At 51.1% G+C, this 68,632-nt stretch overlaps 4 protein-coding genes across 26 annotated transcripts in view; 1 reads left to right on the top strand and 3 right to left on the bottom strand.

Moving 5' to 3' along the window:
* The window catches only part of EBP (EBP cholestenol delta-isomerase), a 7,801-nt gene extending 4,045 nt beyond the window's left edge, over window positions 1-3,756 (bottom strand). Inside the window, 3 exon segments of one of the 2 annotated variants that reach the window (NM_001132168.2) lie at window positions 590-964; window positions 2,414-2,473; window positions 2,758-2,841. In NM_001132168.2, coding sequence (NP_001125640.1) covers window positions 590-890 — 301 coding nt within the window. In that variant the 5' untranslated portion in view covers window positions 891-964; window positions 2,414-2,473; window positions 2,758-2,841. 2 annotated transcript variants of the gene reach the window in all.
* Window positions 3,757-3,860: 104 nt separating this feature from the next.
* PORCN (porcupine O-acyltransferase) lies at window positions 3,861-15,731 on the bottom strand. Of its 14 annotated transcripts, none has more exons than XM_054544510.2 (16): window positions 15,592-15,721; window positions 15,147-15,272; window positions 14,740-14,912; window positions 13,218-13,410; window positions 12,770-12,813; window positions 12,198-12,379; window positions 11,986-12,116; window positions 11,853-11,870; window positions 10,551-10,565; window positions 10,327-10,452; window positions 10,067-10,167; window positions 8,891-8,967; window positions 8,731-8,794; window positions 8,539-8,624; window positions 7,394-7,504; window positions 3,861-4,298 (listed from the first exon to the last, which is right to left on the bottom strand). In XM_054544510.2, exons 2-16 carry the CDS (start codon window positions 15,212-15,214, stop codon window positions 4,197-4,199), a joined length of 1,491 nt encoding a protein of 496 aa, XP_054400485.1. In that variant the 5' UTR covers window positions 15,215-15,272; window positions 15,592-15,721; the 3' UTR covers window positions 3,861-4,196. The 14 variants fall into 14 exon arrangements, with proteins under 14 accessions (XP_054400485.1, XP_063577230.1, XP_054400487.1 ...); XM_063721160.1 differs by having other exon boundaries at window positions 13,218-13,339; window positions 15,119-15,272; window positions 15,592-15,720; XM_054544512.2 differs by lacking the exon at window positions 15,147-15,272 and having other exon boundaries at window positions 15,592-15,726.
* Window positions 15,732-38,671: 22,940 nt separating this feature from the next.
* Window positions 38,672-48,874, bottom strand: FTSJ1 (FtsJ RNA 2'-O-methyltransferase 1). Of its 4 annotated transcripts, none has more exons than XM_024240744.3 (13): window positions 48,579-48,874; window positions 46,803-47,010; window positions 46,457-46,526; window positions 46,268-46,358; window positions 45,859-45,937; window positions 43,769-43,821; window positions 43,630-43,683; window positions 43,444-43,546; window positions 43,257-43,340; window positions 42,496-42,593; window positions 42,208-42,405; window positions 41,975-42,016; window positions 38,672-39,240 (listed from the first exon to the last, which is right to left on the bottom strand). In XM_024240744.3, the coding sequence occupies exons 2-12, from the start codon at window positions 46,921-46,923 to the stop codon at window positions 41,984-41,986; spliced, it is 984 nt and encodes a 327-aa protein (XP_024096512.2). In that variant the 5' UTR covers window positions 46,924-47,010; window positions 48,579-48,874; the 3' UTR covers window positions 38,672-39,240; window positions 41,975-41,983. The 4 variants fall into 4 exon arrangements, with proteins under 4 accessions (XP_024096512.2, XP_024096511.2, XP_054400481.1 ...); XM_024240743.3 differs by having other exon boundaries at window positions 42,496-42,599; window positions 48,579-48,815; XM_054544506.2 differs by lacking the exons at window positions 38,672-39,240; window positions 41,975-42,016 and having other exon boundaries at window positions 42,048-42,405; window positions 42,496-42,599.
* An 83-nt stretch (window positions 48,875-48,957) lies between these two features.
* SLC38A5 (solute carrier family 38 member 5) lies at window positions 48,958-66,324 on the top strand. Of its 6 annotated transcripts, none has more exons than XM_054544502.2 (18): window positions 48,958-49,095; window positions 49,786-49,844; window positions 55,548-55,654; window positions 57,063-57,116; window positions 57,203-57,278; window positions 57,929-58,044; window positions 58,134-58,207; window positions 58,685-58,777; window positions 58,914-58,992; window positions 61,912-61,994; window positions 62,601-62,659; window positions 62,748-62,885; window positions 63,095-63,174; window positions 63,800-63,900; window positions 64,122-64,237; window positions 65,006-65,150; window positions 65,243-65,346; window positions 65,849-66,324. In XM_054544502.2, exons 4-18 carry the CDS (start codon window positions 57,064-57,066, stop codon window positions 65,948-65,950), a joined length of 1,419 nt encoding a protein of 472 aa, XP_054400477.1. In that variant the 5' UTR covers window positions 48,958-49,095; window positions 49,786-49,844; window positions 55,548-55,654; window position 57,063; the 3' UTR covers window positions 65,951-66,324. The 6 variants fall into 6 exon arrangements, with proteins under 6 accessions (XP_054400477.1, XP_024096871.1, XP_024096870.1 ...); XM_024241103.3 differs by having other exon boundaries at window positions 48,962-49,228; XM_024241102.3 differs by lacking the exons at window positions 48,958-49,095; window positions 49,786-49,844; window positions 55,548-55,654 and adding an exon at window positions 56,617-56,683.
* Window positions 66,325-68,632: the final 2,308 nt, after the last annotated feature.

Raw genomic sequence — 68,632 nt, 5'->3', positions numbered from 1 at the left:
AAAAAAAAAAAAAAAATAATACATAATAATTTTTTTTTTGAGACGAAGTCTCACTCTGTTGCCCAGGCTGGAGTGCAATGGCATGGTCTTGGCTCACTGCAACCTCTGCCTCCCAGGTTCAAGCAATTCTCCTGCTTCAGCCTCCCGAGTAGCTGGGATTACAGGCGTGTGCCACCACACCCGGCTAATTTTTGTATTTTTAGTAGAGATGGGGTTTCACCATCTTGGCCTGGCTGGTCTTGAACTCCCGACCTCATGATCTGCCTGCCTCGGCCTCCCAAAGTGCTGGGATTACAGGCGTGAGCCACCGAGCCTGGCTAATTTTTGTACTTTTAGTAGAGATGGGGTTTCGCCATGTTGACCAGGCTGGTCTCAAATTCCTGACCTCAAGTGATCCACCCGCCTGGGCCTCCCAAAGTGCTGGGATTACAAGCGTGAGCCACTGCACCCGGCCTATAATAAATTTTTTAAAAGATTACATAAAAATTTAAAATAAATCAATGGAAGAATAGGTGGATATGTAAACATGCAAGCCAATCCCTGCCCAGCAAATCCCATCCCACAGCATATGAAAGAAATCAGGACTCACAGAGTTGAGATAAGAAGGCTTGGTCTCCAAGCAGGTCTTCGTAGTAGAGAATGAACCAGCCCTCGATCACCAGGTGAATGAACCCACACACTGCAAACCAGCACAGGGACAGTCGCCGCCAAGTCCCCAATGGGACAACCGCAGCACGACCTGACAACAGCCATGTGGTCACGACTAAGACCCCTGTGACAGAGAAGAGGCCAGCCAGTATATGCCAGGTGGGGCGGTCATTAGGTACAAAGTTGTCCAGTCTTAGGTGCTGAGGCCAGTATGGGTGCAAGGGGCCCGCGTTGGTAGTCATGTCTTTGTGGGCTGATGGTTGCGTGTGGATAGGCAGGAAGTTAAAAAAAAAAAAAAAAAAAGGAACAGAAAAACCTGGACAAATAGAAAGCACAGAATGAGATAATAAAATCAAATTCAAATAGTTTATTATTATAAGAAATGTAAATGGACCGAATTTACCAGTTAACACACAGGACTGTAACACTTCTAATTACATTCTGTTTTTTTTTTTTTTTTTTCAGACGGAGTCTTGCTCTGTCGCCCAGGCTGGAGTGGAGTGGTGCGACCTCGGCTCACTGCAACCTCTGCCTCCCGGGTTCAAACAATTCTCCTGCCTCAGCCTCCCGAGTAGCTGGGACTACAGGTGCCTGCCACCATGCCCGGCTAATTTTTTGTATTTTTAATAGAGATGGGGTTTCACCGTGTTAGCCAGGATGGTCGTGATCTCCTGACCTCACGATCCGCCCGCCTCAGCCTCCCAAAGTGCTGGGATTACAGGCGTGAGCCATTGCGCCCGGCCTACATTCTGTTTTAAGACCATGACTAAAGGCCAGGCACCGTGGCTGGTAATTCCAGTGCTTTGGAAGGCTGATACAGGAGCAGCACCTGAGGCCAGGAATTCAAGTCCAGCCTGGGCAACACAGAGAAACTCTGTCTCTAAAAAAATAAGAAAATCAGTCGGGTGTGGTGACAAACGCCTGTAGTCCCAGCTAGTAGGTAGGCTGAGGCAGGAGGATCGCTTTGAGCCCAGGACTTAAAGGCTGAAGTGAGCAGTGGCCACATCACTGCCCTCCAGCCTGAGACTCTGCCTCTAAAAAAGAAGGCCGGGCGCGGTGGCTCACGCCTGTAATCCCAGCACTTTGGGAGGCGAAGACGAGTGGACCACTTGAGCTCAGGAGTTCAAGACCAGCCTGGCCAACATGGCAAAACCCCGTCTCTACTAAAAATACAAAAATTAGCCAGGTGTGGTGGCGTGCGCCTGTATTTACAGCTACTCAGGAGGCTGAGGCAGGAGAATCGCTTGAACCTGGGAGGCAGAGGCTGCAGTGAGCCGGGGTCATGCTGCTGTACTCCAGCCTGGGCAACAGAGCGAGACTCTGTCTCAAAATAAAATAAAAAAGAAAAGAAAAAGAACATGACTGAAACACAAGGCCACAGAAAGACTGAAAGCTTGTCCCAGCCCTTTAGAAGCCATATTATGATGTGGTAGAAATAGTCCCGGTCTCAGCCCTCGGGGGTCAAAGTCTGGTGGGAGGCACATGGGAACAACACCTGATCCCAGCCCTCCCTGGTCACAGTCTGGCGAGGGAGATACAGGACCAGGCCTGGTGTCTTCCTTCAAGAGTCACAAACTGCTCACGACCACCAAACCCAGTCCTGTGCTCCGGGGTCACGGTTTGGTAAGAGACACAGGAACCAGGCGTGGTCCGGTTGCACAGGTCAGCGTCTTGAACCGTTCAACAAAAAGCTATTCCCTCCCCCACGTAGTCCTGAAAACTGCAACTGGGGGACAGAGGAAAGAAAACGAATCAGAACTACAACCCTCGGTGCCAGCGTCTGGAAAGCCAGAGCCTCCCCGCGAGAGCGTGCAACGCCGTCAACCTGCAGGGAAGAGACGGATATTGAAAGGCCGGTGTCTGGCGTGCAGCGCTAGAACGGAACACAAATCCCATCAATCCGAACCAGAACCCTCCAGTCCCGCTGCCCAATGAGAAGGCGGATCTTCTGTCCTCTGGACAACCGTGCGGTAGCTGGGGGTCTCGCGCAGGCGTAAGAGGGCGGTGGGGGGTAGGTGGCAAAGGGTCTCGCGCTGGCACGCCGAGGGCTGGCTGCGTAGCCGGGGAGAGCTGGGGAAGGGAGCAGGGGGCCGGGTGGAGGGTACTCACCAAGCCGCGCGACGGCAGCCGCCTCCCACACTGGCTCCGGGCTCTCTCTAGGCTGGGTCTCGCGCTGTGTCACATCCCTAGTTCGGGCTCATCCCCTAGTGGGTTCTCTTGCCTTACGGAGCGAGCCAATGGTGAAGCGAAGAAGGCGGCCCGTGCCGCTCCCAACCAATAGGCACTCTCTTTGTACCTCTGGCCCCGCCCCCGCGCGTGGCGCCATTTTCACCTGAGTCAGGTTTGGGGTGGAGACTGGGGCGGGCCAAGGTTAGTGGGCGTTTTGGGTCCGTAGCCAATCTGCATCGAGTCTTGGCTTCAATTTCCCCATTCCCTTATCAGTCGATCAAAACGGGGACTCATTAAGGTCTGTACCCTCTTCTTCCGCTGGTGAAATTAGCGTTGCGTTGCATCCTTTCACCTCCGCCCTTTTCTAGGTAGAGTAACCCTTAGCATAATGCAACGAAACTGTTACAAGCAGATCACATGCTATACACTGCAACCACCCCCTCCCCAGCTCTTCAGTGCTCAGAACTCCTCAGTCCTAATAGCAGCGGTCATTCTCTCTTCTCCCTACCTCAAGTCAGAAGAACTAGTTAGAACCCAGGCCTCTCAGTCCTACTGACCAATTGGCATGAAGACCCTCAATCTCCATGTGCCAGTTCTAAAAAGCCAATCAAACGCCTAACCACCAGTGAGCCCCCAGATGGAGCAATCAGTCAGAATCCAGACCCATCCCAGACCTCCCATCCAATTAGAACTCACAACCCTCAGTCCTAAGGACAAATAGGCACCAACCCTTCATCTCTCTTGCTTTCTCTTCTCTGTGTCCCACTCAGAGCAACCAATCAGAATGGGGATCCTTCAGTTTTCCAGCCAATCAGGCCTCCCCCACATCCAACTATGCAATCTGTCCCTGCCCTGATCAAACCAAGCAGGACCAGGCTCCTGCCATCTTCAGGCTCATCATCTAATCAAACAATCATAAACTAACCATGAACCAATCACAGTCTGCTCTCTCTTCATGGTTTCCAGCTTCCAAACCTTTATCCATGCTGTGCCCCCTTCCTCACTCATTCCTATTCCCCTCTGAGCAGTGAAGAAGAAGCCTATTGAATATTTCCTACTTTTATTTGACAATAACAAATTGTATATAAAAAGGAAGAAGGAAGGCGGGGAGGCCCTGGATCTCCCCCTCTCTGTTTCCCCAAGCATCCCCCCCTAGGCCCCAGCAGGGACCACCCCCTTCCTGCCTTGTGGTGGGGTGGGGATTGACAGGCATGGAAATGGTGTGATTGTGTGTGTGTGTGTGTGTGTGTGTGTGTGTTGAGGTGTTGGGGATCAAGGATGGAGGGGGTCAAGGAGTAGAGAGAGGGCCTTCCCTCATCCCCCATCAGTGGCACCCTGAGAGGGGTCTTAAGAGGGTTATGAGGGTCCACAGATGTGCCTTAGCCTATGAGACGGTAGAAGATCCAGCATCCAAAAGTGACCCAGTGACTGGCCCAGCTGAGCTCTGACCACTTGTGGACAGTGTATGCCATGCCGTAGCCCTGTGGGAGAGAAAGAGGTGATGGTCCCACTTAGCAAGGACAAAGAAGTTCTTAGGAAAACCCATCCTTTGCCCAAGGATATTTCTGTGACTGCTCTAGGTGAGGCCCCGCAGAAGGGCCTAGGTACATATGAAAGGTGACCAGATATAGTTTTTGTCTTCTTCTTTAAAAATCATTTTAAAAACAAAGTGATCCCATTCTCTGACCTGTTATCTCCCTAATATATAAAGAGCTGCTAAAAATCAATTTTTTGGAAAGAAAAATTGCCAGAGAAGGTGAATAGGTCATTCCAGTAAAGGAAAAACAAATGGCTCTTAAACATATGAAAAGATGCTCAGCCTCATTAATAATCTTCCTCATTTTATTTATTTTCTTTTTGAGACAGGGTCTCATTCTGTCACCTAGGCTCGAGTGCAATGGCACGATCTTGGCTCACTGCCACCTCTACCTCCCGTGTTCAAGAGATTCTCCTGCCTCAGCCTCCTGAGTAGCTGGGATTACAGATGCTGCACCACCATGCCCAGCTAATTTTTGTACTTTTAGTAGAGATGGGGTTTCACCATGTTGGTCAGGCTGGTCTCGAACTCCTGACCTCAAGTGATCTGCCTGCCTGGGCGTCCCAAAGTGCTGGGATTACAGGCATGAGCCACCCCGCCTGGCCATCTTCCTCTTTATTGAAGTGGCAAACATATCCAGGAAGTCTGAGAGGCACTCTGTACTGGTGGGGCAGCAGGCACGTTCAGGCATTGCTGGTGGGAGAGCACAAAAGTACTACTCCATTGAGACCATCAACAGATCCTACAGATCTGTCCACACCTGTGTGGATCCACTTGGGTACAGAGTTCCTGCTGCAGCATCACTTGCAATAGGAAAGGACTAGAAATTACCTGATGTCCACCAATAAGAGAAAAAATAAACTGTGTCACTTCCTCATAGTGGAAAAAATGAATGAGGACAGTATATCCTGATGTGGAAGATTTTCAAAAATTGCAGAACAGTATCATTCATGTGTTATCTTTAGGGTAAAAACTGGCAAGGGGGTAGAATTAAAATATATTTTTATATTTGTTTGATATGCTTACATTTTGGAAAGATATTTTAATAAAAAGATAAAAGTGGGCTCGGTGCGGTGGCTCACGCCTGCAATCCCAGCACTTTGGGAGGCTGAGGTGAGTGGATTACCTGAGGTCAGGAGTTTGAGACCAGCCTGGCTAACATGGTGAAACCCCGTCTCACCATGTAACCTGTAAGTAAGAGGGTAGGGGGCAGAGGGTGGGAGCAAATCTTTTCTCTGAACATCTTGAATACTGTTTGGTTTTTGAACCACGTGGTAGGCATTCACTATTTTAAAATATTTTAATGAAAACAAAACAAAAACTTTATTTAAAAAGAAGCAAAAAGCCAGGTGTGGTGGCATGCATCTCTAGTCCCAGCTACTTGGGAGGCTGAGGTGGGTGGACTGCTCGAGCCTGGGAGTTTGAGGCTGCAGTGAGCTATGATTGTGCCACTGCACTTCAGCCTGGGTAACAGAGTGAGACCATGTCTCAAAAAAAAAAAAAAAAAAAAAAAGCAAATCCCAGATTTTGCACACTTAACCTGAATTAAAAACTTTTTAATATCAAAAAACATAAAGTTTTGTTTTTGACTGAAACCTAACTAAAAGAGAAGCAAAAACCTGGATTTTGCAAGAGCCATATGAATAAATGTTATTTTTAAATTGTTCTTAATTTAAAAAGGAGTAAAATCTGGAATTTGCATACTCAACATGAACAAAAATAGTGCATACATTTTAACGAAAAATTTTAAAGTGCAGAATCCAGGGTTTGTACACTCAACCTAAGTAAAATAAAATATATATTTTTTTGGCCAGGTGCGGTGGCTCACGCCTGTAATCCCAGCACTTTGGGAGGCTGAGGCGGGCGGATCACCTGAGGCTAGGAGTTCAAGACCAGCCTGGCCAACATGACGAAATCTCATCTCTACTAAAAGTACAAAAATTAGCACCAGCATAGGGGTGCGTGCCTGTAATCCCAGCTACTCAGGAGGCTGAGGCAGGAGAATTGCTTGAACCCAGGAGGCGGAGGTTGCAGTGAGCCGAGATCACACCACTGCACTCCAGCCTGGGCAACAAGAGCAAGACTCCGTCTAAAATATATATATATATATATATTTAAATTAAATAAAACAGAGTGCTCATGCCTGTTATCCTAGCACTTTAGGAGGTTGAGGCAAGGGGAATGCTTGAGCCTAGGAGTTCAAGACCAGCCTGGGCAACATAGGGAGACCCTGTCTCTACAAAAAAAATTAAAAAAACATTAGCTGGGCTTAGTGTCATGCACCTGTAGTCCCAGCTACTCAGGAGGTTGAGGCAGAAGGATGGCTTGAGCCCAGGAATGTGAGGCTGCAGTGGGCTGTGATTATACCACTGCACTTTAGCCTGGGTGACAGACCTTGTCTCAAAAAAAAAAAAAAAAATTAAATAAGAAGTCTTGCAAATTCTACCTAAACAATAATGAAGTGAAATAATTAACACAAGTAAAACCTGGATTTTCCACTCCATCTCTATAAAATGAATTTTTTTTTTGAGACAGAGTCTCGCTCTGTTGCCCAGGCTGGAGTGCAGTGGCATGGGCTCACTGTGACCTCCGCCTCCTGGGTTCAAGTGATTCTCCTGCCTCAGCCTCCCGAGTAGCTGGAATTACAGGCGCGCGCCATCACGCCTGGCTAATTTTTTATATTTTTGGTAGAGACGGGGTTTTGCCAGGTTGGCCAGGCTGGTCTTGAACTCCTGACCTCAAGTGATCTGCCCACCTTGGGTGCTGGGATTACAGGCGTGAGCCAGCATGCCCAGCCTAAAAGTAATTTTATAAGTAAAATAAATAAACATATTTTGCACACTTCACCCAAATAAAAGACCTAACAGTGTGACTCAAGCAGAGGGACTATGGGAAAGGACCGAGGAGCACTGGCTGCCCAGGCGAAGCAGCACAGTCTGAGGAGCTCAGGCCTCAGCTTCCCAGCCTTTGTCCTCATGGTTTCCCCTTGCCAGGTAGTGCCACCCTTGGTTAACCACACAGCCCAGGGCCCCACCTCACCTGCTCCTCTGTGGTGTCGTCCACATCAACATCAAACAGGGAGCCCAAGTAGGCCAGGTGGAAGATGGCCAGAGCTCCAAAGAGCAAGTTTAAGGCTCGCACCCCCAGGCCCTGTGGGGGACAGATGGATATACTTGGCAACTGGACCTACTCACTGTGTCCCACCTCCTCCTGCATGGGGGAGCCCAGGGGACACACAGGGCACAGTGGGTTCCAGGACTGAGGATGCCCAGGGTACCCCCTGAGATAGGGAAGAGATGGTTCAGGGAGCCTCCTATGCAGAGGCATCCAAGGATGAGGGTACTGTTCACAGTGAGGGCATCCTGGGTTGGGGGAGATGCGAGTCTCCAGGCAGAGGAGGAAGAGTGGCAGGGCTTTGAGTCGGGGCTTTATAGTAATGAACGGGAGTCGGGTGGGAGACAAATATGAAGTTGTCTGTATTTCTTATTGCAAACAGAATGAAAAACACACAACAAAACCAAATCCCCACCATGACCTAGAGGGCCCATGCCTCCCACCCATCTCCCCTCCTCACCCTACCTCTGCTCAAGCCACCCTGGCTGCCTTGCTATTCCTCAAAGATTCCAGGCCCTCTCCTACCTCAGGGCCTTTCCACTGGGTGTCCCTCTGCCTGGAACATTTCCCTCTCTCACCTCCTTCAGTTAAAGGCCTCAAACATCACCTCTCCAGGGAGGCTTCTCTGACCTCCCTATTTCAAATGGAAATCACCCCCATACTTCCCATCCTCTTTGCCCTACACATTTTCTCCTTAGCACTACTTGCAATCTGACACACTATTATTAGACTTTACTGACTCATTTTTTATCTACTGTCTGCCCGGTTAAAATGTTTGTCCCATAGGGCTGAGACTTCGGTCTGTTTCATTCACCGTGTCTCCAGCACCTAGAGCACCAACAGGCACTCAACGGATGTTCACTGGGGGAAACGAATGCCAGGTGTGTATACAGCAGATGCTCGATAAATGCCTGTTAGGGAAATGGATGCCAGCGAATAGAGGAGAGGTTATGGGGATGGCTCAGGCACCAAAAGAAGTTGGGCACCCTGAGACACATACAAGATAGAGATAGAAGGCACATTTTTGACGGGGAGTGTTGGGCACAAGGTTGCCCAGGCTGAACCCTCACCAAGCGATGCTGGTGCGAACAGTCTGGCGGGCACCGCTTTGACAAGACACAGGCACTGAGGATCCGAGCCAGGCGCTTCCGGAGGACTGGGGTGGTGGGGAGAGGTAAGGGGGTCAGGTTAGCCTCAGGGGAGGCTGTCTCCAGCCCCCCACCAACCTTCTATCCAACGGCTGACCTGGGCCCTGCACTCACCATGCTCCACGTAAGTGATAAAAGCCAGGGACAGCAGGACCGCAGCCAGGTGGAAACTGAAGCCCTGGGGGAGTGCAGAGGACAATGAAATGAGTGAGGAAGAGGCCCTGCCACCCGTTCCCACCCAGCTTCCACCCTGATCCTGCTCCACCCTGCTTACATGTAGGAGGGCGCTGGCTGCATAGGTGACCAGCACAGCCGAGAAGGTCCCCAGGCGGAGAGCATTCTTGAAAACATCTGGAGGGGAAGAGATATGGGATAAAATTCTCCTGAGAGTCCCCCAGCCCCTCCTGGAGGGCCATCAGCAGGATGAGAATACCCACAACCTGTTGGAGCCCCCAGGATAAAGTCCTTAGATGGCCTCAAACTTCACATGCCCAAAGCCCAGCTCCCGATCTTCCCCCGAGCCTGCTCCTCCCAGTCTCATCAAGTTCAGTCAATGTCAACTCCACCCTTCCAGTTCCTCAGGGCAAAAACCTGGGAATTACCCTTGATTTGCCCTCCCTAAACTCCCACATCCAAATTCAGCAAATCGTGTGAGTTCCACCTTCAGAATATGCCAGAATCTGAGCTCTCCTCTCCACATCCACTGCTGCCACCACCATCACTGGCCTGGATGATGGCAGTGGCCTCCTCACTGCTGCATCCTCGATCCCTCTCCTCAGTCTGTCCTCACAGCAGCCAGAGGGATCCTGTTGCAACCCGAGTCAGCCTAGGGCCCTCCTCTGCTCAGAGCCCTGCTGTGGCTCTCATCTCTCTCAGAGAAAAAGCCAAAGTCCTCTCCATGGCCCATGAGGCCCTCCGGGCCCTCCCTGACCTCACTGCCTGCCATTGGCTCCTGGCTCACTCTGCTCCTGCTCTGCTGGCCTTCTTGCTGTTCCCCACACACCAGGCAAGTTCCTGCCTCAGGACCTTTGCACCTGCTGTCCCCGCATCTGTTACACTCCTCCCCCATATATCTGCACTCCCTGCTCCCTCACCTGCCTTGCGTCTTTGCTCCAATGTCACCTCCTCAGGGAGACTTGCCCTGGCTAATTTTTTTACAATTGCAATACCCTACCCTCCCCACTCCTATCTCCTGCCAGCACTCCTGGATCACCTTTACCTGCTTTTTTAAAAAAATTTTTTTTTTTTTTTAACCATAGCACTTATCAACACCTGAGCTATTATGTATTTTTTTTCTCGTATTTATCATCTGCCCCCCAGGAGAACTGCAGCTCGACAAGGGTAGGGATTTTGGGTGCCTAGCACATGGAAGGTGCTCAGTACATGTTGTATGAATGTATGAAAGGGCCTGGATTACCAACACAGCTGGAGTGGTGACTTGGTGACTCACAGTTATTTAGCCAATAAGACATGGGCAGGTTCCAGCTTGTGACAACTTCCACCATTGACCGAGGCAGCTCCACATTCAGTGGCTTGGACACCGTCAGGTCCCTGTGGGCAGAAGAGATATGCAAATCCATTTGGGATCTCAACTCATCTGACCACCACACTTCTGTCTTGGCCGTTCCCTCCCCTGGGAGCACCCGCCCTCCTCCCTGCAGCTCCTCTAGGCAGCACCCTGTGGGAGAGGGGGTCCCCAAGCCCCCCCACCATTCCAGGTGATCCTTCTCCTCGGTAAAGCCAGCCCCCGCCAACGTGGCTGTGGCCTCGGAAAGAAAGCCCACAAAATAGTTGCTGAAGTGGAAGGAGACAGCACTCTCGTAGGCTCGCAGCCACCTGGGGAGAAAGGGGCAGGGGTGAGAGGCATCACGTTCAGGTCCCAACATGATACCCCACCACATGTCAGCATCCTGGGCCCCGCTCTGTAGACTCACCTTACCATGGTGCCCCTAGGGCCCCCAGGGGTCAGGAAGGCAGCAGAGAAGAAAGAAAAGAGAGTCAGAGAGGCCCTGGAGGCTGGTCTGAATTGTTCAGACAAGACAGATGAAATGTAGCCACAAAAAAAGGTGAACTATGATAGTCACACACAGACATCCACCCTCAGGCAGTTAGTCTTATGTGGCTCAAATGGATGCATGAACTGTCCTATAATATGGCATGGCCCTGCAGGCTCACATGGCCAGACGGCCAAAGCCAGCCACCATCAGAGGCCCAACTTCACAGACCTGCACCCTCTAACAGCCAGACACAAATCTTATCAGACTCCCAGCCTTGCAATGCTCTAACCTGACTCAGCGACTATAGGACAGCCAAAAATCCCTGAGCTGGGCACAGAGACCATCAAACACCCTGCTATGCACACACACACACACCCTATTAGTTGCAATCAGACATGGTCAAAAACAGGCAGCATCCTGCGTTGGAAAAAGCATAGGTTCTGAAGTTAGGCCTGGGATTCATGCCTGGCTGCTTAGCTGGGTGACACTGGTCAAGTCACTTGACCTTTTGGAGACTCATTCGGCATTAGACCTAATCAGCAGCCAGGGAGTTGGGGGGAGTGGGGTGGTGGCCATACAACCAAAGAGCCAGATCAAACCCTATAGTCAAACTAGAGGCAGTCAGTCCTACAGACGGGCCCAGACCAGAGTCGGGTACAACCCCTCAGCTAGACAACACCAAGCCATCAGGCAAGGCAGACACACAGGCAGAGGTAGTCCATGAGCTCCACAGACAGGCATATGACATGCCACAGTCAGACCCATTCCTGGCCAAAGCTACAAAAAGTCAGAATCTTGAACACAGATTTATCTTATCCAATGACAGCCACATACCCTATCATTGACGATGGCACAGCCAGACAGCCACTCACAGGCTTACATTCAGGGGGTCAGTGGCCAATAGACAAACATACATCATACATATCCCTAGCCAGAGTCACTGACAGGTTAAAGTCACCCAACCAACACATACTTGTCACTCTCCATGACAGTTATGTGACTTGCTTCTAACAGCGAGACAGCTGAACAGATGGATAGCCAGACACAGTATGTGTTGGAGTGTCAGTCATACAGAGTCACAGAGCCAAGCTTGGTCAGCCAGTCAGCCAGCCACAGTCTCTGTCTAGTCATGGAGTTGACGGTCAGACACACGTGGACACACAGAACCCATTGGTCACGTGCTCTGTCCCCACTCATGTCAGCCCCACTCCACGCGCCCTCACACCTGCCCTCATTTACCTGGCTTTGCGTTTCTTGCTGTAGTAACAGAAGACAGAAAGAAGCATTAAGAGACAGGCTCAGAACTGGGGAAACCGCGGGTCCCTACCCAACCCCCTCATTGCTGGGCAGGGGCCTCGAAGGCTGTGCTCACTTGCGAAGGAGGCGGTCACCGTCGAGGGGGATGAAGTACGGGAAGAGGTAGGGGCCCACGCAAGTGGACAGCACAAGGCACAGCAGGGCCAGTGCCAGGCTCCGGGCCACCTTCTGCAGCCATCGGCAGCTCTGTAGGGATCAAGCACTCCATAAGTGCTGCCCCAGGGTGGCTCCCACAGTCCCTGCCCACCCATCCACTCAGGACCTCACCAGTGGGCGGCCTTGGACAGCTTGTAGGTAGCTGTGGAAGGATATCCAGGGCCCGAAGACGATGGTGCCCACGAAGTAGAGGTAGCCCATGAACTCCACTGGCGAGGGCACTGTACCCACCTCGCCCCGGTCCAGGTCGAAGCCCAGAGACACTGCCTTCATGGCCACAATCATCTGTGCCCCTATGTGTGGTGCCCATGGTCAAGTGGATGGGCAGAGAGCAGATCAGCATGGCAGGGAGGAGGTGCACCAGGCGAGATGTGGTAGGAAAAGGGGGCACAAGGATGGATAGGTGGGCATGGGACAGATAGGCAGGTGGGCAAGGAAGCCCAGGACAGATAGATGCCCTTACTCCAGAGAGTCAGGCACGTACATGACACGAGACAGACAGACTTCGGGAAAATGCACGGTGGAAAGAGACACGGACCCGAGAGTAATGTGAGGTCTGCACGTCCAGTGGGGTGGGCAGGTGAGGGAGAAAAGCAGGGGAGGAAAGGCACAGGGTGGGGGTAGTTAGGAGACGCGGAGTGGGGCAGGGGGGTTGGGCAGGTGAGAGGGGCAGGGCTACCTACCTCGCATCTTGTGCCATGTCACGGTGTCTACCATGTGCATCTCACTGAGGAAAAAGGTGCTGGTCTTGGTCCCATGACACTCATGGCCTCTGAGACCATGGGGGACGGGGGAAGGGGGTCCAAGGTGCCCAGAGGGTTCTGCCTCCTCCTGTCCTACAACAGTCTCATGGCGGAAAAATTCTCCCAGGCTCCCTCCTCCAGGGGGAGCCCATGCCCAACCTGTCCCTTACAGTCCTGTGAAAGGACAAATCTCCCAGATTCCCTTCTCCAGGGACACTCCACGCCCTCCCTGTTTTGTGTCTCCTCATAGGCAAATGATTCTCCCAGACTCCCTTCTTTCTCTGGGGAATCTCACCACCCTCCCTGTCTTGGACAACTTCATCTGGGGCCTGGGGACCTACCCATGCACTTCAGCCAACAGTGTGAGGATAAGGATGCATACTCATACCCCATGAGTAGGTAGATGAGGATGGTGACGGAGAGGAAGACGCCTCGATGGGAGGAATGTCGGCAAAGGAACAGCACGAGGTAGCACAGGAGGCTGAGCAGCACGACCCAAACCATGTGCAGCTGGAAGAAGTGGTAGAGGCTGAAGAACCCGCCTGCCACGGTGCTTGCATGCTTCAGGTAGGATGGCAACCCTTTGGGTGAAAGGGAGAAAGAAAGGGAGAGAGAGAACGAGAAAGAGAGAGAAAGAGAGGGAGTGGGAGGAAGGGAGGAAGGGAGGGAGGGAGGGAGGGAGAGAGGGAGAACAAGAAAGAGAAGGTTGGTGGGCTAGTAGGAAGGGGAGGATGACCTGGGTAGAGGGCGTAGCCAGGGCAAAGGCCTTCAGGTTGGAATGTAGTGGGATTGGAGGGGCCCAAAGCAGGTGTTGGGGAGCTGGAGAGGGTGGCAGGGCCTGGGTTTAAAGAAAAGAAACATCTATAAAGGGCATTTGGGGGACCCTGGAAGAAATTCAAATATCAATTTATATAGGATAACATTATTGTATCCAGATTCAATGTCTTGTGGGGTGATGGTGGAGGATGTGGTTATGGGAGATGATGTCCTTGTTCTCAGGGGCCACACACTGAAGGATGTGGGGTACAGTGTCATGATGTCAGCAGGTTATTCAGGCAATTCAGGAAGATGATAGATAGATAGATGGATAGATAGATAGATAGATAGATAGATAGATAGATAGATAGAGCCAGCTAATGTGGCAAGACGTTGACAGAGAATCTGGTGATGCATACGTGGGTGCTCATTGTACTATTTTTTCAACATTTCAGTAGCTTTGAAAAATTTCAAAATAATAAACCTGGGAAAAAATAGAACATCCATTTAAAATAAAAAAAAAAAAAAGAAAGAAAAAAGAAAGTGTAGAACCTTCGGATCTCAGATTTCCAGAAATCTCCGCCTCCCGTAGGAATCTTGGGGACTTGGAATCTTTCATTAAGATACAGGCCTGCTATGACTGTGGAAACATTTCAGAATCCTAGAATCCAGAAATCGCATCATGCCCTGATTATAGAAATCCACAACGCCAACATTTTAGAAGTCTAGAATGTGAGAATTTCAAATTGTCAGAATCTCCAAACCCTGTAATCATGGTACTTTGGGATTCCATAACCCTGTGACATCAGTATGCCAATGTCTTATAACCTTGGGATGTAGACATTTCAGAATCCCAAGATCCAAGAATCTCAGCTTTCCGGAATCCCAGAACTCAGGAATACTGAAGGGCATGGCTTGGCATGGCAGGATGTGGCTCGGTGTGGCGTGGCATGGGGTGGCTGGCATAGTAGGATGTGGTATGGTGGAATGGGGTTTGGCCTGGTGGGATGTGGTGGGGCTGAACATGTTGGGGTCCAGCTTGGACATGCTGGGGCCTGGCAGGATGTGACAGGGTAAGGTGTGGCTCGATATGGATGAATGTGGGAGGTCTGATATGGCCTGGCATAGTGGCACACGGTATGGCAGGCACTTACCGAGCCTCCAGAGGAGGCGGCAGGCGAGGCAGATGGCAAGGAGCAGCCAGATCTGGTCAAGGCCCTGCTGGGCAGTAGGCAGGAGACAGCCTTGCAGTAGCTGCTGGAAAAATTCCTGGCGGCTGAAGGTGGCCATTGCGGACCCCCACGGATGGATGGCCAGATGGATAGATCTGTCAAAGCAGGGACACAGAGGGAGCGGGTGTCCGTGGGGCAGACCTCGCTTAAAGGATGCACTCTGGCACTCACATTTCAGTTTGGGGCTGCCCAACCCATGTAGAGGCACGGTACTGGAGGACTGGGGGAAGGCGTGAGAAGTCAGGTACATCAGACTGAGCCACCAACTGTGTGCATGTGGGTGTTCGGCATGCACACGCACAGTCTGTGACCTGGAGTGAATGAAGGACCTCTGTCTCTCCAGTGCTGTGAACAGTCCAGTCCGATGGTGATGGGATGGCATACATTTCAGGCCCATATATCAAATGGGGCGGGCGACGGGAAGGGGAATCCCTGGTTTCCAAGGTAGAGTCGCTCTGAGTGGAGGGCAGAGAGGGGGATTCTGTGACACTTGGGGGCCGTGTGCATCTGTCCTTGTATGGATGCGGCGGCGCGGGGCGGGGGGTGTCCTGTATCCTCCGCGCCCCTCATCTCATCCCCACCCGGCGAGAGGCCGCCAACAAAGTCCTGCCCAGGTCCGGGGGCTGCAAGGAGCTGGTGGTAGGGGACATAGCCTGAGGGAGAGTCGGAAAGGCGATGGGGAGGGGGTCCTAGCACTCGCGCTACAGATCCGCCTGGGGAGGCCGGCTCAGGGATGGGAGCTGGGTAGCCGCGTGCGCACTACTGGTGACCTACCTGGCAGGAAAGAAGCCGTGGTCCTGGGGACCGAGGACGCGCTGCCGCCGCCGCTGCCTCCTCCGGGCAGCCTCCCCCGCAGGCCGCAAGGCCGGGACCAGCAGCGGCTCCCAGGGCGGCGCGGCGAGCGGGCCCTTTAAATCCCGGGGCGGCCCGGCCGCCGGCTCGGCCAATGGGAGAGCAGGAGGGGGGCGGGGACGGGGACGCGGAGGAGGGGAGCAGGAGGATTGAGGGGAGCCCGGCGCTGGGGGACGTCGGCGTGCAGGACGTTCACGCCCGCACCTTTCCGGCCTGTGGCGGTTTCAGCCCCAGACCTTTTGCGTCCGGAGGATTTCTGGCCATCCAAGAACAAACTTCCGAACCTCCAAATTTCCAAGCCTTGGAAGTGAGAAGGGAAGGATGGGGGAGGGAGGAGGGAAGCCGCTGCACCCCCAAATAGTCACCCGCGCACGTCCTCTAAATACCGTGGTGTCCCCGTTTCACAGATGGGAAAACAAACCGAGATCTCTCCTTCCCCAACCTTTGAGAGAACCGAAGTAACTCCCAACCCTCCCACCTCCTGGGACCGGCCAGGAACATTTATAAGTAATGACTGTGTCACCTAGGAACACAAATTAGGCGCCTGTGCTTCCCCTGGGGACGAGCTGTGAGCACTTGGCGTGTCGTCGTTGAGAAGTGATTTGCATACTTAATTCGCCAGCAGACTCTTTGCTTCGAAGGTGACCCCAGCGACTAGTAAATGTTCTCTGTGAACTAGAGGAAGCTAGTACGGAGCACTTAAAAGGGGGCATTTATAAAGCTCTTAAGGGCCAGGCTCGGTGGCTCACGCCTATAATCCTAGCACTTCGGGAGGCCAAGGGTAGGAGGATCGCTTGAGGTCAGGAGTTCGAGACCAGCCTGGCCAACATGGCGAAACCCCATCTCTACTAAAAATACAAAAATTAGCCAGGCGTGGTGGCGCACGCTTGTAATCCCAGCTACTCGGGAGGCTAAGGCAGGAGAATCAGGAGGCAGAGGTTGCAGTGAGCCAAGAACGCGTCATTGTGGGCTACAAGAGCGAAACTCCGTCTCAAAATAAATAAATAAAGACTGGCCGTGGTGGCTCACACCTGTAACCCAGCACTTTGGGAGGCCGAGGCGGATGGATCACCTGAGGTCATGAGTTTGAGACCAGGCTGGCCAATATGGCGAAACCCTGTCTCTACCAAAAATACAAAAAAATTAGCTGGGCGCCTGTAATCCCAGCTACTCCGGAGGCTGAGGCAGGAGAATCGCTTGAGCCCAGGAGACGGAGGTTGCAGTAAGCCGATATCACGTCATTGCACTCCAGCCTGGGCGACAAGAGCAAAACTCCTTCTCCAAAATAAATAAATAAATAAACAAGAGCGAAACTCCTTCTCTAAATAAATAAATAAATAAAATAAAAAAGAAAGCGCTTACACTGGCCCCATCCGCACCTCTATCTGCACCAACACTAAAGATTTATGTAGCACCCGCCTTCTACCTACCCTACTGCTGCAGTTTCTAGGCATTCCCCTTTGTACCTAGGCTGATGAAGGGCCTATTTTTCCGAAAGAGCACTTACTGGGCACTTACTGCACTACATGCTTAGCTGTGACGTGGAAGGGAGAAGGAAGCCCAGGTCAAACTGGACTCCACCCTGACCTGGGCAGCCAACTGAAACAGATTTTAATCAGATTAACAATGGCCTGTATGGAGCTGGGCAAGTCATGTTCACTCACCCGTCTCCATTGTCCTTTTCTGTTAAACAAAAGAGTGGGCTTGGCAGGTTTTTGCTGGGAAACACCAATAGTAATTGAAGAGAAACATGTTTTCTCTCTATTTTAACATGAAGTTAAGTGGAGTTCTAGCTCATAAATTAGTATTCATGTATTACAAACAAAAAATATTTAATACGTAAGAATATATATATATAAGGAATAATAGCTTAGACCAGATGCACAAATATCAATTCTTTTCCTTAACAGCAGAATACAGGACATACATTTTATGAATTAAATTTCATTTTAATTTTTTTCTCAGTTGTCAAACCCACTCAAGTTGAGTCAACAATGACCCACAGCACCTACCAGAAATACTTCCCTCAATTGCAAGACTTGGCATTTAAAACTGGAAGATTCTTACCACATGTGCTCCTGGGCTTTGCGGACTTGATTGTTTCCACCTAGGCTTTTGACCTGTGTCACAAAGAAGTAGGATCTAGATTTTAGGATATATAACGAACATCTACAAATCCGAAGAGGACAAACAATACACTTGGCAATAGACATTGGGTACAAATAGGTAATTCACAGCAGAAGAAACCTAAAATGGCCAATATGTATAATATATGAAAAGATAACCCAATCTCTTTACTTCTCAGGGAAATGTAAAATTAAAACAACAGTGAGATATAATACCATTTTACATCTACCAGATGTTGTGCTTCATATTTTTATCACTGGAGCTTAGTAGAGGGTGGACACTCAATAAATGTCTGTGGTCATTCTAGGTTGTGGTTTCTGGGGTGTTTTAAATGAGCTCTCCATAATTAAAGAGATGCAAATTAAAAACAATGATATACTATTTTTCACTTATGGGACTGACAAAAATGCCAAGCCTTATAATGATAACATATTTGTTCTCTCTCTGTCTCTGTCCTTCTGTTTTTTTCTCCCCATATATATACATATGTAATTTATATATATATAATTTTTCTGAATGATATACAGTGATTTTTCTGAATTATTTGTTATTGGTTGCAGATATGACACCCTTTTAACTAAATACTTCAGTATGAATTGCCTAAGAGCAAGGACTTTTTTTCTTTTTTTACATTGCTACCAGCATAGTATGAGGTTTCCATTGCTCCACATCCTCACAAATACTTGTTATCTGACTTTTTGGTTCTAGCCACCCTGATGGGCATGTCAATAGTGTCCTTGTATAGGAAAAGGGAATCATAGGGTCACAAGATACATTCTGTTATCAGGTTTTTTTAGTCCCCTCCAATGTGGAACAATGTCTCCATCTTCACTTAACTTTCATGATCTTGATGTTTGGGGAGAGCACAGACCAGTTGTTTGGAAGAATGTCCTTCAATTTGGGTTTATCTGATGTCTCCTCATGATTAGATTTGAATTCTGCATTTTTGGCAGGAATTCCACAGAAGTGACGCTGTGTTCTCAGCGTTATCAGGAGGCAGGAGGGTTCAGTTAGTCTCGAAATTGTTAGTATTAGCATTGATCTTTTGGTTAAAGTGGTCTTCCAGTTTTCGCCAGTATAAATTTACTATTTTTCCCTTTGTAATTTTTTTTTTTTTTTTGAGACAGGGTCTTGCCCTATTACCCAAGCTTGAGGGCATTGACGCAATCATGGTTCACTGCATCTTTGAACTCCTGGGCTCATGTAATCTTCAAGGACTACAGGTGTGAGTCACCATGCCCGGCTAATTTTAAAATTTTTTGTAGAAACAGTCTCACTATGTTGCCCAGGCTGGTCTCGGATTCCTGGGCTTAAGCAATCCTCCTGCATTGGCCTCCCAAAGTGCTAGGATTACAGGTATGATCCCCTTTTGTAATTAATAAGTAGCTTGTCGGGAGATACTTTGAGACTGTAACTCTGCAATTTTTTTTTAATCAAACTTTTACTCACTACTTTAGCATTCATTGGTGATTCTTGCCTGAAGCAATAACTACTCTGATGGTGGCCAAATAATGATTTTTCTTTTACACATATACCTGGGATTTTACTGTGAGGAAGAGCTTTGTCTCTCTCTCTCTCTCTCTGGGACTCATAAGATTCTTATTTTATTTTATTTTTTATATTTATTTATTTATTGAAATGGAGTCTCGCTCTGTCACCTAGGCTGGAGCGCAGTGGCATGATCTCCACTCACTGCAACCTCCACCTCCTTGGTTCAATGGATTCTCCTGCCTCAGCCTCCTGAGTAGCTGGGATTACAGGCACCCGCCACCACACCTGGCTAGTTTTTGTATTTTTAGTAGAGACGGGTTTCACCACGTTGGCCAGGCTGGTCTCGAACTCCTGACCTGAGGTGATCCACCCGCCTCAGCCTCCCAAAGTGCTGGGATTACAGGCATGAGTCACCGTGCCCGGCCAGATTCTTAGTTTGTTGATTGATTGATTGTTAGGGTCTCACTGTGTTGCCCAGGCTGGAGGGCAGTGGCTCAATCATAATTCACTGCAGCCTACAACTCCTGGGCTCAAGTGATCCTCTTGCCTCAGCCTCCTGAGTAGCTGGAACTTTTAAAAATTCTTTTCTGGGCCGGGTGCGGTGGCTCATGCCTGTAATCCCAGCACTTTGGGCTGAGGTGGGTGGATCATGAGGTCAGGAGATCGAGACCATCCTGACTAACATGGTGAAACCCTGTCTCTACTAAAAATACAAAAAATTAGCTGGGCGTGGTGGCAGGCACCTGTAGTCCCAGCAACTTGGGTGGCTGAGGCAGGAGAATGGCATGAACCCAGGGGGCGAAGCTTGCAGTAAGCTGAGATCGCGCCACTGCACTCCAGCCTGAGCGACACAGCAAGACTCCGTCTCAAAAAAAAAAAATTCTTTTCTGGCTGGGCACAGTGGCTCACGCCTGTAATCCCAGCACTTTGGGGGGCTGAGGTGGGTGGATCACCTGAGGTCAGGAGTTCGAGATCAGCCTGGCCAACATGGTGAAACCCCATCTTTACTAAAAATACAAAAAAATTAGCCAGGTGTGGTGGTGGGCACCTTGTAATCCCAGCTACTCAGGAGGCGGAGGCAGGAGAATCGCATGAATCTGGGAAGCAAAGGTTGCAGTGAGCTGAGATCACCACTGCACTCCAGCCTGGGTGACAGAGCTAGACTGCAATACTCCGTCTCAAAAAAAAAAAAAAAATTCTTTTCTAGAGATGGGGTCTTGCCATGTTGCCCAGCCTGTTCCTGAACTCCTGGCCTCAAGCCATCCTGCCACATCACAAAGTGCTGGGATTACAAGTGTGAGCCACCATGCTTGGCCCCACACTAGATCTCGAAGAAAAATTATGAGAGCTCAAGGTCAAGAAAGGAAGGGAGGGGGGTTCTAGGTAGCTCGCCTCACCTGGGCAAATGCAGAGGGAAATTGAGAGATGGGAATGAGGTGCTACTGGTGACAGGGTCTGCGAGGGTGCACACTCTGGGACACAGCAGCTGGACAGGGAAGATGAGGCTCCTTTAAGCTGAGACCTCAGTGTGTGAGCGTCCTTAATGGTAGCCCCGGTGTGGGGGTTCCTTTATCCCTCAACCTGGGATCTCACTGCCCCATTCTACAGAGAGAAAGGCAGGACAGAGAGAGAATGAAGCCATCCTTCAGAGATGCGCATGTGCGTATCTTACCGGGTAGTTCTGTGGCCTGTGCAGGGAGAACACTGTTGTGGCCGAGGGGAGCTTGGGGACGGGTTCTGTGTCTGCTGGACATACCTCACCTTGGGACCAGCAGCCACAGTTTCCAGTTCCTACCCAGCTGTTGGCTTACAATGGGACTTTGAAGAAGTCAATCTCTCTAGACCTCAGTTTCTCCATCTGTTTAATGGTATTACTGATGCTCTAGACTCAAGGCCACTTAATTAGGAGTCTGTGGATTAGGGGCATGCAGAGATGGGGTTCCAAAGAGTCCTTCAGCTTACAGCCAACTCTGTAAGTGCTGTCAAAGTCCTCTAGCCAAAAACCCCCAGGAACACATGTGTGGTTGAACAAGTTGGGTTTATTGCTCATTGCAACAAGGGAGGGTGTACACTGTGGGGAACCGTGGGGTGTCTCAGTAAAAGGGAGTTAGAACTTATAATAGGATTGGGGCTTGTGTTCAGTGATGTGGGGGATGGTTTAAGGAAGCAGGGCTTTGCTCTGGATAGGAAGTGGGGCTAATTCTATGATTGGATATCACAATAAATTTTATCTAGAAGGAGGACAGACTAACTAGAGTGGAGGCTAAAGTTGTCATTGGCCAAAAAAAAAAAAAAAAAAAAAAAGTGCATTGTATAGCCAAGTCGGGGAATACTTGGTCATTTCTGTGGTTTGGACAATGTATTCATGTGTCTGTGCTAAGACAAGATGACATACTGATCTTGTTTTTGTCTCGATCCATCACAATCAGAGTGGCCTTGTCTGATACTGATGTTTTGTGAAATTGTCCATGTTCAACAGGAGGGCACTAAGGCCTAGCCGTAGGTACCAAGCCAGCTCTGGGATGTTAGGGGCTGCTTGTCTCTTTCTCAGCATGTTCCTAGGGAGCGGGCTTTCAGCTTTCATCAGATTTTCTGGGAAATCTGGAATCTCACAGAGAACCAAATGCTTAGTCTCTAAAACCACTTGTAGCCAGACAGGTGCCGCCCATTTTACAGAGGCTGCAACTGAGGCTCAGATGGGATAAGGAGCTCCTATGGCGATGTGAGGTCGTGTGTGTGTGTGTGTGTGTGTGTGTGTGTGTGTGGCGTAGGCACCAGCAGAGCCTGTGACAATGGTGAAATTAAATCACTCTGTAAAAAACAGTCTTTGTGAAATTAAATCCCTCAGTCTTAAAACCAACGCAGACAATTAGATGTCAGCAAGAAAGACTGTTTGGTTTCTTTTGCAAAGATCAGCTTTTCTTATTTGTGCTTTTTAAAAAGTCGTTTTTATAACCCCGATGAAGGGGAATTTGACATCTAACAAAAATGCATGTTTTTCTTTTGCACCAGCGCTCCCACTTCCAGCAATTTACCCTGAAGATACTCCCCCAGACACTGTGAAAATACAAATGCACAAGGTTATTCATTGTGGCACGGTTGATAATCGCAAAATATTGAAAACAATATCACTTCCTATACATAGGCAGTGGTTGAATAAACTGTGGTGCAGTCACACAATGGAGTTCTATGCAACTGTAAAATGATTGAGGAAGACATCTATGAACTGATGAGGAATGATTTCCAGGACATACTGTTTTTTGTTTGTTTGTTTGTTTTTTGAAACAGAGTCTTGCTCTGTTGCCCAGGCTGGGTGCACTGGCATGATCTCAGCTCACTGCAACCTCCACTGCCTGGGTTCAAGTGATTCTCCTGGCTCAGCCTCCCAAGTAGCTGGGGCTATAGGTGCACGCCGCCACACCGGGATAATTTTTGTATTTTTGGTAGAGATGGGGTTTCTCCATGTTGGCCAGGCTCTTCTTGAACTCCTGACCTCAGGTGATCCTCCTGCCTTGGCCTCCCGAGTAGCTGGGATTACAGGCGCCTGCCACCATGTCCAGCTAATTTTTGTGTTTTTAGTAGAGACGGGGTTTCACCATGTTGGCCAGGCTGGTCTTGAACTCCTGACCTCAGGTGATCCACCCAGCTCGGCCTCCCAAAGTGCTGGGATTACAGGCATGAGCCACTGCGCCCGGCCAGGACATGCTGTTAAGTGGAAAAAGCAAAGTGCAAAAAAGTAAATATAGGTTGCAAGCATTCATGTAAGAAACAAGATGATATAAGAAAACATACATGCATTTGTTTATCTTTACAAAAAGAAACATTGGAAGGATAAAGCAGAAACTATGAGATTGGTTTCCTAGATGGAATGGGTGAGAGAGATAGAACGGAGAAGTCACAGTGACAGTTCTCTGAGTAGACTTTTTGGCCTAGTTCTGACTTTTGAAACCATCTTGTTTCAAATACCTTAAAAATAAATAAAATCAACAAGGATAGCGGAAATTACTGTCAGTGGGGATGTAAAATGGTGCAACAGCTGTGGAAAACAGTATGGAGTTCCGGCCAGGCCAGGTGGCTCATGCCTGTAATCCCAGCGCTTTGGGAGGCCAAGGTGAGGGGATTGCTTGAGGCCAACAGTTTGAGACCAGCTTGGGCAACACAGTGAGACGACATCTCTACAAAAAAATTTTTTAAAAATTGGCTGGGCACAGTGGCTCACGCCTGTAATCCCAGCACTTTGGGAAGCCAAGGCGGGCGGATCACTTGAGATCAGGAATTCAAGATGGCCAAGATGGCGAAACGCCATCTCTACCAAAAATTAAAAAAAATTGGCCAGGTGTGGTGGCACGTGCCTGTAATCCCAGCTACCTGGGAGGCTGAGGCATGAGAATCACTTGCACCTGGGAGGCGGAAGTTGCAGTGAGCTGAGATTGCACCACTGCACTCCAGCCTGGACAACAGAGTGAGACTATCTCAGAAAAAAAGAAAAAATTAACCAGGCATGGTGGCATGCACCTGTAGTCCTAGCTACTCGGGAGGCTCTAGCGGGAGGATTCCTTGAGCCTAGGAGTTCCAAGCTGCAGTGAGCTGTGATTGTGCCACTGCACTCCAACATGAGTGACAGAGAAAGACCCTGTCTCTAAAATAAAGCAAAAAAAGATCCAGTTTGATATCACTTCCCAGGTCGGGGAGACCCTTCCTACCTCTTGCTTCTGGGATTCCCACACCCTGGGCAGACCCTATCTTCATAAACCTTATCACACAGAAGTGTCTGTCTCCCCACTAGGCAGTGCTGCATCTCTGTGCTGTCTGTGGCTTCCAGTGCCTGCACTAGGCTCAGCATCTAGACAACGTCTGGCAAGCGTTGACTACAGGACTCCATCAACCAATGAATAGCAGGGGTGATGAAGGGCTGGGTGCTGGCCTCTCCCTGCCTGGAAAGTGCTTGAAATGGGGACGCCATAGGACTTTTGGGTTTTGGGGGGTCCTCCTCACCCTGCAGCCCTGTTGTCCTTGGTTTTCTTTCTTTCTTTCTTTTTTTTTTTTTGAGATGGAGTTTCGCTCTTGTTGCCCAGGATGGAGTGTAATGGCGCGATCTCGGCTTACTGCAACCTCTGCCTCCCAGGTTCAGGCGATTCTCCTGCCTTAGCCTCCCAAGTAGCTGGGATTACAGGCATGCGCCACCACGCCCAGCTAATTTTGTATTTTTAGTAGAGACGGGGTTTCTCCATGTTGGTCAGGCTGGTCACGAACTCCTGACCTCAGGTGATCCACCTGCCTCAGCCTTCCAAAGTGCTGGGATTACAGGCGTGAGCCACCGCGCCCGGCCGCCCTTGGTTTTCTACCCCACCCCACCTGCAAACTGCTGCCCCTCTTCCTTCTAGAGCCAGCTGAGGTCTCTCCATAGCTGCTGGCACCCTAGGGCCTCCTGGCATATTATCCCCTGACCCAGTTTCCTCTGGCACCCCGAGATCTGACTGCACTACTCTCACTCCAAGCTATCAAGGCTGAGGACTTTTCCTGACCAAGTCTGACACCTGGAAGGCTGGCAGCCCTGGGCAGAGGGATTGGTTCACTACTGAGCCCCTTCCCCTGCCCGGGGTGTCATTCTTAGGACACATCCTCAATTGTCCCCTGGCTCTTACTCCCTATGAAGGACAACATCATTCGACAGAGCTAACAGCACCCAGTGCTCCTGGCAGAGGCCTTGGGATGGTTTCTTAGCATAAAAATTCAGCTACACTCAGGAAAATTTAGAAGCTGCTGTTCTTGAGGAAATTCTTTTTTTTTTTTGAAGACAGAGTCTTGCTCTGTCACCCAGGCTGGAGTGCAGTGGCACACAATCTTGGCTGACTGCAACCTTTGCCTCCCAGGTTCAAGCAATTCTCCTGCCTCAGCCTCCCAAGCAGCTGGGATTAAAGGCACCCGCCACCGCGCAAGACGAATTTTTGTATTTTTGTAGAGACGGGGTTTCACCATGTTGACCAGGCTGGTCTTGAACTCCTGACCTCAAGTAATCCACCTGCCTTGGCCTCCCAAAATGTTGGGATTACAGGTGTGAGCCATTGCGCCCGGCCCCCTTGAGGAAATTCTTAGAGTCCCAAATGGAAGTGGCTTTGACCTTCTGGCCCTCTTCCCTCAGCAACGTGGCCATGCATCCTGCAAGTCCTCCAAGCTCTGCAGAGCCAGGTCAACTGGGGTGCACATGCCTGATTCCCCTGACCACATTGTTTCCCTGGTATGTGTCCCCAAAGTGTGCGGTGTGTACCAGAGTTTATGCTTGGATCTGTACACCCACCAGACATCTCAGCATCCCACTGTCCATCTGTCCATCCATCTCAGGGACAGTTTCTGTAAATGGCGTTTTTCCTGAAGTCTTTTTCTTTCTTTGAATTGCAGGCTGGGGGTTGGCACATGTGTCTCTTTGGGGCCTGGAGCAAGAGCAGGCTGGCTACCCCAGGCCAGCTACCCCAGGCCTCTGGCCACACTCTGGGTGCTGGCTCTTTTGCTCCAAAGCCATCCCTGGCACCCCAGGACCAGGAATTAAAGCCCCTGCTCAGCTTCCAAGTGCCAACTTCTTTTATTTTTTTATTATTTTTGAGACAGTCTCACTCTGTCGCCTAGGCTGGAGTACAGCAGCGTGATCTTGGCGCTCACTGCAACCTCTGCCTCCTGGGTTCAAGCGATTCTCCTGCCTCAGCCTTCCGAGTAGCTAGGATTACAGGTGCCCGCCACCATGCCCGGCTAATTTTTGTATTTTTAGTAGAGATGGGGTTTCACCATGTTGGCCAGGCTGGTCTCGAACTCCTGGCCTCAGGTGATCCGCCCGCCCCAGCCTCCCAAAGTGCTGGGATTACAGGCATGAGCCACTGCGCCCAGCCCAAGTGCCAACTTCTGCCTCAGCCCTTCATCCACCCTGTGCTTTAACCACACTCATTCTCTCTTACACCTCCCAGGGTTTATCTACGCTGTTCTCACTTCTAGGAATGTCCTTCCTCCTCCTCTCTCCTGGCAACACCAAGCACTCAGCTAAAATGTCAGGGTCATAATCAAATGCTCCCTGGGGTAACCACAGCATTGATCACAGAATCATGCAGCAAGATTTGCCTGTGGATGTCTCTCCAGTTAGACTGGGTGGGCTGAAAGAGCAGGAGGGGATATGACTCATCTCTGTGCTCCCAATGCATGGCACAAAGCTGGAGCCACAGCAGTGATCAGTTACGTGGGTGTGAGGATGGGTGGCTAGATAAACAGATGAATGAATAGGTGGGTAAGTGGGTGAATCATGGGTGGATGAATGGGCGCAAGGCTAAGTGAGTGGTTGAGTAGATGAACTGTGGGTATCTACAAGAAAGAGCGGGTCGATAACAATTCTAATGTTCTAACCTGCTCCATCTGCTTCCCAATCCTCCTCTCTGACCCTCTCACACAGAACTCATCCTTAATGGTTGGATGAACTGACTTCTCTCTGCCAAGAAATCAGTGTTAGGAACAGACGCTCGGTGAATATACACCTACACAACAGCTTTGCAGCAGAGCTGAACTGACAGGCTGATAGCTAGACAGACAGGTCCCTCAGAGGAGGGGAGCAGAAGAGCCGGGAGCTCAGATGCGCCTGGGAGGGCCATCTGCTCTGAATGGAGAGACAGAACATTGGAAGGAGGTTGCTCTCTCCTCCCGGGGCTGCCTTTGAGCCACCTGGTCCATTGAGTACTTGGCACACTCCCTGACATCTCCCTATCCTTTTGCCACACAGCCCTAAATCTCACTAGAAGATTAAGTCACATCCAGCGAGGCTTTGCCTTCTTCAGACAGACTCTGCTGCTTCTGGTAGTCATTGACATTTTAGTATAAATTGCCTTTTAATCTGTCATAGGAGGCAGAATTTCCGAGTTTAGGAGTGATGGGGTAACTTTACAGCATAAAGCTGAGCACCTGAAAGTGGTAGGCAGAGAGGGACTAAGGCTGCCAGTGGTTTTGCTTAAGGATTCAGCGGTGGCCTACTGTATTGGGCAGGCATTCCTTTTGCCAACTCAGCACCTCTTTCCTCTTCTATGAAAGACCACCTTCTTTCTTTCTTTTCTTTTTTTTTTTTTGAGACAGGGTCTTATTCTGTCACTCAGGCTGGAGTGCAGTGGAGTGAGAGGTGCAGCCTCTCACTCCAGGGCTCAAGAGATCAGCCTCCCAAGTAGCTGGGACTTCAGGCATGCACCACCACAACAAGCTAATTTTTGTATTTTTTGTAGAGACAGGGTTTCACTATGTTGTCTAGGCTGGTTTTGAACTCCTGGCCTCAAGTCAGCATCCCAGTGTTCTCAGATTACACATGTGAACCATCATGTCTGACCTCCATTTTCTTTTTTTTTTCTTTTTTTTTTTTGAGATGGAGTCCCGCTCTGTCACCCAGGCTGGAGTGCAGTGGCATGATCTTGGCTCACCGCAACCTCTGCCTCCCGGGTTCAAGCGATTCTCCTGCCTCAGTCTCCCATGTAGCTGGGATTACAGGCGTGTGCCACCACGCCTGGCTAATTTTGTATTTTTAGTAGAGATGGGGTTTCACCATGTTGGCCAGGCTGGTTTTAAACTCCTGACCTTGTGATCCGCCCGCCTCAGCCTCCCAGAGTGCTGGGATTACAGGCATGAACCACCACACCCGGCTGGACCTCCATTTTCTTTTAGCAACCCCCTTCCTCCTCACCTCACTCCAGTGCATGTTGTTCTTGTGGGGCTAACTCCCCCACCTCCCTGCTCCCACCTATATCTTCAGGAGTGGACTCATGGCTAGACCAGCCAATCAGAGCAATCTGTCATTGTGACCACAGGGTCAGGAATGGGTGTGACTGAAGCCAGGCCACATGATCTAAAGCTGGAACTGAAGGGAAAGAGGCTTTGCTGTCCTCTGGGACTCCTTGCTGTTTAGGGATAGGCGAGGCAGCCACCACCTGGGAGAGCCTGCTGAGGGCCAAGCTCTCAAAGATAAATCAGATCTCCTGGACAGAGAGAGAGTCCTCAGACACGCTGTGCATGGCCAAAGCTCACTCTGTCCCAGGTCTCTTCTATTACCTGAGTAATTATTCCCTTTTACCTTAAGCTGGTTTGACTGGAGTTTCTGCCACTTACAACTCACAGAACCCTGAAGAATACATCCACCTTCCTGCCCTCTCAGCCCACATGGGGTTATCGTCCCATTTTGCAGATTGGACCTCTGAGGTCAGAGCATGCCAACCACAGAGGATAGTCTGGACTGGAAGGGACCCCACAGGCCACTGAGTCCATCCCCCCGACCCAACCCCCACAAGTTCCCCAGGTAGGTCTCAGGGGTGGTCTGGCTGCAAACCTCCCCTTCACTGGCCACAAAACTTGGGTAACTTGACTCTCAACTTGTTGGGCAGCTTCCCATGCTGTGGCGGGGACTGGGTGTTGCCTTTGTGTGGCGGGGACTGGGTTTTCCCTTTGTGTCTGGTGTACTTTGTCTCTAATGGCAGGGTCTGGGCTGGGAGAGAGTCAGCCTCCAGCCATTACACTCTTGGAGAACATTTGTTCTTCCCCAAAAGGCGGCTGCAAAGGTCTTCAGCAACTCACAGCTCCGAAGTGCCCATTGTACAGATGGGGAAACCGAGACCCTAAGAGGTGATTTCTCCTAGGGCACCCCACCATTTCTTGTCAGAAACTCACCACTCCTTGTGCTCCTCCTCGTTTGTGCCTTGGGCCTCAGGATCTCCTGGATGGCAACATGGGGGTTCCAGAGAGCAAGTCAGGCCTGTCTTCCCTGGCCAGGAGTCTGAGCTCCCTGATCCATCACCTGGGGAACACTTGTTGGGTGTTTCATCCAAGGATGGAGCAGCTGGGTCCTGCTAGGCTAGCATCTCGAGGGGGCCCCAAGCATCCCTTCAAAAATGTCCACCACTGGAAGTTCTGCAAGGCAAACACACCTAATGGCTAACAGCTGATATATATTGAGCGCTTACTCTGTGCCGGGCAATTTGAAGAGCTTCGTGTCCATAATCTTATTTAATCTTCTCCACATCGTATAAGGCAGGAACTGGAACTAACTACATTTTATAGATAAGGAAGCTGGGGCCCAGCAGTTGAAATAATATGCCTAGAATAAAGCTTTCCTATGGTCGTCACCAGCATAGCAGTTCAGGATGGCAATGGGGGCATTTCAGCACTTCCTCTGGCCAGGACCACCTGGGGTGGGGTGGACGGCTGGTTGTGTCGTGGGTCTGAATCAAGGCACAGCACAGAGGGTGGGACCTGACAGATGACCCGCTCATCTCAGAAGGTCACTCTATATCCCCATGGTGGAGGTGTGTCACAGCCCTCCATTCCATTCCACACCTGGGCACAGCACATCCCCCTCCTTCCAGGAGCAGGGCAGCACCCAGAGAAGCTTGAGTTCAGCTCTGCCTTCCAGTCCCAGTCCACGAGGGTCACTTCAAGCAAGTCCCTTCTCCCCCAGCTTGGTGATCTCATCTGTACTGTGAGCTGGTAGATGCAATTAAGAAATTATTTCCAAAATGGTAACATCACGACTCCTACAAATATAAAGTGAACATGTGTCAAAGATTTTTAGATCATTTATTTATTTATTTTTGAGACAGAGTCTCACTCTGTCGCCCAGGCTGGAGTGCAGTGGTGCAATCACAGCTCACTGCAGATCTTGACCTCCCTAGGCTCAGATGATCCTCCCACCTCAGCCTCCTGAGTAGCTGGGACTACACACGCTCACCACCACTCCCAGCTAATTTTTGTACTTTTTGTAGAGACAGGGTTTTGCCTTGTGGCCCAGGCTGCTCTTGAACTCTTGGGCTGAAGTGATCCACCCGCCTCAGCCTCCCAAAGTGTTGAGATTACAAGCATGAGACACCATGCCTGGCCCAGATCATTTATGAATGAGAGAACTGGTAATATGTTACACTAGGCTCAGAGGAGAATCTGAAGAACAAGCACATATAAACTCCCAGAGATAATGCAATGGATTTGCCAATAGATGCAATATCTGGAATAATCTTTTTCTACAGGATAGATATCAGCTGTATCTCTACACGACAAAATTCATTTATTATGGACGGGAATTATCAGTCCTGCACAGGTTAACTTCTCTCTACAGAGGTGCAAAATGGCCCAGCCAGAGACAAAAGTGCAGCCCACTATAGAATCAGATACGCCATAAGGGGGTTGGGTAGACCACACCCAGTGTTCCATTGAAAGGACACCTTGGGAATAGATTTGTCCATTGAAAAGTTTTTTACAATTTTTCCTGATAAGCACAGGGCTGCGCTAGACAATGGCTGAGTATTTTTTTCCAGCTCAGAGACATCCCGGGTGAAGGCATGCCTGGCTCTGGGGCCACGTTCACTTTCTGCGCATGTCCAGATTTCCTTTGCCTTTAAAAACCTGGACACTGAGGGGCGCCACTAGCTCACATAATGCCTGCGTGAACTTTAGAAAAGGATGCCCCTTCCTTCTGATGGACGCGGCCCGAGGCCAGGCCCTAGCGACGCTAGAGGAGCCCAGGGTGCGTTTCTGTTCCCAGTGTCCTCTGTGGCCAGGAAACTTTTGTTAGAGCACAGCCTGCACAACTGTGCCCAGTGGCCTGTGGCTGCCTGACATTCTGCAGTCAGTATTGTTGACCATCTGGAGGATCTAAAAGAAAGCCATTGGCTCGGAGCCAGGCGTGGTAGCTCGCACCAGTAGCTGAGGACGGAGGATCAGTTGTGAGATGAAGGCTGCAGTGAGCTGTGATTGCGCCACTGCATTCCAGCCTGGGTGACAGAGTGAGACCCCTCCACCCCAGTCTCTGAAAAAAAAAAAAAAAAAAGAGAAGCCATTGGCTTGGGGTTGAAGTGGGGGCACAAGAAGGTCTTGACTCTGCACCTGGGAGCTTTTTGGGGTGAAGCTGATCAGGGCTGGGGTGCCATGACTGGAAGGGGAGATTTGTGTCCATGTACCCCTAGGGGCCCATGCATGGGAATGCTCATGTGTTCAGCTGTGCCAATGGGCTTAGATCTTGGTGTTTGTGCAAGTACACCCTTGGGGGACCACTCTACATCTGGGCCAGCTTGGAATTCAGGAGCAGCAACATCCTTCTCCAGCTGGGGTCAGGAGGAAGGTTGTGGGTTCCTGTGCCTCCCCTGCTACAGTCAGGTGAGTTGGTGGGGGACCAGGGTTCGTGGTGGACGTGCCCCCTCCTAGCCCAGGGTTTCAGTCCCACCAGGCTTCCCCCATGCTGACTGGCCTGTGGCCATGGCTCCCCAAGCCCATTTCCAAGCTTTGCCTCTGGGGCAAGGTGTAAAGACTCTGAAGTGGCAGAGGAGCAGGAGGGTGGCCCAATCTTGGGGAGCAGCCAGCTGCCTGCCCACTGTCCATGGACTCCTCTCTCAGGCTAAATGCTTCCCGGGGCCTGGGCTGCAGACAGGCAGGCCATGTGACAATGGAGAAGACCGAGGCCCAGAAAGGGCAGGCAGCTTACCCTGGGCCCCAGGGGCCCGTGGAATTCTGGACAGTTCTTTCTTTTTTTTGAGACAGAGTTTTGCTCTTGTTGCCCAGGCTGGAGTGTAATAGCGTGATCTCGGCTCAATGCAGTCTCCGCCTCCCGGGTTCAAGCGATTCTCCTGCCTCAGACTCCCAAGTAGCTGGGATTACAGGCATGTGCCACTGCGCCTGCCTAATTTTGTATTTTTATTAGGGACGGGGGTTTCTCCATGTTGGTCAGGCTGGTCTCGAACTCCCAACCTCAGGTGATCCGCCTGCCTCGGCCTCCCAAAGTGCTGGGATTATAGGCGTGAGCCACTGCACCCAGCCTGGATGCTCTTTAAGCCTAAACTGCCTGTTACAGGGACAGAGAGAACTACCCCCGCCCCCAGCTCCAAACTTTGGTTCATCTCTGGGCTCCTCCCAGGGCTGGGTACTTGATCTTCTACAAATGATAAAAGAGCTGGATGCAGCTTCCTGGCTGAGCAAACACTGTTTTCCCACTCCCAGACATTAGTCTTCTGAGTGCCCCTTGTCGTCTGTCCCCCTACCCCATCCCTTCAGTCCAACTCCTCTCCATTGCTGTGGGCCCCGTCACTGCCTCTTCCTACCCCTCCCCTCTAGGAAGCCTGCCCCGAGCCTCCAGGCCCAAGTGTTTTCTCCCTAACCCTAACCCTAACCCTTGCTCCCAGGGGCTTCCTGACCCTTCTGCTTCCTATCATGGTGGCTCACAAGCATTGCTCATCTTCCCAGCCCTCTGGAGCCTGGCCACATTGTCTCTGGGGGCTGAAAGAAGGAAGCTCTAGCTTTCTCTCAGATAACAAGGTTTGAGACAAGTAAAATGGCCCCAAATTTCACTCCCTTAGCTCTGCTGAAACCTGGATTCATGGAGGTAGCACATCTCTTGAGTTTCTTTATGATCCCCAGCCAGGTGTAGGTGGAGGTAAATCTGCACACAGATCCCTCCACGGTGCTACATATGCATGCATGAATGCCATCTGTGGTCCCCCAAGGATACACATATACAGACACCAAGATCCAAGGCCATTGGCACCGCTGAACACGTGAGCATACTCACGCATGGGTTCCTAGGGATACATGTACACACATGCCCAGACCCAGGTCCTTGGACACACTTGAAGCCATGCGCACACACATGCATGGACCTCCAGAGTTACACATGCATACATGCGCGTGCACACACACACACACACACACACACACACGCACCCTGAGGTACCTGTACACAGACACCGAGCCCTGGGTCCATGGGCACACCTGATCACATCCACACACCCATGCACGTTCACACAGGGTATATGTTCACAAATACCCAGACTGAGGCCCACGGACAAATATGCACCTGCAGCACACACTCACACCTTTATGGGCATCCAGGGGGTACATGTACACAGACAGCCAGACCTGAGCCCATAGGCACACCTGCACTTTTTCACACACACATGCATGGTGCCCAGAGGTACATGTGTACAGACACCACAATCTAGGTTCCTGGGCACTTGTGCATCTGTGCACACACACACGTGGGAAATCCCTGCAGCCATGCATACAGCATGCCCACGCACAGGCTCCCAGGGGTACATGTGCACGGACATCTACGCCCAGGCCCTTGTGTACCTGTTCACTCACACTTGCACGGGGGGGTGCCCAGGAGTATACATGCATAGATACTAGACTTACCAGCTTGGGCCAATGTGCTCCCCTTCACTTACACACTCACACACAGCCATGCACGTGCATGCTGGCATACACATGTATATACACAGACACAAACAGGCTAGCACTCACGGACATAGGGCTTTGTACATAGAATCTCACACATAAGTACACCCTCACACATATGCACAATTGCTTTTCACAAACACCCCTGTCAGGGAACAGGTCCCCATGTGCCTGCTACAGCCTAGCATCTCCATGAGAATTCACACTTGAACTTCTGTTGCCCATATGCACTTATAACCATATCTGCATTCAAAACAGCAAAGCATGAATGCACACACATGTGCCATGTATGCATGCATGCACAAAAGGACTAATGTGCACACACATGGGCATAAGCACACCACGCACTCCTGGGTAACTTCACACGTACTGGTACGCACACACCTATGTGTGGGCATGCATACCAATTATTCCGAGGCTCTTCTCCACCAACCCTGCATAACTGGTGATGGCTCCCAGCTCTGGCATCGGGCAGAACTTTCTTGTGAGGTACGGGCTGTGACTCATAATTCACTCCAGCTTTCCTCAGCTCCTGTGTCATCTAGAGAGACTCAGAACACTTGCCCCTTCTCTTGGGCTGCCACTGAGCCTGAGATGACACCACACCTATTCTCCCGAACCAAGGCATCGAGCAACCTGGCATGAATCAGGTGTGGGTGGAGTGTTAGAGGAAGCCTCGGGGCAGTTCTGAAAGCTCCCCAAGCAATTATTAGTCATTTTGTTATGTGGCGGAGGATATTCCATGGACACCGCCCCCAGAACCTGCAGGAGTGCCACGGATTTCATTCCAGGCTTGCCCTGGGCCCCTCCTGCTGCTCCAGAGCCCCCTTCAGCTAGACCAGGAGGATGTGCTGAATTTTCCTTCCTTCACTTGAGCACTGGCTCCCCTCATACCTGGCCAACATGAGTCTCCTGAAATCAGCCTTGAAACTGAGAGCCAATTAGCTGCTCAGACTGCCTTAACAAAATACGTCAGACTGGGTGGCTTAAACCACAGATGTTTATTTTCTCATAGCTCTGGAGGCTGGAAGTTCAAGATCAAGGTGCCGGTAGGGTTGGTTTCTGGTGAGGCTTCTCTTTCTGGCTTGTAGACAGCCACCTTCTTTCTCTGTCCTCACGTGGCTTTTCCTCTGCGCGCCCACAGGGAGAGAGGGAGGGAGCTCTGGTGTCTCTTCCCTCTCTAATGAGGACACCGGTTCTATCAGATTAGGACCCTGCCCTTATGGCCTCGTTTAACCTTAGTTACCCCCATCTCCAAATACAGTCACATTGAGGATTAAAGCTTCAACAAAGGAATTTGCTGAATTCACAATTCAGTTCATAGCAGACAACAAAGGGAGCATTACCTTGAGCAGTTGAGGGAGGCCCCGGCTCCCTCCTTTTCCTCAGGTGCATTCCTGAGATGCGTTTGTGCAGAAAGGAGAGGAGTAAGGACAGGCATGAGCACAGCCTCTCTTGCAGAAATAGAAATCTTTATTGCTTGCAAAGTACTGCACTTTTTTTGTTTTGTTTTGTTTTTTGTTTTTTCTTCGAGACAGGGTCTTGCTCTGTTGTCCAGGCTGGAGGGCAGCCGCATGATCTCAGCTCACTGCCGCCTCAATCTCCCAGGCTAAAACGATCCTCCCACCTCAGCCTCCCAAAGTGCTGGGATTACAGGCATGAGCCACCATGCCTGGCCAGTACTGCACATTTTCCAAAAGTTATAACTTAAATGTAAAGAGTTATAATTTACATACGATAAAGTTCACCCTTTTGGCATACAGTTCTCTGAGTTTTGACAAACAATAACAGTTGAGTAGCCACCACCACAGCAGCCAGAGGGATCCTGTTGCAACCCAAGTCAGCCCAGGGCCCTCCTCTGCTCGGAGCCCTGCCATGGCTCTCATCTCTCTCAGAGAAAAAGCCAAAGTCCTCTCCGTGGCCCAGGAGGCCCTCCGGGCCCTCCTTGACCTCACTGCCCGCCACTGGCTCCTTGTTCACTCTGCTCCTGCCCCGCTGGCCTGTTCCTCAAATGTGCCAGGCACCTCAGGGAAACTGCCTCAGGGCCTTTGCCTTTCTTTCTTTTTTTTGAGACAGAGTCTTGGCCTATCACCCAGGCTGGAGTGCAGTGGCACGATCTCAGCTCACTGCAACCTCCGCCTCCCAGGTTCAAGTGATTCTCCTGCCTCAGCCTCCCAAGTAGCTGGGATTACAGATATGCGCCACCACGCCTGGCTAATTTTTGTATTTTTAGTAGAGACGGGGTTTCACCATGTTGCCCAGGCTGGTCTCAAACCCCTGACCTCAGGTGATCCACCCACCTTGGCCTCCCAAAGTGTTGGGATTACAGGTGTGAGCCACCACACCCGGCCCTTCGCCTTTCCCTGGATCACTCTTCCTCTAGATACACCCTCCTGGCTCACACTGATGGGGAAGAGCGCACTCCCAGGTTTACACTGACTGCTATAGGGACCTTCCCAGGGTCACACGGCCTGGGGTGTGGATCCTCTTGGAATCACACAGGTGAGGGTGTAGACACTCATGATGTTACTAGATTTTGGAGTAAGAAATACTGAGGTCATGCTGATTGTGATGTAGCCACTCCTGGGGTCACACAGAGTAGGGTATGGCCACTCCTGAAGCATCAGACTGGGATGTGTTCTCTTAGGGTCATACAGATTGGTGTGTGGGCAACACTGGAGTCACGCAGACTGGAGTGACTTGGATCACCGAGTTTGGGGTGTGGACACTTAGGGTCACACAGTCTGGAAAAAGGACATGGCTAAGGATACATAAACTGGGAAGTCAGCACCACTGTGGTCAAGTGACTGTGACGTGGACACTCCTGGATTCCCATAGGTTCGTCTGGGGACACTCCTGTGGTTACACGACTTGTGAAGTAGACTCTGCTGGGGTCACACAGACCCAGCTGTGGATATGCTTCATCTGTGTGACTGGGGGGTGAATGTCCCCTGAGTGACAAAGATTGGAGAAGGGACACCCTTGGGCCCCCAAGACTTGGTATAGATCCTTCTAGACTCCCACTGACTGGGGGGAGGGACACTCCTGGAGTCACACAGACTTTGTTGTGGACACTGTTGGAGTCATACCCACTGGAGTATAGACACCTCTCAGGACATGCAGATAGGTGTGGACACTCCTGTGGTCACACAATTTGGTGTGAACATTCCTCTGGTCACACTGACTGGGGAATTGACTCCTGTGTGTTCACAGATACTGGGGTGTGAAGACTCCTATGGTCACACAGACAGGGCTGTGCCCTCCCCTGGGTCACCCAGATTGGAATGTGGACCCACCAGTAGTCACTGGCACTGAAGTTTTACACTCCTGTGGTCACAATGACAGGGGAGTCGATAGTCTTCTGGTCGTACAGATGGGGGAGTGCACCTGCCTGAGGCCGTCAAGATGGGTATAGACACACTAATAGCCAGGGACTATGGGGTTTGGACAACACTGGGGTCACATACGCTGGGAACTGGACATTACTTGTGTCATAAAAACTTGGGTGGGGACACTCATGAGGTGGCTGGACTGGGGCAAAACCACTCCTAGGACACCACAGACTGAGCTGTGGACACCCATGGGGTCACCCAGACTACAGTGTGGACTCCTCTGTGGTCACAGTTTGAGGTACACATTTATGGCGCCACTAAGATGGCTATGGAAACTCCAAGCCATTGCCACTGCTGGACTCACAGAACCTGGCGTGAGGACACTCCTGAGGTCTCACAGGCTGTCGTGTGAACACTGCTGAATTTGCACTGTAATGGGTGTGGCTACGCCTGTGGTCACACGGCCTTTTGTGTGGACACTTCCGCCATACATTCTTGGGCTGTGCATATTCATAGATTGGGGTATGGGGCATTCCTGTGGTCACACTGACTTTGGTGAGAAGACTCCTGCGTTAAGTCACCATGGTGTGGACCCTCCTAGACTGACACAAACTGGGGTCTGGACATTCCTGGAGTCACACGGACTGGGGTGTGGTTATTTTTGTGGTCAGAGACCAGAGTGTAGACATGCCTATGAACACATGCTCCAGAGTTTAAACACCATCTCTGACTGGAGATTGGACAATGGTTGTCCCAGACTTGAGTGTGTATACTCCTGGGGTCACACACAGTAACTGGGGTGAGTCACAGTCAGGTGTGGAAACAGCTGGGGTTGCAGACTGGTATGTGGATACTCCTGAGGTCACTGGACTGTGGCGTGGATAGTCCTTGGATCACAGAGTACGTGAATTTCTAAGGACACAGGATTAAGCTGTAGAAAACAGTTCTGTTCGTGTAGCTGGGGAGTTTCTGTCAGCTCCTGTTCATTAAGTTATAGAAATTTAGGACTGCAGTCCAGGTAGACTTTCTGACATTGCTTTTTTTTTTGAGACAGAGTCTTACTCTGTTGTCCAAGCTGGAGTGCAGTGGCGCGACCTCGGCTCACTGTAACCTTCATCTCCCGGGTTCAGGTGATTCTCCTGCCTCAGTCTCCTGAGTAGCTGGGATTACAGGCATGTGCCACCACACCCAACTAATTTTTGTATTTTTGGTAGAGACGGGGTTTCACTATGTTGGCCAGACTGGTCTCAAACTCCTGACCTCAAGTGATCCGCTTGCCTCAGCCTCCCAAAGTGCTGGGATTACAGGCGTAAGCCACCATGCCTGGCCCTGACGTTTCTTTAAGACAGGTTTTTAACTTAAAAAATTTGTTCTGAAGTCCGGGCGCGGTGGTTCACGCATGTAATCCCAGCACTTTGGGAGGCCGAGGTGGGTGGATCACCTGAGGTCAGGAGTTTGAGACCAGCCTGGACAAAATGGCGAAACCCCGTCTCTACTAAAAATACAAAATTTAGCTGGGCGTGGTGGCGGGTGCCTGTAATCCCAGTTACTCGGGAGGCTGAGGCAGGAGAATCGCTTGAACCCAGGAGGCAGAGGTTGCAGTGAGCCAAGATCATGCCACTGCACTCCAGCCTGGGTGACAGAGCGAAATTCTGTCCCAAAATAAATAAATAAATTTGTTCTGCAGAACCCTTTGGCATCTGGTTAAATCTGTGAACCCCTTCACAGAATATTTTTAGAAGTATATACACACACATACACACACACACAATTACAATGGAAGCCAATTACACTGAATTACAATTATTACTATATATTAAATTGAAACAAAATTGAGATGCAGTAATATATGGGCTTTTTAATTAATACATCAACTTATAGGATCTGCTATCATTCCAAGAGGTGACAAATATGAACAATACTTCAAGATGCCCTTTTTATGTTACATTACAATTGCTGTAACGGTTTGTATTGGTGGGAAAATCCCAGGTACTGCTTTTACTATTGTGATTTGTTGCCAGCATTTATAACTTGGGAGTAAGGCTAAATTTCAGTTTTATTGCTGAAAATAAAGATGTAACATTTTCTTCTATCAAGTTCATGGTTACCCCTGGCTTCTATCCAGGTTAAGAATCCCTGCCTTTAGGGAAAATTCTGGATATAATCAGGACACTCCTGAAGAGGTTTAAAGAAGAGGTAAGACCTCACTCAAGAATTCCCACTGCAGTACAGACTGACTTCCATGGTTTCTTTCCTTGTTATCTTCAGGGTTGTTGCAGATCCCTCCTCAGGGCTTGTTTGTCCAGGCCTCATTGATGAGATGATATTTTGAAAACAAGTTCATTAACAAGTTCCGGTTTTCCTGACATTGAGCAGTTTCTGAGTTGTATCAGCTTGCCAGCTAACCAAAAGTCAAAGAAAGTTTTTCTGTTTTGTTTTGTTTTGTTTTTTTAGAGACAGGGTCTTGCTCTGTCACCCAGGCTGGAGTGCAGTGGAGCTCCATCATAGCTCACGACAACCTTAACCTCCCAAGCTCAAGTGATCCTCCCACCTCAGCCTCCCAAGTAGCTGGGATTACAGGCAGGCATGTGCCACCACACCTCTGTGCTAACTCTGCTGCTAACATTTTTGTGACATTTCCTCCTACTTTTATGGTGAACCATGACATATAGAAAATGCATAAAACCTATATATGTTCAGTTTCATGAATAAACTACAAGGTGTTATTTGGTGTAATTGCAGGATGTTCACTGTCATTGTTGTACAGTTCTCCATGGTGAATGTACCATGATTTAATGGGCATATACTACAGACAGTGCTGCTAGCAACACTCTAGGACTCATTTCCTTTTTTTTGAGATGGAGTCTCACTCTGTCACCCAGGCTGGAGTACAGTGGCGCGATCTCAGCTCACTGCAACCTCCACCTCCCAGGTTCAAGTGATTCTCCTGCCTCAGCCTCCTGAGTAGCTGGGATTACAGGCGCCCGCCACCATGCCCAGCTAATTTTTGTATTTTTAGTAGAGATGGGGTTTTGCCATGTTGGTCAGGCTGGTCTTGAACTCCTGACCTCAGGTTATCCACCCACCTCGGCCTCCCAAAGTGCTGGGATTACAGGCGTTGAGCCACTGCACCCGGCCTCTAGGACTCATTTCTTAGGAGTGGAACTGGCACACATGCAGCTTTAGTAGGTAATGCCTAAGTTTTCCACAGTGGCTGCACCATTTTACCTTCCCAGTAGCATGTACGAGGCTTTCAATTGCTGCATATCCTTTCAAATACTTAGTGTTGTTGATATTTTGAGTTTTCAGTTGCATTTTCCTGATGAGCAGCTTTTCATGTGCTTGCTGGCCACTCTCATGTTTTTCCTTATTGATTTACAGGACCCTTTAAATATTAGAAATTGTAAATCTCTTTCACACAATGATTTGCTGTTTCAATTTTTTCTTAAGGTGGCTTCTTGTGGCCAGCTGTGGTGGCTCATGCCTGTAATTCCAGCACTTTGGGAGGCCTGAGGCAGGCAGATTTTGTGAGGTCAGGAGTTTGAGACCAGCCTGGCCAACATGGTGAAACCCCGTCTCTACTAAAAATACAAAAATTAGCCGGGTGAGGTGGGAGCACGAGTCTGTAATCCCAGCTACTCGGGAGGCTGAGGCAGGAGAATCTCTTGAACCCGGGAGGCGGAGGTTGCAGTGAGCTGAGATAGTGCCACTGCACTCCACCCAGTCTGGGCGACAGAGCGAGACTCTGCTCTCAAGACAAGACAAAACAAAACAAAACAAAAAAGGCCAGGTGTGGTGGCTCACACCTGTAATCCCAACACTTTAGGAGGCCGAGGCGGGTGGATCACCTGAGGTCACGAGTTTGAGACCAGTCTGGTCAACATGGCAAAACCCCATCTCTACTAAAAATACAAAAATTAGCCATGCGTGGTGGTGGGCGCTGTAATCCCAGCTATTCAGGAGGCTGAGGCAGGAGAATCACTTGAACCTGGTAGATGGAGGTTGCAGTGAGCTGAGATTGCGCCACTGCACTCCAGCCCGGGTAACAGAGCAAGACTCTGTCTCAAAAAAAAAAAAAAAAAAAAAGGTGGCTTTTTGTGATGGCTGACTTAGTCTGAATAACCTGCTATGCCATTGTCAGAAAGGGCCATCCTCTAACATTGTAGTTTTAGAACATTTGGCTATGGATAAACTTTCCTCCCATACCACGTGCAGTTCCACCTTTGGGACTTGGCTATTTCCTTTACCCAGAATGCTCTTCCCTCAGATACACACATGGCTTCCCTCCGGCAGTGCCTTCAGGTCTTTGCTCAAACATTACCTCTGAGGAATGTCTGAGGCCTTCTATGACAACCCTTTTAAAAAGTGCAAACTGGCTGGGCGCAGTGGCTCATGCCTGTAATCCCGGTACTTTGGGAGGCCGAGGACGGCAGATCGCTTGAGCCCAGTAGATTGAGACCAGCCTGGGCAACATGGCGAAACTCCATCTCCCCTAAAAATATAAAAATTTGCCAGGCATGGTGGTGCATGCCTGTAGTCCCAGCTACTTGAGAGGCTGAGGTGGGAGGATTTTTTGAGCCCGGGAGATCACACCACTGAACTCCAGCCTGGGCGACAGAGTGAGACCTTGTCTCAAAACAAAAACACCAAAAGATGAAAACTGCCATGCCTAGAATTCCTGATTCTCTTCACCCTGCTTTACTTTTTTCTATTTTTCATATCCCATATTACTCTTACATATTATATATATTACAAGATATGTAAATTGAGAAATGCAAGCTATATAGTATATGTGTGTATGTAAACTCTTGCACTTACAGACTGTTTTATTGATTGTTGCCTCTTTTCCAAACTGGAAGTACTGTGAGAGCCAAGATATTTCTGTTTTGCTCCCTGCTCTATCTCCAAACCTAGAACAACACCTGGCACACAGTATGTGCTCAATAAATGTTTACTGAATACCTCAAATGTAAAATGCTCAAAGCAGTTCCTGGCATACAACAACAGATGTTTAGAAAAGGGTTTGTTGATTAAAATCTTATCAGTTGACATAAAAATTTCAAAGGTGAAATTTTACTGAGGATTTTCATAAAGGTTGCTCTTACTCAAACTCTTAGATAACAAGGCAAACTTACCATAATGGGTTAAGGTGAACAACTCATTTCATTGTCTTCCATCTACCCAAGAAAAAGAAAAGTGACTCACATATTTGGCAAAACTTTTCCATTCATTATGCTTGGCTTTACCAATTTTTTATAGCTATTGGGAGGCAGGAAAGGGAATTTTGGCCCCAGAAACCATGAGATTTGGGTCAGAAAAAGGCACACGGGGAAGGGGTCAAGGCAGGCTGAGAGTCACATTTCCAGACCTCAGGGGCCAGCAGGGTGTGGCACTGAGGGGCGGCCAGGGGCTGGGAAAACGTGTCCACTCTGCTGATGGGGCAGTCCTGGGGGCGGATCTCCTTGGCCAGCTGCCCCTTCTTCTTCAACGTGCAGGCCTCCTGGTATGGTGGTGAGATGGGGGGCTGTGTGGGTGGAGTGTACTTGTACTCTGAGCCGCCCTCTAGCTGCAGGGACAGAGGGGTAGGGAGATGGTGAGGACCTGGTAACCTAGGACAGCCTTCCTCCCACCCACCTACTGTTGGTTGGGCACTCACGTCCAGTGGGTAACTGCGGTCCGAATCATAGGAGCTCAGGTCCCCACAGGTCACAAAAGGCACAATGATGCGGGTGGGACCATCCAGCTGGTTGAAATCTGGGTCTTAGGAACAGGGGGAGACAACTGAGGACAAGGTCAGGATGCCTGGGGCCAGTCATGACACAGGTGGCGGTATGGCTGCCAAGCCTTCCTCACATATCCACCAGCTACTCTCTTCCCACCCCACCAGAAATCCTTCATTTGGTTCAGATCACCTCCTCGGGGAGGCCCTCCATAATCACCCCTTCTAAAACATCGGTGCCCTGCTCTTTTTCACTGCATTTATGTCCACCTGATATTGGATTATATGCTGCCTGGATGACGTCTCCCTCACTCAAATGTCATCCCAGGGGCAGGCTCTGTCTCTTCCTGCTAGAGGCTTAAGGGGCAAAAGTTTCACACCTCTGTCTAAGGAGAGAATGTCCTTAGGCAGGTGGAGTCTCCACTGGGGCAGGGCTCAGGATCCTCCTGGGATGGAATTTTCACCAGGCCCAAGAGTTACCACTAGAGGACTGCCTGGGCTGAAGCTCCTCCCGTGACAAAATACCCATAAAGGGGTGGGATTCCCACCAGAGAATGGGGCTGAGGATCCCCTTGGGAAAAAAATTCCCATGAGAGGACAGAGCCTCCACCAGGGGGTGAGGCTGTAGGCCCTCGTGGGACCTAGATTGCATAAGGTGCGGCAGAGTCCCCCAGGGTGGCCCATGCTCCAGCTCTCACCGTAAGAATGGTCCAGCAGGGGTTTGCTCAGGTCCGGGATGAAGCCCTCGGGAGGGTCATAGCCCTGACAGACAGCGAAGGCCTCTGCCGGGGGAAGGTGGAGTGAGGCGTGACTGCCACTTCCTCCTTGTGCAGTCGGCGTCCCAGAGATCCCCCTCTGCCTGCCTGGCCCCTCCACCCCACTGACCGATGCTGGAGTTCCGGCTGCTCCTGGGCTTGGCACACAGCACGCTGGAGAAGAAGACCTGCAGCTGGCTGTAGAGGAGTGTCACATCCCGGCCTCGGAATATCTGCAGGGTGGGAAGGCAAAGACAGCGGGTGAGGGTGGCCCTCAGTGACCTCTCTCTACTCCACCAGGCTCCTTGAGACTTACCTTGGCCACAAAGCAGCCCCCTGGCTTCAGGACATGTGTAGCAATGTTCAGAGCCTGTGGGCAGGACAGACGGCTGAGGCTGAGGTGGAGACAGCCAGGAGGGGGCCAAAGTGGGTCAGGGGTGGCCAGGGTTACTCACGGCTAGGAGGAGCTGGGCCTGCATATACTCATCAACATCATGGAGGCCGGTTACTGTGGCAAGAGGAATAGCGTTAGCAGGGGCCCATCTGGCTCTGTGCATCTTCTTGTACCACACAGATCAGACACTAAATACATTTTCCAGGCTCTCTTACTGCTAAGGTTCCAGATGCAAATTACTATCTGCCAACTGGATGCATATTCTGAGCTCCTAACCCTTAGGAACTCATTTCAATTCTAAAACAACCTCACGCACAAGCATCATTATCATTTCCACCTCCAGCCCAGACTGCTCCTCTCAACTCCAGATTCACAAATCAGATTCTACATCTCCAATACGTCCACAACCAAACTCCTGACCTACCTCCCCAAACCTGCTCCTCCCACCATCCTCCCCATCTCATCTGAGCTTTCTAATTGTTCAGGTCCAAAACCTTAGTCACCTCTGATGCTCCCCCCGGCATCCTCTCCTCACACCCACATTGAAGCCATTAACACATCTACTTTCAAAAGATCTGACTTGATCTTCTCCTCTCCACCGCTGCCCTCACCCGTTATCACTTGCCTGGACTACCCCACCCCGGAGCCCCTGCTTCTGCCCTTGGCCCTCACACAGCTCATAGCAGCCCAAGCCTGGCACAGTCCTCTTCTCCTCACAACTCTCTCATGGTTTTCTCCAAGCTCTCATCTTGGTGAAAATGCCAACAGCCTCACCGTGGCCCACGAGGCCCTATAGGACCTGTCCCCGTCACCTCTCTGATGTTACCTTTTACCACTCTCCCCCTCACTCTGTTCCAACCACAGTGATCTCCTTGTCATTACTCATACATAGCAAGCACCCTCCTGCCTCAGGACCTTTGCACGGGCTGCAATTTTTCCTGGATTGCTCTTCCTCCAGACATATCCATAGCTTACTCCCCCACCTCCTTTAGTCTCTGCTGTTAAGTCAGTGAGGCCTTCCCCATCCACTTGATTTAAAATTCCAACAGGTACTCCTGCTTTCCTCCTGCTCAATGATTTCCCTATGGTACCCATCCCCCACCCCACCTTTTTTTTTTTTTGAGACGGAGTTTCGCTCTTGTTGCTCAGGCTGGAGTGCAATGGTGCAATCTCAGCTCACTGCAACCTCTGCCTCCCGGGTTCAAGCGATTCTCCTGTCTTAGCCTCCCAAGTAGCTGGGATTACAGGCACATGCCACCACACCTGGCTAATTTTTGTATTTTTAGTAGAGATGGGGTTTCATCATATTGGTCAGGCTGGTCTCGAACTCCTGACCTCAGGTGATCTGCCCACCTCAACCTCCCAAAGTGCTGGGATTACAGGCGTAAGCCACTGTGCCCAGCCTCCTCACCCCATTTTTTTAGAGACAGGGTCTCACTCTGTTGCCCAGGCTGGAGTGCAGTGGTGCGATCAAAGTGTACTGTAACCTCGACCTCTTGGGCTCAAGTGATCCTCCCACCTCAGCCTCCTGAGTAACTGGGACTATGGGCATGCACCACCATGCCCAGCTAATTTTTTAAGACAGGGTCTTGCTATGTTGCAAGGCTGGTCTCAAACTCCTGCCTCAAGTGTTCCTCTCACCTCATCCTCCCAAAGCACTGGGATTACAGGTGGAAGCCACCATGCCTGGCCCCATCCCCTTTTAATGGTACAGAGCTGAATCATTTATTTTCTTTCCCATTTGCTCCCACTAGAACATCAGCTCCATGAGGTTAAAGATTAATGGAATTTTATTCATGAATGTTTTCCCAACACAATAGGTGCTCAGTAAAGTGTGTTGAATGGCTGGCTGGCTGAAAATGAATGAACAGTGCAACGGAATTGGACAGTTGCAGAGAGATGAGAGCAGGGAAAGGCAGACAACAGACATGAAACTCAAAGGGTGGGGTGCAAGTGGGAGGAAGAGAGAGGCAGAGAGAGAGAGCAGGCAGCAGAGGTAGAGAGAAGTTGCCAGATGTGGGAGAAAGCTGAGAGCGGAAGGGAGAGGCAGGGAGTAACTGAAGAGGTGAATAAGTCAACCAAGGTGGGAGATACAGAGAAGGACACATACAGGGGCCCCCGCCTGGCCTCCCACTTTCTGTTGCTATTTACCATCAGGAGCCCCGTCACACACCACTAGGTCCGCAGGGCAGCCCTTAAAGTGCTGGATGATCTCCTTGGCAGTGGACAGCTATGGAGAGAGGGAGGATGAGTGGCCCCACGGCCCTCCACTGCTGCCCTCAGATCCCGCCTGCCTATGGTCCTGGCCCACAGCCCCTGGGTCAGCCAAATTCCCAGGCTTTGCCTCTCTAAGACTGGGCTCCATCTCTGGGGACCCAGCAGCATCATTTTCTGCTGTGTCTCTGCAATGATGACCTGCTGGCTGTTTCTCCATGGTTACTCTCTCATTCTCTTTCTCTCTCTGTTTCTATCACCTCTCTGTTTCACTTCCACTCTGCATAGACCCCAGGTAAGGGCCTTCACCTAGGATATACCCCAACACCCTCAGCCATGCTCTTACCTGGGTGATGTCCCCCTGGATCTGTACCACACCTGGTAGTGGAGCCATAGCCTGCAGGTCCACAGCCACCACGTGGCCGGACCCTTGGCCCCTGTGGACAACATGGCCCACATCAGCCTAGTTTCACTCTCGGGCCCCTCCCACCCAGCCAGCCCTCCTGGGTCTCCCATCTGGGACCCCCACACTTACCCAATCTTCTGGCTCAGCACCTGGCTCCAGCTGCCCGGGGCTGCACACAGGTCAACTGCCCGTGTCACGCCTGGGCATAGTGAAAGCATCCTGGTCAGCTGCACCCACTTCTCCAACCTGGAGACCCTTGCAAAATTCACCCCTCTCCCCTGGGGAGCACCTACATATCTCCACTGCCCAGGTGCCCAACTCCTCTCCGGTATTCTGCCTATCTTCCTGCCTGTCTCCCTGCCCCAGAGACCCTCTGAGTCAGCCCACCTACCACAGGGAGCTCTGCAGACCCAGCCTACTTGTTTACCTCCTGTGCCCACCTCACCGCCCAGTGACCTGCCCACCAGTCAGGGACCTTGGAAGAGTTGGAATTCCTTATCCAGTTGTAGCAGTTTGAAGGCGCTGCGAGCACGCCAGCCATTCTCCTTGGCCAGGCGGTAGTAGACATCCCGCTTGTCCTTTGACGTCCGTCCCATTTCACACGCCAGTTGCTCAAAGACCTGCCGACAGTCTGCTGATGCCGGCCAGTAACAGTAACCAGATGAGTGGGCTACCACCTACCTCTGTAGGGCGGAGAGAACCACACAAACTAAACTGGGCTCATCTGACCCACATGACAGCTCACACAGAAGATGGGCTGACTGAAGCCCTGGCACTGACCCCACTGACCTTATAGGGCCCGAAGGACCCTATCACTGAACTCTCAGGCTCCATTGCTTATCACACAGACCTTCCTCGCCCCCATCACTTACCCCACAGTTCCCACAAAAGACCCCATAAACCCAACATTCATCCCATAGATGGCCCACTTGTAAACCTGTCCACCTCCCATCACTGTCACCCACACTCCACACATTAAACCCTGTTAACTGTCACTATCAACCCTTCTCTGCCCATGTCATGCCCATTAAAATCTCACTGACTGTATCCCCAGTTGTCCCCATTGCCCCTAGATTCATATAGTCCTATTAGCCCCCATTAATCTCTTGCTTTCCACCTTTATCCTAATACTACTTCAATGTACCTCCCACTCCCTATATCTCTCTCGTTTCACCCCATTCCCCATTAATCTCTTAGATGATTAGGCCCCCTTTATTACTACATCCTTATGAACCTCTAACAATGCTTGGAGAATCATGGTCTATTAGCTCCCCATTGAGCATTCAATTACTGATTTATCAGCCCCCATTAACTCAGTTTTCTCCAATAGACTCTTCATAGATCACAGCACTAGCCTCCTGCCCTGTAACTCTTTCATTAACAAACACGTTAACTGATCACACATCAGTTCCCCATTCTCCCCTCACTGTCCACCCCGCTCTCCATGGATCCATCACTGGATGATCACACTCCAACAGTTTACTATTCACCTACTATGTATCAACAAAAGTTAACCCCCCCAACCCTAGTTTACTATTGCCCTCTCTTTGCTCACTCTGTCCCCTAATTCCTCGACGGTCATGCCACCATAGCCCAACTACTGACTCTGACTACAATACCATCAGCCTCTCATTATCTTTTCTTTCACCAAGGCCCCTTGATCATGACCTCCATCCATCTATTATTCCCCCCACAACCTCACCATCATCCTTGCCATTACGATGCCCCATCACTTTCCATTAACCTGTTGAATATCATACCTCCATCAATACCTGGCGGATCACTTTCCCATCCACCACTCGTTATATTCTAGTTGCTTACTCTGCCATCCTCTCATTAATCAATCAATGAACAACACTTCGACTAAAATATTCTTATCAGCCCCCATTGATTCCCCAGTAACACCCCACCCTCGCGCTCTACCCAACCTCCCATTAAACAGCCTTCTGACCACACTCCCCGTCCCTCCTCATCAATACCTCAAAGATCATAGCTCCATCGGGACCACCGGGTCCCCCTCCAGGCGGCTCCGACCGCTGCGTCCCATGTCCCCACCTCGAACCCACCCCATCTACTGGTCCCCTTCTGCAGACAAACCTTGGGTCTAGAACCCACCCGGTGCCAGCCGCCCGAACCATACACAGCTGCTGCGCCCAGGGCGGACCTCCCTCCTTTCCCCGCAGGCGGGACAGTGCAGGCGTGCCTCAATAGCCTCCGCCCGCATCCCTGTCCTCCGCGCCCCAGGGCCCACCTTAGTTTTCGGAGCAGGGTGGTCCACGAGCAGCCTGTGCCTCGGCGAGAGCGCAAACGGGCGACAAGTCGTAGGGCTTCAGTTTGTGTTCGTAGTCCACCCGAATGCCCGGGGGGCAAGCCTATGGGCTGTCGCAGCGTGGCAAACTCGGCATCGTGGATCTCCCAGGTTCCGGCGGGCCGGGACCTGATGTGAACGTACAACGTGAGTCCCGTCATCTATTGTCGACGTATCCGGGGCTCGCGAACTGCGTTTCCCGGCATGCAACGGGCACGGCCAAAGCGGCTGAATCCACGCACTTCGTGTCTGCAGCGACGCGACGCGCAAGCTACCAGCGATTCTTTGTTCTTTTTATTCCGAGGCCAAGATCGATTTGCTCCCCCGCCCCTCCCTTCTTGGACCGTGTTTGTTACTGAGCCTCTAAACTACATTTCCCAAGATGCCACGCGCACGGTGGCGCCCATTCATTTTTCGCGTGCCGGGAAGCGAAATTACCACTCGGGGCATAAACGTGACAGTAAGGAAAATGCGTTCTTGAAGTGCGCGAGCGCGCGGAGGCTGCTCGGCTGCAATTTCAGATCGCACTACAGCTAACGGAAGGCGCTGCCTGAGTTTTACCGCCTCAGAACTTCAGTTTCCCTGTCTGGAAAGTGGGGATAATCAATAGTATAGACTTAACAGCATTATTGGGAGGGTTAAATAGGTGTAGCTTAGTCACTCTCTGGCCTTTTGTAATTCTGTGATCTTCAAATATTTTAAATTCCAACCCAGACACAAAAAAAGACTATATATCCTGACCCAGTGGACAAACGGAAAAATAATGAAAACGTTTATCGTAGTGTTTACCATGTGCTAAGCTCTAAATGCCCTCAGTGGTGTGCTGGTAAATGGTTAACCACTGGCTGGGGCGGGGGTGGTGGCGGGGAGGGGTGGGGGGAAGGGAGGCTGGTTTCTAGCATTTACCAATTTCCGTGGCTTAGGTACAATCTTCTTGTTAGATTTCAAGGTACCGACCTGTGGTCACTGAACAGGGAGTTCAAAAGAGATGCAGTAGTGCACTATCATGTATTATTTTTACCATACAGATAAAATGGGGGTAAATGACCTCAAGAGCATAGAGAATAGTGGAATGTGGTAAAATTAGGAAGTTACGAGTTTTGAGTAAGTTTATATCATTTCATTTTTAACCATAGCTGTTTAACTTTAGGAGGCTGAGGTGGAAGGATCGCTTGAGTCCAGGACTTCAAGACCAGCCTGGGCAATATGGTGAGATCCCCCTCTCTACAAATAATAAAAATAGCCGGGCGTGGTGGTGTGCGCGAGTAGTTCCAGTTACTTGGGAGGCTGAGGTGGGAGGATTGCATGAGCCTGGGAGGTCAAGGCTGCAGTGAGGTTTATCGTGCCACTGCACTCCACTGTGGGTGACAGAGTGAGACCCTGTCTCAACAAACAAACAAAACCAGTTGTTAAACCAGCTGTTTAACAACCAGTTTGCAAAATTCCTGAAAATTGAACAGCTCCTCCCAACCTGTACAAGTTGGCTCCAGCATGTCCTTCCCTTTGTTCATTCATTTTAATCCTGACAACATAAATATGAGTATTAGCCAGGGGCGGTGGCATGCGCCTTTAGTCCCAGCTACTCCAGAGGGTGAGGTGGGAGGATCCCTGGAGCCCAGGGGTTTGAATCTAGTCTGGGCAACATAGCGAGAACCCATGTCTCTTTAAAATATAAAAGGGCTGGATGCAGTGGCTCACGCCTATAATCCCAGAATTTTGGGAGGGCGAGGCGGGTGGATCACTTGAGGTCAGGAGTTGGAGACCAGCCTGGCCAACATAGTGCAACCCCGTCTCTACTAAAAATACAAAAATTAGCTGGGTGTGGTGATGCGCACCTCTAGTCCCAGCTACTCAGGAGGCCAGGGTGGGAGGATCACTTGAACCTGGGAGGCAGAGGTTGCAGTGAGCCGACATCGTGCTACTGCACTCTAGCTTGGGTGACAGAGTGAGACCCTGTCTCAAGAAAAAAAAAAAAAAAGAACAGATTGATTGATTCCTTAGCACACGAGCTTCACTAGGCAGGGATTCCTGTTCTGTCATGTTCACTGCTGCCTCCCAGTGCCTGGAACAGGGGTGGTGCACAGTTGATGTTCAATAAATGTTGGTTGAATTCATCCTTTTGTTGCTTCGTTCCTTAATTTTTTCCCCAGTGGTGCATCCTGCATTTCTATGGAGCCCTGGATGGAGGCGTAGAGACTCTGAGAACTAGGGAAGAAGCCAGAGCTTTGTCAGCAGAACTCAAGGGCATTGTGGGACTGTGGGAACATGACTCCCCTGCAGAGGCGAGCGAGTGTGAGAAAGGAAGGGTTTGAGCCACCAGGCCTCCGCTCCACAAGAGAGGAGGGGGTGCCAGGCATTGGGGGCCCATGTTCACCCTGTGGGACGCTTCCCACGTCCTGTTTTCTTGTCGCTCACGAAGAGGATGTTTAACTTTTAGCAAAGAAACTTGCTTCCTCCAGCAGGGCCGGGGGTTTGGGGGACAGGAGCCAGGCTCTGAACTCCCCAGGCTCTTCCCGAAGTAGGGTGTCGGCCTGCAGCTCCCACCCGGCACCCCACTGAGTGTAAAGGTGTCCTTCCCTTGGCCTCCTGGAGGGGTCAAGGAAGGGGGAGCTGCCAGGCCAGCTCTTTCCCGGAGGGGGCATCTTAGCAGTGTGAGGGAACGAGGGGGGTGGCCCAGGGGTAGGGGACTAGGACTTTGCTGCCCAGGGGCTGCTTTGAGGAAAGGAAGTGACTGGAAAGAGTTACTCCGTGGGGAGCCTGCATGAAAGGACAGATCGGAATCCCATATGCAGCCAAGCAAGTGGGACTTTGCTTTCGCAGAGAAGAAATCACTAATTCCTCCCACAAATATGTATTGAGCAATAACTATGTGTAAAGCATTGTCTTAAGTGCTCTGCCTGTGTTAATTAATTCAATTGTCTCAATAGCCCAAAGAGTTAGGCGTTATTAGGCCCTTGAGGAAGCTGAGACTCAGTGAGGTTTAGGAATTTGCTTGTTTAGCCACACAGCTAATAAGTGGCAGAGCTGAGAAAGCTTTTGCTGTTAACTGCTTCACTGTGTCCCTCCCTCCCCTGGATGCTACCGGGCAGTGAGCTGTTTTCATCAAAGGTCTCCTTAGAACTGACGATAACCCAGAGTGACTTTTAACAGATTTCACGGGACTCCCATGTGTCACACAAGGGTCTGCTTTACTGAACCAACAGAAACCTTAAATGACCCTGAGAAGGAGCCCTACTTTGATGAACTAACAAAGTGTTCTTATCCCTGGCACAGCCTCAAGGCCTTGGTCCTGCTTAAAGACATCTGTTCCTTCTAAAGCAGGTTCCTCTACGCAGCCAGATCACACTTTCCCTTTGTTTTCCCGCTGCCATACCGGCTTATGTTGAGCACCTGCTATCTGCAGTGCCCTGAAACTTAGCAGAGCTGTGGGGTTCTCAGAGCTGGATGGAAGTTCATCTCTCCCGTAGAAGAGTTCCTTTGGCAGAAATAAAAGTAATGATAATAATACGACATTAGATAAGTGGCCTTTGTTGAGCACCTGCTGTGTGCCTGGTAGCCCTGTGTTGGTCCATGTTGGAAGGCCAGTAAGGGCAGGCCCTGGGAGGGAAGGGGAGCGATCAGAGCAGGAGGCTGTGGCAGGGAGGTGGCGAATGGATGTGGGGGGGGGGGGTTGTCTTTTTTTTTTTTTAATTCAAATAAAGTATGCTAGTTATTTGGATGGGATACTTCAGACTTGAAATATGGATACCTGCATCCCCCCACCCCCCGACCTTTAGCCATCTGGGTCAAAGCCTCTGGTGACAGGTGTATCTTTCCCTGGCCAGCCGGTAGCACAGATGTGTAATGGCTCTGGGTGGGGGAGGGGTATGAGGGGAGAGAGAAATCAGAGTAGATAGGAAAGGAGACAGAGGCTGGAGGAGGCTGGGCAGGAGTGTGTGTACGTGTGTATGTGCACGTGTGTGTGAATATGCTGAGTGTATCTCACCTGCCCGTTCTCAGCCACAGCCACACGTATGTGAGCTGTGCCTGCGTCTTCCTATGTAACTTGCCTGGTGCTGCGTTCTGTCTATGGCCGCCTGCCCAACTTGTGCTTTTTTTTTTTTTTGAGATGGAGTCTCACTCTGTCACTTGGGCTGGAGTGCAGTGGCACGATCTTGGCTCACTGCAACCTCTGCCTTCCAGGTTCAAGCAATTCTCTTGCCTCAGCCTCCCGAGTAGCTGGGATTACAGGCACCCGCCACCACGCCCAGCTAATTTTTTTTGTATTTTTAGTAGAGATGGGGTTTCGCCACACTGGCCAGGCTGGTCTCGAACTACTGACCTCGTGATTCACCCACCTTGGCCTCCCAAAGTGCTGGGATTACAGGCGTGAGCCACTGCACCCAGCCCAATTCATGCTTTTTTTTTTTGGCAACTGTGTGCATTGGTACTGTCTGTCGGTGCATTTCATCTATATGTTGTTGTGTGTGTGTGTGTTGCTTGGGTGTTTGTCTCCTTTGTAATGGTTGTGGGTGACAAGTGTGTCAGAGTACTTGTCCCTCCTAAATGTGTATCTGTGCGCACGTATCTTTCTTTGTGTGTCTGCTGCTGTATTTGTGTCTCTTCTTAGCAAGTGGCTGCAGGTATGTGTGCCCTCCGGGTGTTTCTTCTGGTGCCATGGTATGAGTACTATCTGGTTCTCTTGTTTCTTCCTTGTGTAGCTTTCACTGTGGTTTCTGGATTTTTTCTTTGCAACGATAGTAAGCGTACTCTGCATTCCTGTGCTTTGTGTTTGTGTGCAGGTATATGCTTTCCCTGTGTGTTTCTTTTCTGACTAGATTTGTGACTAGCTGTGTGTGTACACGGCTGTGTGCAGCCATTTGCTGAAATGCAGTTGTGTGTGTGTGTGTGTGTGTGTGAGACAGAGAGAGAGAAGAGAGAAAGAAAGAGAGAGAGAAGGAGACTAAGGCTTTTCTGTTTGTACAAAAATCATGTCAGCCTATGAGTGCCTCTCTCTGTGACTGGAGCTGTATGTGGTTACATGTGGTCACAAGTGCACATTCAAGTTCACATACACAGAGATATCATTTTAGGGCTTGAACCTGGAAGTTTGCCTCCAGGGTCGTCTGAACCTGGATTCAGGTTCAGATCCAGGGCCATCTGAACCTGGATCATGTGTGTGGGAAAGACCCAGGACCCATGAACAATGTCATCAGCTGTGTGTAATCGTCTGTGTGCTCTGTGTGTGGCTGTGAATCTGTGTGTGTGATTTGCCTGTTGATTGTCTTTGGCTTGGCTGTGGGTCCATGGGCGATGATGTTCAGGAGTCTAGAGTGTCTGGAAATCGGCACAAGCCTATCCCTGTGTTAGTCTGTGCTCTCTGTGAGCGGCTCTGAGCCTGTGGGTATTGATAGCTGTAAGACTATCGTCACTCTGTGTGGCCACATTTGTGACTGTCCCATGAGCTTGTGCTCTTAACGTGCAGTGGTGAGTCTGTTTGTGTTCATGTCTATCAGTCTTTATTCTCTTGTGTGGCTGTGAGTCTTTGTGCACCTCTGTGAGTGATGGCGAGTTGGCCCCCGTATCTGAGTCCCTTGATGGGGCTGTGATGGGTCCTGTTGTGTAGCTGTGATTCCTGAGTGTGCAGGAGTCTCTCTCCCGCTGTGGGGAAGTAAACGCCCCATCCCTTGTCCTCCTCCAACTGTGGGTGGGGTGAGGGCATCTAGGCCAGCTTTGAAGCCCCAGCCAGCTCCTGGCCTTTCCGGGAATTCTGTGTTCCCTGTTGGGGGTGGGCAGGCGGGCAAGGGGCCCAGACAGAGGCCTCTTGTCCACCTGGGCTTCAAGCAGCCCAGTCGAGGTGATCCCAGATCCCAAGTCCACCCTGCCTGACATCCTGTAGTGGACACGTGCCTTGCCTGGGACAGGCATGCCTGTCATATGCCTGGAGGGGAGTGAACAGACGGACTCCCATAGAAGACAGACGGACAGACAGATAGTGGGACTTCTCAGGGCTTGGACAAGCCCCACCCCACGCTTGGGGTGGGGTCCAGGACTACAGTGCCCGCCCAGTTTGCGGACAGTGTGAGTTCACAGTCCACATTCCCCACCCAGCCACAGATGCCGTCCCTGCCTCCCTCTGGGGGCCCCCAAGATCTAGGGTCCTCTCGTGACTAGGCTGTCTGCCTGAGGTCTGCCTGGAATAGCCTGGCTACTACCCCTGCACCTGTTCCCCTGCTGTCCCCAGGCCTCTCTGCCTGAATCTGCCTTTCTCTGCCTCTTTTCTTCTGTCCCTCCAGGAGTCTCTCCGCCTCAACCACTCCCTCTGCCCCTTCATCTCTCTGAGCTGGTGTGTCTGGTCCTACCCTCTGTTTGGGGAGCTGTCTGGCTCTGTCCCCCACCTCTTTGCCAGCCTGTGTCTCCTGTCTATGACTGAGCCCAATTGCCTGTTGCCTTTCTGCAGGTGTTTCCACGAGCCTATCCCTACCCACCTGTCTGTTTCTGGGTCTGCCTGTGTGTCCCTTTCTCCCTGTCTCTGCCTGTCTACCAAGCTCTCCTAGCATCCCCTCCTCCTGCCCATCTGTCTTTCTGTCCCTTCTGTGGTCTGTCTGTTCCTGTGCTGTTTCTCATGCCTGCTTTCTTTGTAACTTCGGTTCTCCTACTCTCTCTCTGTCTCCTCTCTGCACCTTTTTCTGCCATCCATCCCATCCTGCTGTCCGTCTGCTCTGTGAGTCCATCCCCTCTGTCTGCCTGTCACTCTCTCTAGCTGTGGGTCTACACCCTCAATCTTTCAGGCCATTTCCCCCACCATCAACACACAAACAAACCTCTGTCTCCCTCCAAGTGGGTCCAGATAGGGGGCGCCCCTTCTCCACCTCTTCCCCCGCCCAGGGCCAGAAGGAGGGAAACGAAATTAAAATTAACATTTCTTCTCAGGAAAAAAAAAAAAAGTACCGCGCCAGAGCAGGAGCCTAGGCAGCCGAGAGGGTGCCCGAACCCAAGTCTGAGTTGCGGCCACTTCAGGAGCTGAGAGGAGCAGTTAGGTGAGGAGGGAGCGTGGGCTGTGGGGATGGTGTTCCTGGGGGCCTGAGATATGAGTAGGGGTCCTGGGAGGGGGCTCGGGATTCCTTGGAGACATTTTAGCACTAGTGGGGAATGGAATGGCGTGTGTGTGGGGAGTTCCTTTTGGTACCCTGATCCCAGGAAGTGAATTCAGGTGTGGGTGGGAGGCTCCGGAGGGTGCTGGTGGTGGGGGATGGGACTCCTTGAGACCCTCCCTGTCCCAGGAACGGGATTCAGGACTTGGGAAAAGGATTTCCTGAGCCAGTTTGAGCTCTAATGGGGACCTTGAATGGGGGTTTCTGAGATACCTCCTTCCCAAGGAGTAAGCACAGGATGGGGCTGCGGTTTCTTCAGAGACGCTCTACCCACAAGACAGGGGCTCCAGGCTTGGGTGGGGATTGCAGAGACACCCCCACCCCAGGAAACTCGTTAGGCCACGGGAGGGGGACTTTGATGAAGGTCTCAGAAATAGCTCTTCCTCCGGAGGGGAAATGAGGGCTCGGGCCAGGTTCCTGAGACACCCCATACCTCACACCCAGGAAGTTTCTCAAGTCTGGAAGTGTCTCCAAATTGACTTCTGCCAGAAGATGAGTGTTTAAGACTTGCTAGGGGCCCTGGAAAAGACCTCTAGGCCCTAGAATCGGGGTTAAATGGGAGTCCCTGGGTCATTTCTGTCCCTGGGAAGGGGCTCGGTTCAGGGACTTGTCTTTGGCTTCTAGTGAGGATATTCAGAGTCGTGGCAGAGAGCAGTTTGCAGCGTCTGGGGCAGAGGTCTCCGAGTCTGTCCCCAACCCTTAGCTCACTCAACAGGTTGCATTAGCTCTGGGCTCGGGCTTGGGGGCCCAGGCGGGAAGGAGGGGGGTGAGGGCATTAGGAGGGGTGGGGCAGCCAGGCCGACACGTGTCCCTGCAAGGAGTGAGCCGCCTGGCCACGCGGTGAGGGTGGAGGGAAGGAGGGGGGGCGGCGCGGGGGACTGGGGAATGAAAGACACAGATGGCAAGAGAGACAGCGTGAGTCTGGGGTCTGGGAGGAGAGGCTATCCCTTCTCCACGTGGTTGGCTCATCTGCGCTGGGGTCCGGCTCTCTCTGTAGCTTTCTGTCTCTCTCTCCCCCACTATTTCTCTCTCACTGGCTCTCTCTGTGTCTCTCTGAGTAACTAACTGTTGGCTTCTCTCCTTCTCTGATTTTTTTTCTTCTCTCTCTCTCATCTCTTTCTCTGTCAGCCTGCCTCCATTTCTATCCCTGTCTGTTCCTGCTCCCCTGACTTATCTCTTTCTCCGTCTTTCCATCGGTCTCTATGGGACTCCCCTCCCCCCTTCTTCAGCTCCCCTCACTTTGAAGCACGCTCGTTCCATCTCTGATCCCCCCACCCCATTTCTTTGCCCACAGGATGGAACTTCAGGATCCAAAGATGAATGGAGTCCTCCCTTCGGATGCTGTGGGGTGAGTCAGGGGTCCAAGGAGGTGGGCTCAGGGATCAGGGGTCAGGGTTACCGTCTTATCGGCCCCTATTTCCTTGCCCTATCCAGCTACAGGCAAGAACGTGAGGGCTTCCTGCCCAGTCGTGGTCCTGCTCCTGGGAGCAAGCCGGTCCAGTTCATGGATGTGAGTGGCCCCACAGGATCTGTCCCGGTGGCACCTTCCCCAGCTAATCTCCTCCCGCACTGCTCCATCTTCCCCACTCCTCCTCCTCCCTGCTGTTCCCCTGCCCAGCTATCTCCCCAGCGCAGCTACACACTACTTGGTCGCTCCCCTCTCCAGATACTCCTCTTCCCCAGATAGGCCCTTTCCAGCGCTCTCCCTGGCCTTGCTTCTCCCCACCCGCTCTTCGGCCCAGTGACTGCCCTCCCCGTCTGTTCCCCTCCCGGCCTGCCTTTCTCCTCCAGCTGTTCTTCCTCCTCCAGCTGTTCTTCCTCCTCCAGCACTCCCCATCCTCAGCCTATCCCCACCCGCAGCGTCTCCCCTCCCCAGCTGTTTTACCTCTGGTGGCTGCTTCACCCTCCCCGGGTCCTCTCCACTTCCAGCTGCTCCCTCCAAAGTTTGTCCTAGTTTCCCCCTTCCCAGCTCTCCCCATTCGCAGCCTCTTCCATCTTCAACTCTTCTTCCCTGCTAGCCTCTTCCCTCCTCCAACGGTCTCTCCTTGGCTTCTCTCCACCCCGCTAGCTTCTTCTCCAGTCTTTCCCTGGCCCTGGCATTAGTCTCCTTACCCGGTGCCCCGTCCCAATGTGTGCCCGGGCTTTGCTCCTTGCGTGCAGTTCGAGGGGAAGACATCGTTTGGAATGTCAGTGTTCAACCTCAGCAATGCCATCATGGGCAGCGGCATCCTGGGGCTGGCCTATGCCATGGCCCACACGGGGGTCATCTTCTTCCTGTGAGTCCATAGGTGGCCTGCGGTGCCGGGGGTGTTGTGGGGCAGGTGGGAGGCCTGGGGCCAGGTCTGAGCTGTGCCACCTGCCGCAGGGCCCTGCTGCTGTGCATTGCGCTTCTATCGTCCTACTCCATCCACCTCCTGCTGACCTGTGCTGGTATTGCAGGTGAGACCCAGAGCCTGGATCCCAGTCCCCACTCCACCCTCTTTGGACCCCAGACTCTGGAGCCACATCCAGAGCTCAACACAGACCTTGGACCCCAGACCCCAGACCCAGCTCCCTGAATGCAGACCCCAGATCCTGGACCCAGCACCCCAGAACCCACCCCCAGACCACTACACTCTACATCTAACCCCCACCCCTCCGTCCCCGGTTCCCCAGCTCCTACCATGGTCTCAGTTCATAGTATGGCTCCAAGACCCCTACTCTTACCTCCAGCCCTCATCCTTTTCCCTGGCCTCAGATCCCACCTCCCAGACTCTGCCCCTAAACTCAAGCCCAACTGCTTAACCCCCACCTTCATCCTCCATCAGTCAAAGCCGGTTCCCCCAAGCCCCAACTCCCCAGCTCCCGGGCCCTCTGGCCTGCACCTCTGGCCTGGCCTCCTGGACCTTCAACCCTGTTCCTGACTCCCCCCGCTAGGCATCCGAGCCTATGAGCAGCTGGGACAGAGGGCATTCGGGCCTGCGGGGAAGGTAGTGGTGGCCGCAGTCATCTGTCTGCACAATGTTGGGGGTGAGGACTCTGGGAGGTGGGGGTCAGCTTGGGGGAAGAGGGCGGAGTGAGGTGGGCTTCCCCAGGCTGGGCTGGGGAAGACGGGGTGGGGGCATGAAGAGAATCCTTCTGCTTACACCTCCCCCACCTGCACCAGCCATGTCCAGTTACCTGTTCATCATCAAATCTGAGCTCCCCCTGGTTATCGGCACCTTCCTGTACATGGACCCCGAGGGGTGAGTGAGCAACACCCCTTGGCTGGCCAGCAGCCCCTTGACTCTGCCTGTGAGGCCCAGTCAGTATCTTCAGCGCTGTGTGTGCATCTGACTTCCAGATGTTCTAGTTTGAGACTGCTGGGCAGGCCACTTGGGTCAGACTGATTCCTCTGTGTGCCTGTTGCTCTGACCACAGGAGTCCAGTCGACCGTGTGCTGATTTTGTGACTTATTCTGGCTGCTTCTGGCTGGAGGCTGACTCTTTACGTCCGGTTTACTCTGCTGCTGACCATGTGTGTGTGAATGTACATAGCCAATGGACTCAGACTCTGCCTGTGGGTTTGACTCTGCGTCTGCTGTCCTGGCTGATTCTCTTGGGCTAGCTCTGTGATTGACTACAGCTGTGTCCTGTATACTGGGATTCCAACCATATGTGTCTTACCCTCGGTCACTCTGACTTCCCCTGTCCAGCTGATTGTTTGAGCTTGATTCTAGGTTCATCTGGCTGAATCTGTCTAGCTGTAAGTGTGTGATCGTTGACTCCAGCAGTGTGTCTGTGTGCATGTAGTATGCTGTGGTACCAACTATGTGTGACTCACTCTGACTGTACGTGTCCAGCCAACTCCATCTCTGTGTTTGATTTGGTGGCTGTTCTGGCAAATTCTCTCTGGTGTGTGTGTGTGTGTGTGTGTGTGTGATCCCTGAATGTGGCTATGTGCCCTCTGTATTATGGTTGCAACCATATATGCTGGACTGTTCTGATTATGCATCTGGCTGACTGTGTGTGAGTCTGGATCCACTGTGCTGGCTCGGTATGTGTGGGGGGCATGTGCACGATGGGACTCCAGCAGGGCTAGTATGTATGCACAGTGTGTTGCAGTGCTTGTGCTCCAGCTGCACGTGTGTAGCTGCCTCTGTGTGTTTCATGAACAGCTCTGTGTGTCCAGTGGCTAACTCTGCCTCTGGTCCCATGGGCTTTGCATGGTGTGTAGATGTGTCTCTGGTTTTGTCAGTCTGACTCTGGTCTGTGTGACAGGTTTTTTTTTTTTTTTTTTTTTTTTTGCCGGAGTCTCACTCTGTCGCCCAGGCTGGAGTGCAGTGACATGATCTCAGCTCACTGTAACCTCTGCCTCCCAGGTTCAAGCGATTCTCCTTCCTCAGCCTCCTGAGTAGGTGGGATTACAGGCATGTACCACCATGCTCGGCTAATTTTTTAATTTTATTTTTTTGAGGCGGAGTCTTACTCTGTTGCCCAGGCTGGAGTGCAGTGGCGCCATCTTGGCTCACTGCAACCTCCACCTCCCAGGTTCAAGCCATCCTTCTGCCTCAGCTCCCATGCTCGGCTAATTTTTGTATTTTTAGTAGAGATGGGGTTTCGCCACGTTGGCCAGGCTGGTGTTGAACTCCTGACCTCAGGTGATCTGCTTGCCTTGGCCTCCCAAAGTGCTGAGATTATAGGCGTGAGCCACCACACCTGGCCAGTCTGACAATTTTAACTGAGTGCTTGATCTTTACTCTCTGTGTGTATCCTTTTAGATTTTTGGTTTGATTCTGAGAACACTAGATAGCTGACAGTGTGACCAGAGATGTCTCATTATTGTAGTTAGCTCCCATTGGTTTATTTCTGTGTAACTGTGTATGAGATAGAAAGAGACCATGTGAATGTCTAGAACATAGGCATTCAATCAAGTTGTTTTGAATGCATGAGCAGTTGTTCAGCTGATTCTGTCTTAACTGACTGTCTTGCCTGGTCACCTTCCTCCAATATCTGTACAGATCCCACCTTTTCTCAGAGCTTGGTTCCAACAGTGTGGCCAGCTGGATGATTTCGTTTCTATTTCAGTCTTTCTTTGGCTGTGTGGCCAAATCAGTCCACAGGCATACTTTCAGGCATCCAACAAACCTTGAGCTGTTCAAACAAGCATGCGTGTGTGTTTCTGACTTTTTGATGGACTCTGCATCGTGGCTTGTCTACTGGATCATCAGACTGTTGCTCTACCTGTCAGACATACCACAATCATGACTCACTCTCTTTGTGTCTGGCACCTTGTGTGGGACTGATTTTCTCTTTTCTTTCTTTCTTTCTTTCCTTCCTCCCTTCCTTCTTTCTTTTCTTTCTCTCTTCCTTTTTTTTTTTTTTTTTTTGAGTGTCTTGATCTGTCACCCAGGCTGGAGTGCAATGGCGCAATCTTGGTTCACTGCAACCTCTGCCTCCTGGGTTCAAGTGATTCTCCTGCCTCAGCCTCTCGAGTAGCGGGGATTACAGGCACGCGCTACCATACCTGGCTAATTATTTATTTATTTATTTATTTTTTTGAGACGGAGTCTCCCTCTGTCGCCCAGGCTAGAGTGCAGTGGCGTGATCTCGGCTCACTGCAAGCTCCGCCTCCCAGGTTCATGCCATTCTCCTGCCTTAGCCTCCTGAGTAGCTGGGACTACAGGCGCTCCCCACCACACCCGGCTAATTTGTTTTGTATTTTTAGTAGAGACAGGGTTTCACCATGTTGGCCAGTCTGGTCTCAAACTCCTGACCTTAGGTGATCCACCCGCCTCAGCCTCCCAAAGTGCTGGGATTACAGGCATGAGCCACCGCACCTGGCCTGGACTGATTTTTACATTGAGTCTGACTGATTTGGGGTGTTTGGCCATCTGGTTGTGCATCCACTTGCGAAGTCTGATGGCAAGTTTTGTCCAGCTGTGTATGTGTTAGCTGTCTCCCACCAATAGTATCTGACAATCTCATAATCAGCTTGACTGTTTTTGTCAACCCTATTGTGCCATTTGTCACTGTAACCACCTGAATGACTTCTCAAGCTGAGGTTGTCAGCTTAACTCTCCTGACTTAGGGCAGAAAGCTGCCTGTCCAGCTGTCTTCTGTGAGTGTCTGCCTGACAGTTTCCTTTGGCTGGCAGCTAGGCACTGTGTCTTCCTGTCTCTCTAGGGACTGGTTCTTGAAGGGAAACCTCCTCATCATCATTGTCAGTGTGTTAATCATCCTGCCCCTGGCCCTCATGAAACACTTGGGTAAGAGGCTCCCTGGGTTGGCCATTGGGTAGTGGGATTAGACAGAAGAAGCCAGACTGAGAAAACCCCCATTCATTTTCAAGGGCTGAAGAACACTAGGAGAGAGCTTATTTGATGTGGGCTTGAACAGATTAGTAGGAGTTTTCTATGGAGGGGAGGTTTTTCTGGGTGGAAGTAGAAGCTTATGCGAAGGTAACTGGGGTGGGTAGACCTTGAAGGCCAGACTAGGTGTTTGGAGTTCACTGTACAGGGGTCCATTGATTTTTTTGTTTTGTGTTGTTTTTTTGAGACCGAGTCTCGCTCTGTCACCCGGGCTGGAGTGGTGCAATGGCGTGGTCTTGGCTCACTGCAACCTCTGCCTCCTGGGTTCAAGTGATTCTTCTGCCTCAGCCTCCCGAGTAGCTGGGATTACAGGTGTAAGCGCCACCACACCCAGCTAATTTTTGTATTTTTAGTAGAGATGGGGCTTTGCCATGTTGGCCAGGCTGGTCTTGAACTCCTGACCTCAGGTGATCCACCCGCTTAGGCCTCCCAAAGTGCTAGGATTATAGGTGTGAGCCACCACGCCTGGCTGATTTCTGAGACTCTGTGTTTTGCCCCTCTTAGGCTACCTGGGGTATACCAGTGGTCTCTCTCTGACCTGCATGCTGTTTTTCCTTGTTTCGGTGAGTCACAGAGAAGCAGGGAGAGAGTTTGGGACATTGGAACATAGCCTCCCCCATGACCTGGCTTCCCTGCTGCCCCCATCCTCAGGTCATCTACAAGAAGTTCCAACTTGGCTGTGCTATAGGCCGCAATGAAACAGCAATGGAGAGTGAAGCTCCCGTGGGACTCCCCAGCCAAGGGCTCAACAGCAGCTGTGAGGCCCAGATGTTCACAGTTGACTCACAGGTGTGTGTGCAGGCATGTAGGAGATTGCATCACACTCAGGCCTTCTGGTTCTGTCATACGGTGCATCCTGCTCAGAGTGGAGCCGGATATTGGACATTGGGAGCTTCTATGTATCTGATATGGAGGGTGATTACGGGGCGGGAGGGGGATGGGAAGAAGGGGATGGACCCCTGTGGGCTCTAATGCCATGTACTCGGGCATTCCCCTAGATGTCCTACACAGTGCCCATTATGGCTTTTGCTTTTGTCTGCCACCCTGAGGTGCTGCCCATCTATACGGAGCTCTGCCGGTGAGTGGGCAGGCAAGCGGGCCTGAATGATGGGCCAGCAAGTGGGGTGGTAACCAGAATGTCTGACACTCCCTACAGCAGTCCTGGGACTGTCACTTGGTGGAAGCTAGGTTGTGTCATGGGAGGGGTTTGGGGTGGCCAGGAGGTGTTGGGGCACTCAGGGTAGTGACTGTTTGCTGATCGGGGCTTAAGTATTCTCCTATTTTAATATCCAGCACAAATGTGGATGGACAGTTGGGAAGCAGAGATTAGATGATCAGATGGAGGGGGTGATATGCATGGCTGGTGATATGGGGATAGGGAGGTATGGACAGACAGAGGCGGAGGCAGGGATGATATGATGGGAGATGTGTGGATGATCAGACAGAGGGACAGCATGGATAGTCAGGTGGAAGAGGCAGTGGCAGTCAAATGCAGGGGAGAGGGAGACGGTCATATGGGGGGAGATATGGATGGTCAGAGAGGGGATTTTGGCTAGTCACAGGGGAGGCAGAGATGGGTATCCCCATGTGTGCCAGCTGAAAGTCTGGGAGAAGGAGACTCTGGAGGGTGGAGGCTGGCTCTGAGGGACCTGGGGCAAGTCCCAGGGTCTGGGCATGACAGTTCCACGACCTCTACACCTCAGGCCCTCCAAGCGCAGGATGCAGGCCGTGGCCAACGTGTCCATTGGGGCCATGTTCTGCATGTATGGGCTCACAGCAACCTTTGGATACCTCACCTTCTACAGTGAGTGGGGCTGGGGCTAGGGCTGGGGGGAGGGGGAAGGCCTGGGGCGGGAGCCTCTGAGCTCTTTCCTTCTGTGACCACGGACCTGTCAGTTTCCAAACAGAAGGTGTGCCTCACTTGTGTGGATTTTGTCACTGTGCATGTATGTATGGGTTTCTGGGGCATTGGTCCTGGTGCTCTCTCCACATCCTGCATCCCGTACCCCCTGTCTCATGGCCCAGGCAGTGTGAAGGCGGAGATGCTGCACATGTACAGCCAGAAGGACCCGCTCATCCTCTGCGTGCGCCTGGCCGTGCTGCTCGCGGTGACCCTCACTGTGCCAGTCGTGCTGTTCCCTGTGCGTGGGGCCCATGGCTCAGAGGGACATGGATGGATGGGTAGAGGGCATAGGCATGGATGTGTGGGTCGAGGCTGGAGACAGGAGTGGATGGATGGATGAAGGAGGCAAGGATGGACAGACAGGAAAGGGCAGCGTTTTCAGATGGACAGAGATGGCAAAAATCAATAAACAGAAGTGGGGAGGACATAGATAGCAGAAGAGAGAGGGTCAGGGGACAGGGTAGTCAGTTGGAGGGAGGAGGCACAGATGGATGGCTAGAAAGAAGAGGGAGGCAGGAAGGGTCAGTTGGAGGGTAGAATTAAGAAACAGGGATGGACAGAAAAAGGGTGGAGGCTGAAGTGATGGGGTGTAGGAGGCTCAAGGCTCCCAGATGGGGAGGCAGAACTAATTAGACAGAGGAGGAAGGTAGAGGTCAGATGGAGAGAGGCAGGGAGCTCACACAGGGTGGAAGGATTGGTGGATGGTCAGACAGAAGGAGAAGGCGAAGATGGTCAGCTAGAGGAGGAGGCAAGGATTTCAGACAGTGGGTGCAGGTGCCGATGGGTGTTCAGACAGAAGGAGGAGATGTGGATTGTCAGAGGATGGAGGCAGGAAGCCTGTTCAGTACACAGAGACACAGATGTTGGGTTAGGCAGGGTGGAGCCATAGTCAGAGGGAGGGGAAATCAGGGATCTCAGCCAGAGGGTGGAGCTAAAGACAGATGATCACGTGGAAGGGGGGCAGTACTTGGGTCCTGACTTCTGTCCCACCCTACTCTGGCCACAGATCCGCCGGGCCCTGCAGCAGCTGCTTTTCCCAGGCAAGGCCTTCAGCTGGCCACGACATGTGGCCATAGCTCTGATCCTGCTTGTTTTGGTCAATGTCCTTGTCATCTGTGTGCCAACCATCCGGGATATCTTTGGAGTTATTGGTCAGTAAACCTCACCCCAGTCCCATACCCCATCTAATATGGGCCTTGTCCCCAAGTCAGGTTGACTCCTGTCCCTCCTTCTTGTTCTCCAGGGTCCACCTCAGCCCCCAGCCTCATCTTCATCCTCCCCAGCATCTTCTACCTCCGCATCGTACCCTCTGAGGTGGAGCCTTTCTTATCCTGGCCCAAGATCCAGGTAAGCATTCCAGGGCAGAGCTAGGGAGAGAGGGAGCACTCCAGGGAGGGAGTGCTCACTCCAGGATGGCTGGAGGTGAAAGGGACATGCATAGGAGGGGGCTGGGAGAGCATCTGAAAGAATGGTCTGGAAGAATGAAGGTGATTGTCTTAGGAAGGGGCAGAGGAGACAGAGCACCAGCAGGGTCCAGGAAGACAGGGAGCACTCAAACAGAGGCTGGCATAGAGGGAGCATTCTCCAGACAGATGGAAGGAGCACTATTGGGAAGAGAGTTGGAAGCACTTTGAAGAAGGAGGATGGAGGAATGTATTCTCTCATGGGTCCTGGGAAGGTGGAAGGACTCGCAGAAAGGGGCTGGCTGTAAGGAAGGAGAGGGCACACAGAGGAGGGTCAGGAATGGATGGAGCACTCTCTGAAGGAGGTGGAAGACTTGAGGAACATTCTCAGAAGGCAACTGGGTGAGGAATCCCAACCAGCCCCATCTTGTCTCTCTGGCCCGCAGGCCCTGTGCTTTGGAGTCCTGGGAGTCCTCTTCATGGCCGTCAGTCTAGGCTTTATGTTTGCCAACTGGGCCACAGGCCAGAGCCGCATGTCTGGACACTGATCAGGCCCTGCTGGCCCAGGTCCCTGTGCGCATGCACATGGAGGGGTCGGGGCCGCTCCCTAGGGTCCCTCCTGCCCAGCATGTGGAGGTGGCTGGTTCCCATGAACGTGGTTGTCAGAGGCGGGGGACAGCAGAGGCTGTAGACTGGCCCACTTCCCTCCTCCCCAGGGATGCCAAGCTTGGATCATGGCCCTAATCCCAACCCCAACCCCATGGGAGGAGGAGGAGGAAGAAGAGGAGGAGGTGGAGGAGGAGGAGGCCAGGTCCTGGTGGAGCCTTTGCCCAGCCCAGTCCTCTCTGCCTCCTCCTGGCTGAAGCTGTGTGTCAGGATTACCCTCGGGCTAAAGAGGAAAAATAAAGATGTTCAGCTACCACTCTGGACTCAGCCTTCTGATCTTTCTCTGAGTCTTCCTGGGGGAGCCTGCCAGAGTCCAGGCTGGAGCAAACTGAAGCCCTGCGAGTGGGACTGTGCCTGATCATGCGTTCACTCACTTCACTCTTTCAGTAACTTGCTACTCAACTTAATATTTCACCCACTTGGCCAGGAGCAGTGACTCACGCCTGTAATCCCAGCACTTTGGGAGGTTGAAGCCGGCGGATCACTTGAAATTACGAGTTTGAGACCAGCCTGGCCACCATGGCAAAACCCCGTCTCTACTAAAAAATACTAAAATTAACTGGGTGTTGTGATGCACGCTATAGTCCCAGCTACTCGGGAGGCTGAGGCAGGAGAATTGCTTGAACCCGGGAGGCGGAGGTTGCAGTGAGCCGAGATCGTGCCACTGTACTCCAGCCTGGGTGACAGAGTGAGACTCCATCTCACACACAGAAAAAGACTTCACTCATTCACTCAGTAAACATCTCCTGAAAGCCTACTGGGTGCTAGGCACTATTCTAGGTGCTGGGGATATAGCAGTGAACCAAGCAGACAATAGTGCCCTGGAGTTGATGTTCTGACACACGAGTGCGCAAATCCATCCTGCTGCCTATTTTGGTATGGCCCTTGAACTAAGACTGGCTTTCATATTTCTAAATGACTGAAAAAAGGTAGACCCAGCATGGTGGCTCATGCCTGTAATCACCAGCACTTTGGGAGTCTGAGGCAGGAGGATCATTTGAGACCAGCCTGGGCAACACGGCAAGACCCCATCTCTACAAAAAATATTAAAAGAAATAGCCAGGTGTGGTAGTGCAAGCCTATAGTCCCAGCTACTTGGGAGACTGAGGTGGGAGGATCGCTTTAGCCCAGGAGATTGAGGCTGCAGTGAGCCATAATCATGCCACTGCACTCTAGCCTGAGTGACAGAGTGAGACCCTGTCTCAAAAAGAAAAGGGGCTGGGTGTGGTGGCTCATGCCTGTAATCCTAGCACTTTGGGAGGCCGACGCGGGCAGATCACCTGAGGTCAGGAGTTCTAGACCAGCCTGGCCAACATGGTGAAACCCCGTTTCTACTAAAAATACAAAAATCAGCCAGGCATGGTGGCACGCGCCTGTAATCCCAGCTACTCAGGAGGCTGAGGCAGGAGAATCACTTGAACTCGGGAGTCAGAGGTTGCAGTGAGCCAAGATCTCACCACTGCACTCCAGCCTCTGTCTTAAAAAAAAGAAAAGAAAACGAAAAAATATTATTAAAAGAAATAATATTCTGTGACACTTGGAAATTATGTGAAATTCAAATTTCAGTGTCTAAATCATTTACATATCAATTTCAGTGTCTGTAAATTATTTACATATCATTTACAGTATCTTCTTCATTTACATATTGTTTGTGGCTTTCTCGTGCAGAGCTGAGATTTTGCAACAGAGACCATATGGCCTGCAAAGCCTGAGCTATTAACTCTCTGGCCCTTTTCAGAAAATGTTAGCTGACCTATGACCTAACAAAGAGAATAAAAGAGAAATCATTCCTCATAAAGATGAGTGCAATGAAGAAAATGAGCGATGTGAGAGTGGTGTGGGGAGGTGGTGGGTGAGAAGGAGTTCAGCGAGACCTCGCCAAGGAGGGGACAATGAGTTTGGTCCTAGGTTGGCTGAAAGGAGCAAGCCTCATGGTTATTTTGGCAAAGGGTGTTCTAGGCAGAGGGAGCAACAGGTGCAAGGGCCCCGAGGTAGGAACGAGCATGGCTGGTCCAAGCAAGAGCAAGGAGAAGCTAGCATGAGTATGTGAGTGCCATTTTCACCACAGCCTTGTCAACAGCCTGAGCAATGCAACAGATTTTTGTCAACCTCATAGAAAAAATGGTATTGCCATTACACTTCACATGCATGTGTGTGTGTGTGTGTGTGTGTATTTCTAATTCTTTAATTTTTAATTTTTAACTTTTTTTGAGACAGGGTCTTGCTCTGTCACCCAGGCTGGAGTGCAGTGGTGCCATCACAGCTCACTGAAGCTTTAGCCTCCCAGGCTCAAGCTATCTTCCTGCCTCAGCCTTCTGAGTACAGGCATGTGCCACCGTGCCTAGATAACTTTTTAAAATTTTCAGTAGAAATGAGATCTCTCTATGTTGCCTAGGCTGGTCTCAAACTCTTGGGCTCAAGTGATCCTCCCACCTTGGCCTCCCAAAGTGCTTGGATTACAGGCATGAGCTGTATTTATGAAATATGTTTTTTTTTTTTTTTTTTTTTTTTTTTTGGCAGGGTTTCACTGTCACCTAGCCTGGAGTACAGTAGCGAGATCACAG

The sequence above is a fragment of the Pongo abelii genome, chromosome X (genome assembly GCF_028885655.2).
Source record: "Pongo abelii isolate AG06213 chromosome X, NHGRI_mPonAbe1-v2.0_pri, whole genome shotgun sequence".
NCBI classification, from domain to species: domain Eukaryota; kingdom Metazoa; phylum Chordata; class Mammalia; order Primates; family Hominidae; genus Pongo; species Pongo abelii.
Note: the sequence above shows the minus strand (reverse complement) of the source record. Positions and strands in the feature narration are given on the sequence as shown.

Bases quoted from the DNA above. Each gene is read 5' to 3' on its own strand.
- PORCN (XM_054544510.2), bottom strand. From the start codon at position 15,214: ATGGGCCTGAAATGTATGCCATCCCATCACCATCGGACTGGACTGTTC. The intron at 13,411-14,739 runs GTAAGTGCCTGC...TTTCACCCAAAG, and splicing joins CCGCCTCCTCTGGAGGCTCG to GGTTGCCATCCTACCTGAAG. The intron at 8,795-8,890 runs GTAAGCAGGGTG...GCACTCCCCCAG, and splicing joins CAGCCAGCGCCCTCCTACAT to GGCTTCAGTTTCCACCTGGC.
- FTSJ1 (XM_054544506.2), bottom strand. From the start codon at position 46,923: ATGGGACGGACGTCAAAGGACAAGCGGGATGTCTACTACCGCCTGGCC. The intron at 43,547-43,629 runs GTAAGTCTCAAG...CCCACCCTGCAG, and splicing joins GGGGCTGCTTTGTGGCCAAG to ATATTCCGAGGCCGGGATGT. The intron at 43,341-43,443 runs GTCAGTGGGGTG...TTCCCCCGGCAG, and splicing joins CAGCCGGAACTCCAGCATCG to AGGCCTTCGCTGTCTGTCAG.
- SLC38A5 (XM_024241102.3), top strand. The intron at 62,886-63,094 runs GTGTGTGTGCAG...GCATTCCCCTAG, and splicing joins TGTTCACAGTTGACTCACAG to ATGTCCTACACAGTGCCCAT. The intron at 63,175-63,799 runs GTGAGTGGGCAG...TCTACACCTCAG, and splicing joins ATCTATACGGAGCTCTGCCG to GCCCTCCAAGCGCAGGATGC.